Raw genomic sequence first — 70471 nt, forward strand, 5'->3', positions numbered from 1 at the left:
TCAAACCCAGTAAGTCTGGTTTTATGAGACCTTTTCTACACATTGGTAATTCGAGCCTACAAGCAGACTTGTCTGGCTCAGGATTACTTATCTGGGAAGTGGCAGAGCTGGGCTGCAAGAAAGGCACATTCATTCCACTTCAGTACGTGTGCCCCGCCAGGCAGGTAATTGCTTTTATCTGATAATCGGCCGTGAAGAAAGCATGTGAGGCTAGCTGCAGCTTCAAGCCTCAGTGCAAGTCGACCTGTTTAATCGTTCAGTGTCTACCGGCTTACCTGCTGCTTTTCTTTCTGTGCCAAAGATATCTAACTGAACTGGCTGTCAGCTGAACAAGTCCCTTAAGGAAGAATCCTTCACTCTCAATACTATGAGGACACAGGGCTATTAGCTCCATAAGAGCCTGTGACAGCCCTTTATTCTTGAGAGGAGTAGCTACCCATGGGAGGAGGCTGAGTGAGCGTGTCTTAGGATTCTATACAGAGGGGTGGTTTCCCTACTATGTCTGGACACTCTGTGGGCAGTTGTAGCTCTGAGCCCTTCACCAGGACAGCTGAACAAGAACGCCAGACACAGTTCTTAGCACGCAGAGACTAGACACAGTCAAGGCTTGCTTTCAGATCAGGAGAAAAGTAATTTCCCTGAAATGCCTCTCCGTGTCATGGCTCAGGGGTGAGCGGCTGAAGGAAGCATTTTTGGGGACACCATACAGGGGAGAGGGAGACAAGTCTAAACCTTTAATGATAACGCGTTTTTAAAGACTGGTGCTTTTCCCCAGGAGGGAGTCCTTCTAATAAAGACCTCAGACATGAATCTGTGAGACGCAGAATTTCTCAAGGGAAAGCGATTTGAAACGGAAGACATAAAATAAAACTCAAACCAGTCTCTCATCTAAGACTTGCCCTACACCGACCTTGATCCAGGGATTCAAGGCTCAGGCTCCCGGTGGGTGGCAATCAGTTGTGTTTCAAGCCCAAGTTGTAGAACTGGGGTTCTACATTTGGCAGGGCTTACTAATATGGTCATATCTATCCTTTAGCTTCCTTTATTTTCAACATTTTTATTTGCCACAATGAAAAAGGGAAAACTCCATGACGAGCAAATGCTAGCAGCCTTTTACACACATTAGGACTGGATGCCAGCAGCTGGGTGACAGAATTTCTGCCTTCCACTTCTGAAATCACCTGTTCCAAAGGCCTGTCCCCCAGCATTTTCTGTCCACAGTCTCTGTAATGTATCTTTGTCTCTTAGCACCATCAGCCTGGCTGTGTGTGATGTAACTTGGCTCCAGAATGGAGTGGCTACCTCTCGTTTGGCTTCTGCTTGTACAGTCGCTGTGCCCTGAGGGTTAATGATGCTCCTTGACCCTTATAGAGCATTTGGTGGAATTATCTCTCCACTGTGCAAGGATGCTTCCAGATTTGGAGATCTGTGGACATCCAAGAGCTTTATGTAAAATGTATTTGCACATGGATCATATATATTTCCCTATGTACATCAAACCATTTCTAGACCACTTATAATATATAACAATATAATATAATATAAATGCCACATAAATAACTGTAATACCACCCTATTTAGGGAATGATGGTAGAAAGCTCTGTATGTATTCAGTACAGATGCAATATTAAACCCATTTGATACTCCTTAGTGCTGTGGAAAGTCAACTAGGTATGAGATAAGCTCTTTACATCTAATATCTTGATTCACCTTCACAGGAAAATCCTCTCTCTTGCTGTCATGAGTGTGCTCTCCCAGAAACAAATACCTCTGTGTCTTCCCACAATGTCTGAATTTACCGAATAACAATGCATTCACAAGGTTCAGTGGTTTCTGTGGTACCGGTTTGCCAGACAAAATCTCTTACCTTTGTAATCTGGCCAAGGCACATGCATGTTCTTTTATCCCAACGCCAATCACTAATGTTGACCCTTCTAGCACACAGCACACAGTAAATATATCTACACATGTAGTTTACAGAATGAACACAAGTTAAAGAGCTGGAAACAGAGTCCGAAATATTTCAGAAGTGGGTTGAGGGGGCCAAAGAGATGGCTCACTAGTTAAGGGTGCTTGCTGCTTCTCCAAGGGACCTAAACTAGGGTTCCAGCACCAACATTGGACAGTTCACAAAAGCCTTTAATTCCAGAGCCCAAGGATCTAATCCTTCCCCCCCCCCCCCGATTGTCCACAGACTTATAACATCACTCACTTAGACACATAAATAAAAAGAAAAATAAACCTTTAAAGAATCAGTAGGCTGTGAAATTCTGTGATAAATCAAGGAACCAGAACAATGCTGGGAAAGGCCTGTTGATGGAGATGGCCCAGTCAACGACCAGTTGTGAGGTGAAAGAACAGGAAGCAATGGGTTCAGGTCCTTGTCCAGGCACGTGGAAAGGTGGATGGATGATGGAGCAGGCAACATCAACAGTGGGGTCCAAGCCTAAAGCCCCACGGACTGTCAAGGAGTCTTCTGCAAGTCTTTTCTTGACATAAACACTAAGTCTCAGATGACCCTTTGGGGTGGATCATGTCAAGACCCTGTTAGGTGGGCCATCTTTATGGTCCAAGCAAGGGAATTGCACCCTTTTCCTGATCTGCTGTGTCTGATAACTTTTGGGCCTGGTTATGATTTTAATATAGCTATGTACCCCCCAGAGTCTCCTTGACAAATTCACAAGGTGGCTTCCTTTCTACTTCCACAAATAAGTCAGTTATCAGCCTGGACCGAGGTGGTGCCTGATGGTACATTGTTGAGGGTCCACCCAGAGGCTACAATCTTTCTTAAAAAATGGACTCAAAATAAGCTCATAAAAGTCTCCCAGTGCAAGGCACTGCCGGAGAAAACCTTTTATAGAATATGGAGTAACTTAGAGTCATAGCCTGATTATAATACTCAACCACCTTGTCTTACCAATGACACTGAAGGAAAGGCTAACCCCACTTACAGACTTGCAAACCTGGTATACTGTCTGTCGAATTAGAACCAGTCTGATCCCATTGCTTGCATTCTTGTTTCTTTATGTAGCTCAGGCTGACCTAAAACTCGACCTTCCTCAGAAGATAGAATTACAGGTGTGCACTATCGATCCCCGCACAGCTTTTGCAATTAACCACGAGGCTATTTAGTTGGCTCTAGAGTTTAGTCCTGTTTTTGAGTCACAGTTAATTGGCTCCTGCATTCCTGTTTTGTGATATAAAATAGATGTCGGGATTCTAGCCAAGGCTCTTCTCCTGGATAAGAGCATTTGTGCCAACTCATAAACACGGAGGTAGGGCTTGGCCTGGAGAAAAACAGTAGTCGCCCACTACACACATGGGAATCTGATCCAAGGCAAACTCTTGACATGTGTGTCCTGGGTTTTCCTGAACTCTTCCTCACAGTCCGGAAGCTTCTTCTCATCCAGCAGAATCTCCTCCGGCTTCAGCTTTCCCATTATGCCCAGAACTGGCCTTCAGTTCATCTTTGAACGTAGGCTTTACTTTTTGATGGTCCAGATTTACACAGTTTAATAATGGCTGCTCATTTTCCTGCCTCTAGACAGGCTGTTCTGGGTCACAGTGTTCGTAATTGAGCAGAGCTTGTACTCTGGTGACAGTGGACACAAGTCTCCATAATAGGGTAAAATGAACTAAGACTCTAGAACGGGATAGCCAATATGAAGTAGGACCCAGACTTGAGGAGCAAGACATCCTCCCCCCCTTTTCTTGGTCTAAGGAATGAAAGGAAGATCTGGTTTTATGAGATAGCAGTAAGCACAGGAGTATACACGGGTAAGCCATATAAGAACCTTTCATTCAACAAATACCCAGCGAGTACTTGAAAAGAACCTGAGTATTCTAGACCCATGAGTGAGGAAGACAAAGGCCCCGTTTTCATGAGCTCGTGATTCAGCCTTTAAGGTGGGAATGACATGGTGGGGACACTGCGGAACAGCTGTAGGCTCTGCTCTTAGGACACCTCAATGGTACATGGAAAAGTGAGGTTGGAAAGCCAGGAGCAAAACTCTACCTGCTTCAGAGATGAGAACTGCTCTTTCAAACCTGGCCCCCAAAATGGCGCCTGAGAAACCTGCAGCCCCAACCCTGGTGCCTCCCTGTGGCCTAGGAGGGTAGGCTGTATCACCCCATGCTACAGAACTACACAGGTGCTCCAGAAAGCATCCTGCCAGCGAGACTAATATTCCATAGGCTCTGCTTGGGCTCTGGCCAAAGTCAGGCAAAGTCAGTCTCGGAGTTGCCAGGAGGGACGGGGAGGTGTCAGTTCTTTTAGAAACCAAACCTGTAGGCTCAGAAACGCTACTGAAGGGCTTGGCAGCTTTCCAACCCCCTGAGAATTGGACGATGTCATTATGCGGCTTGGGAACTCTTGTGAGAAGGGGGCGTGTTCATTCTTCCCAAGCACTTCCTTGCTTTTTTCCTTAAGAAAAAAAAAATTAAGGAGATCTTTATTATATATCAAAATTCATAGCATTATATTTATAATGACAAACAATATAGCCATTGTTTTAAGTGACTTGCGACATAATTACTGAGTTTTCAAAGATAGCACAGTTTATACAATACTTTTGTCTGTCTGTCTGTCTGTCCACCTATCTGTCTATCTATCTGAGACAAGATCTTGCTATGTAGCTCCAGTTGGCCTCAAATCCACGATCCTTGGCACCCTAGTTCTAGGATTACAATTGTGAGCGCCGCCGTCATGCTTTATGGCTACTCCTGCTTTTCATTAACAGTGACAGGACGCTGAAGGGTGGCGTGGGTGTCGGTTGTGAGTTTTTCACAGCGTCTCATCTCTTTCCGCTTTTTGCTTATTGTACAATTCCACTTCATGCTATCTGCCCATTTTCTCATCTGTAAACTAAGAATACACATCACGCTTCCAGGAGAAGCGCTACATCTGGAGGTCAGACAAGAGAGCAGTGCTTTGAACGAGACGTCCCCCAATAGTCTTGGACGTTTGAGTGCTTGGTCCCCAGCTCAGGCTGTGTGGCCCTGGGTGAGGAAGTATTCCACTGTTGGTGGGCTTTTCAGGTTTCAGTCAATCCCAGTTGGGTCTCTGATTCCCGTTTGTGGCTTGATATGTGAGATCTCAGCCGCTGCTCTGCCGCCGGCTACCTCCACTCTGCCGTCATGCGCTCTGACCCTTTGGGACTCTCAGCCCAGTGAAACTCTTTCTTCGATAACTTGCCTTGGTCTTTTATCATAGCAACAGAACAGAAACTGATGCCAAGAGAAAGAAAAGGTCCAGGAAGTCCCCATAAGCTTTAGAACGATAAAAGTTCATCAGTGTTACAGGATGCCTGAAAAGTCCTGTGAGGCTCAGGGTTGCCTCGTGCCTGGGAGCTTTCTGGCCATCTAATCTTACTGAATCGGTGAGCTCTGGGCTCAGCGCGCCACCCTGTCTAAAACAAACGAACAGACAAACAAACAAAACCAAAAAAGAACAAAGACGGAGAATGATAGAGGAGAACATGTCTGGCTTCCACATACTGGACACACATGTGTATATGTACCCATGTATACATACATACAGATGAATACACACATAATGTACACATGCATAGAGCACACATACAAAATAACAAAACAGGCCATGGTCTGGATTGGCCCCTAGGGTGCTACTTACCAATCCACACATTTTTGGTCAAATGCTACGGGGCTAGAGGCAACTGTCAAGGGTTACTACATATGCGGTAACGCTACCCATTTCCTCTTCCACGTGTCTGTCAGTAGACTATTCACCGGCTTTTTATGCTCTGGTGGCACCATGGGACCAAACTCCCTGAAAGGTCTTCAGTGTTTTCACGTGCTCAGTGTTTATCTGATGACCAGGGGAAAGAAGACCTGGAGAGGATTCTAGGCCCTGAAATGATTGTCAGCTATGTTAAGATCTAGACTGACCTGGGAAAGGGGCCCCTGGCCTGCCTGTGGAGGGTATCTTAACTAGGCTAAGTGAGGTGGAAAAACAATTAACTGTGGGTGGAGTCATCCCCTAGGCTCAGAGGCACCAGACACTCACATGATGCATAGACGTACATGGTCTAAAAGTTCAGACACGGTAAAATAAACAAGCAAGCATAAAGAGGAAAAAGTGGGCTGGGCATAAGCTTTCATTACTCTTTGCTTTCTGACCGCAGACGCAGAGGACACTGGGAGTCGCACCTGTGTTCCCTGAAGAGCAGTTAGCACGCGTAACTGCTGAGTCACATTCCTGGCCTCTATGTTGCCTTTTATCAAATAGTCATCCAGCACGGCTGTCTGCTGCCTGCACAGCTTAGGCCCTGGAATCCTGATTAGGGGCAGAGAGGGAATGAAGAATGGGTAGACATGAGACACATGCACAGGAAAGCTGGGGTCCTGTGGGGTGTGTGCTGTCTGATGGAGTTACACCTACTAATGTTGGTGACCGGAATACATAGGGGAGGGGTTAGCTAGTCTCTGTCGGAGGTCTCTGTGAGCTAGGAGTTTCAAACCTTAATGGCATTGCCAGTTTCCATGGGTCAAAGGCCTTGGAGTTCCCATATCAACAATACACATCCACTCAGGACTTCCTTAGCTCCCTGCAATGTCTGCAGAGCTGCCTGCTTCTGCCCGAGCTGACAGAGAATGTCACTTTTCCAGAGCTGACAGAGAGTGTCACTTTTCCAAAACATGACTCTTCTGCTGTATCAAATGCATTACGAAGTTTGACAGTTCTTGTCCAGATGAATGATGAACCTCCTGCCTGGATCTCAGCCCTCCAGGAGGCAGCCTGTTGGTGGGCGCATAGAAAGCTTGCGTGTGTGTGTGTGTGTGTGTGTGTGTGTGTGTGTGTGTGTATGTGTGTGTGTATGTGTGTGTATGTTGTGTGTGTATGTATGTGTGTGTATGTGTGTGTATGTGTGTGTATGTGTGTGGTGTGTATGGTGTGTATGTGTGTGTATGTGTGTGGTGTGTGTGTATGTGTGTGTATGTGTGTGGTGTGTATGTGTGTGTATGTGTGTGGTGTGTATGTGTGTGTGGTGTGTATGTGTATGTGGTGTGTATGTGTGTGTATGTGTGTGTGTATAGTGGGGGGTGCTGTTGATCTGAGATGCATTCTTAGAGCTATGAGCTGCCCTTTGTAGTTCAGATGAGGAGCAGAAGAAAGGAAGTCTCTAAGTCTGCGATCTTCTCGGCCCTCAAAGTACTGCTTGATAACCAGAATGCCTTTTCTAGACAGCTACACTGCCACTCCCCACCTCAACCCCAACTTGAGGTCAAGGGCCTGAGGACACGATGGCTGTACAAAGCTCCACCAAGCGAAGGGTGATGCAGACCTGAAGCCACCAAGAGCGACTTCTTCCTAGTAGAGAAGGAGGTGGCTCTGCGTCCTACTTGGTCCAAAGCCCTGGGTGACCAGGCTTCTGCGGTCGAGAACCATCATTGGGATGAATACCCAATTCTTGTGCCTGGTTAGAGAGCTTGCATCTTAAAGCCCATTCCCTGTGCCCCAAATCCAGGCTGCTTCCTTTGTAGAAAATGACACACAAAGTAGTCGAGACACGTGGGAATTGCCCTAGTTCACAAAGTATGGAGTCGACGGTGTGTTTGGCTGTGTTTAGGGCACACGGGTAGGCTATCTGCATGTATCACTGTGCATTATGTATGTGCCTGATGACCACTGAGGCTGGAAGAGGACAAGGGACCCCTGGAACTGGCATTAAAGACTGCGATGAGCTGCCACGTGGGTGCTGGGAGTTGAACCCAGGTCCTCTGGAAGAGGCATCTGAAGCAGAGAGAATGGCGCCTTCTCTCTCAGCATCTCTTTTTCTTACTATGGTTGTTTCTCTCGAGGTTATTACCTTTCTCGTGGCTGTCATCAAACGCCTGGGAGGAATCATGCTAACAGAGAGGCATGGAGCCATGTTTGAAGGGTTGCCTATAGTCTACCATGGTGTGAAGGTGCAGAGGCAGGAGGCTCTGGCACAGTGGCAGCAGTGTGAGAGTCCTAGTGCGACAGAGAAAAGGGTGTGTCAGCACTCACTTGCCTTCCTCCCTTTCTTGTACCCAGTCTGGGGCCCCCAGTTAATCTCTGCAAACCCTGCTGGCATTCTTGAAGCTGTACCTCAGAAATGCATTAGAGGTACCTTCATGTGGTCAAGGTGACGATGGAAATCGAGCCTTTACATCTCCAAACAAAATTCGTTTTCTGGAGGGCTGTCTCTGCCCTCTAAGCTGGAATGTCCTGAGAAACACTGTGTATTTGGAAGATTCAACTCCCCCTGGTCCCCCACCACAAGTACTTCTTTACCTTACTTCTCACTCTGTCTCTCCTGCCTCTGGCATTTGCCTGCAAGGAGTCTGGCCTCAGGAGCAGGAGCTCTGGGGTTATCCCTTAGACCTATGCAGTGTTAAGCTGTTGGCTTTATCTCCCTGGCTGTCAGCTTTCTCGTCAGGTAAATGTTAGATACGCCTTAGAACAGACTCATTGGCTCCTGTCAGCCCTTACTTTGGGCCTGGTCCCATGTCCCAGTCCCTCAGGGTAATACACTGCCCTTCTGGTTATTTCCTGTGTGCTCTTCACGGGTGGAGCACAGAGCTCACCCCCAGGACATGACTGTTCTGGAAGAGAGCACTTTGCCCTGCACCGGCTGTGCTGGAACACCAGTTTCTGCGTCTGCCGCCCGCTGCAAATGACCCATCCAAGTAGACACTATCTGACTCTATCCAGACACGTCCCTGTTACACCCTGAGTGAGTAGTTTTACATGTTTTAGGCCATGGAGTACCTTGAAGCCATTGGAGTGTGAGCAGGGTCAATTTACCACTTTATTTTCTTGCAGGAGTTTTTTTTTGTCCCCCCCCCCAACTCCCCTGCCCAGAGCTGAGGACCGAACCCAGGACCTTGCGCTTGCAAGGCAAGCGCTCTACTACTGAGCTAAGTCCCCAACCCCGCCGTTTTATTTTCATAAGCAGCAGATGAGGTTGTCACCAAAGCTCGTGGCAAGGCACCAGCCCCCAAACCCCCTCACCTAAAAGTGTCTTGTGCTTTGCGCACCTCTTGACCAGGGTATAACTGTTTGTAGAGAAGAGAAAATCTGGTCCTTTTTCTCCTGGAGCTCTAAGTAGATTTTGATAGGATCTAGAATGAATTGAAAGAGAAGTGAGCTCTCTGGGTACAGATGAATGCTGTTCAGGTGAATTGAGAAGGGCTTGAAGCCAGGCATAGAAATCCTGAGGCTGTCTCGTAGCTTTGCACTTCCAAATGAACCTTAGAAAGGATTGGGGAGGGGGGTGTTATATGGCAGAGACAAGCTCAGCGAGGGATTCTGGTCCAGTGAGGAAAACCTGAAACAGATGAGGAGCCGAGCAACACAAAACAAACAGCAACAACAGTGGGGTCATTAGTAAGGCTCTCCGGGGTCCCCAGGATCACAGCTGAACAAGCTCATTAGGGCCTAAGTGGCTGTCCCCATCTGCTTGTGGCTGCAGGATGCACTCTGCTGCCTTGCTGGAATGAGGAATCCCAACACTGCTCTTTTCCCAGCATCTAATTAAGCGGTTCTAACCAACACTGGGAAGTGTGGCAGACCCATGAACTTCTCCCAAGGAACCATCACCACTGAACATCACTACAGAGCTGTCACCTATGTCTGGTACTGTTCCCCACCCCCGACACCCCTTTCTTTGTCACATAAGCCTGAGAACCCACGGAGTGAGCAGACAGACTGGATACTGCTAAGTATAGACCCAGAGAGAAAAATTCCCAGAGTTGGTAATGGAACTTGGGGCTAGAGCACTTGCCTAGCATGAGTGAGAGTGACTCTGTCTCTGTCTCTGTCTCTCTGTCTCTGTCTCTGTCTCTCTCTCTCTCTCTCTCTCTCTCTCTCTCTCTCTCTCTCTCTCCCCCCCCAGACTACACTATAAACCATGGAGATTGTCACCGCGATGTGATCCTGACAGTGACCCCTTGCTGAACTCTCCTGACATGCTAGGCACTGGGATGAGTATTTTATGGTCCATCTCTTGCTTCAGCCTCACAGTCATTGTGTAAAGAGTTTTGCAACCCCACAATGCAGATGAAAAACCCGAGGCCCAGACTGCTCAACACTAATCAACATGGCCACCCAGCTGATAAGCGGCGAGATTCCAATCACGATCTCTTTGTCTTCTTCATGCTTTGCTCTTGCACTCGGACGATGACTCCACTCAGGAGGCAAGACCTTGCTTCACAGCCCTGGCTGAGCTGGAAATCACTATGTAGACCAGGTTGGCCTCAGGTTCCCAGGAACCTGCTTGCTTCTGCCTCCTGACTGTTGTTGGGATTAAAGGCAAGATGCAGGCCTGGTTCTGGAGGATTTTGTGCCTGCAGAGAGATGCTGTGTAAGAACCTGCTGTCTTGCTGTAACCGTGGAAGAAGTCCACTGTGGAAGGTAGGGTTTTGTTGACACAGAGGTCTAATGGCTGAGGCTTCTTCCACACGTCCCTATCAGCTCCTGTGCCCACTGGGTTCCTGGTCTCTCTTATTTTGTTATGTTTGTTTACCTTCTGACTGCTTTGGGATCTGGAGTCTGTGGCAAAGGCAATGGGAGACTTTCTCAGTAAGGCTGAAGACTCCAAAGGCTGAGGAGATTAAGACCCTCTCAGCCCAGCACCCAGCACCCAGCACCCAATCAGGTATCTGGTTACTCTGCCACCTGTTCTTTGATCTACTGCAGAGGTTGCAAAATGGCAACTGGTAGGCCAGATCCAGGCCCACGATGACCTAGATAGTTAACATTATTTTCACTTTCTTGGCATTTTGTTTTAATAATAAAGGCCTCACATTCTTCTGTTGCAACAAGGGCTAGGTCTAGGGACAGCTGCCCGCATGTCCACTTTACCTAATCATGTCACGTGCTTGCTCCATGCGTACATTTCATTCAGTGGCCTCTGACTTGGTTTAGCAATAGTCTCTACTCTAGGCTTTTGGATTAGAACAACAAACATTAAACCTGAAGACAGAGAGATGTTCACTTTGCACACCTTCTCAAGAGTACTTATATATTTTGCTAACCTGAAAAAAACACCCTCACACAGACATACATACAGGCAAAACGTCAATGCACTTAAAATAAAATAAAAAAGATACATTATTTAAAAAACACCAAAAAGAAAGAAAGAAAGAAAGAAAGAAAGGAAGGAAGGAAGAAAGAAAGAAAGAAAGAAAGAAAGAAAGAAAGAAAGAAAGAAAGAAGTTCCTTCAACCCCAGGACAGCTATGAAAAAAACCCAACACAAAACTATAAATTTACTTTAAACATTACCAAATATTATTGTGTGTGTGTGTGTGTGTGTGTGTGTGTGTGTGTGTGTATAACTCAATTGTCTGGTTCTTGAATGTGATGTATGTAGATGATAATGTTGTGGCAAAATGTCAAGTAACCTGTAACTCTCTCTCTGTCTCTTTGTCTCTCTCTGTGTCTCTCTGTCTCTGTGTCTCTCTGTCTCTGTCTCTGTCTCTCTGTCTCTGTCTCTGTCTCTCTCTGTCTCTGTCTCTCTCTGTCTCTCTGTCTCTGTCTCTCTCTGTCTCCTCTCTCTGTCTCTGTCTCTGTCTCTCTCTCTCTCTCTCTCTGTGTGTGTGTGTGTGTGTAAAAACTTGTGTGTATGCACGAAAAGGTCAGAGACAGATGTTAAGTGTTTTCCTTCATCCCCATCTACCTTACTTCCTTGAGACATGGTCTCTCACTGAACCAGAAGCTTGGCGTTTTGGCTAGGCTGTCTGACAGGCTCTTGGAATCCATCTGTCTCTATCCCCCAACTCCAGGATTATGGGCAGGGACAAGCGCACTTGACTTTTTACATGGGTGTGGGGGATTGGAACTCAGGTCTTCATGCTCCCACCCCCTGAGCCATCTCCAAAACGCACATCTGGAGCTCTGGACACACACACTGACATAAGGGTGCTAGTCACATGCATCTGCTCTGTGCAGTTCCCTACAGGGGACTTCCTAAGTTTTGGTGGCAACACTGGGTTGCTGCTGACAGCTGCACAGAAGGGGCTGATAACAGACTGGGAAGGTAGTGTTGCCAGCGTGACACCTTGCCTGACACTTGGGAGAGGGTTGGTAGTGTGACTGGACATGCCACTGCACACTGACTGCTGGCCATGCTGCTGATGTCTTCCTAGTGATCCAGGGAAGGGGATGCACAGAACGGTTGACCTGGGGAAGAAAGACAAGCTTGAGAAGGATATGGAGACTTTTCAATCCCAAAAGAGCAACATCGAGCTTTGCAAACAATGGACTTCCTCATCTTTCTTCTCTGACTTCCTTCCAGGAATGCAGAGATGCCCGTATGAACCAACCTCCATTAGCCCTTAGAAAGCAGACAGAGATCCTGAATTGAAGGGGATCAGGGCTAAGGCTGTGTGTCAGCACTTTTGTGTTGCTAAGACCAGAATACTGGAGAACTATTGTTTGGGTTACTTGTCTCCTTCCAAGACAACGTAACTGACAAAAGCAACTTAAGGAGGGAGGGGCTTATTTGGGCTCACGGTTCAAGGGAAGACAGTCCATTGTGGTGGGGAAAGGATGTCAGCAGGAGCAGTGGCTGGTCACAGTGACTTCACAGTTTCAAAGCAGAGAGTGATAAATGTTGGTGTTTATCTGGACTTTCCTTTTTATATTGTTTAGGACCCCAGCCAATGCAATCGTGCCACCTGCAGATTTTTCCCACCTCAGTTGACTTGATCAAAGTCACATCTCACAGACATGCCAAGATCCTTTCAAGATGAGCATCAACATTAATGATCACAACTTAAAGGAGATAAATCACTAATTTTGCTCATGGTTGCAGATAGGACATTCTGCAAGGGCAGAGCGAGTAGGACACATCCCATCACGGCGGTCAGGAGGCAGAGAACAGCAGTAGGAGGAGGGCCATGTAAGCTAACATGTAACCCTACAGAAACACCTTAAGTGACCTAATTCCTCTGAAGGTCCCATCTCCACTTTTCCAAAGCACTGATGAGGTCACAGCTGAGAACTGTCTCTACCAGCGGTGTATGTCTTCCACAAGTCTTACTTTTAATTGTTTCGTGTTTGAGCGTTTTATCCACATGTATGTATGCCTGCACATCATGTGTGCGCTTGGTGCCCACAGAGGCCAAAAGAAGACATCAGATCCCCTGGAACTGGAGTTACAGGCTGGTGTGAGCTACCACGTGGATGACAGGAACCGAACTCAAATCCCTTGCAAGATCAGCAAGTACTCTTTTTTTTTTCTTTTCTTTTCTTTTTTTCGGAGCTGGGGACCGAACCCAGGGCCTTGCGCTTCCTAGGCAAGCGCTCTACCACTGAGCTAAATCCCCAACCCCTCAGCAAGTACTCTTAACCACTGAGTTGTCCATCTCTCCAGCTCCACACTCTAGGTTTCTAATTCAATCAACTCAACAGTCAATACTTAGCATTCTAGGTTCAACATACAAATCCCTGCCCTGGTATCTCCAGGGGGTCTACTCGTCCAGACATGATCTTGGCTAGCCTAATGCTCTGACAATTCAATTCCTCAGTCATTCAGGCACACCAGCCACGTTCTAAGTGCTTAATAGCCATGTTTGTGGCCACTATAAGCAGGGTGGCTTACATAATATTTCCCCAGTCACTACAGCCGTGTTAGATGAAGCTGTGTCTAGACTCCAGGACATAGAATAGGTTTCCTATATACTAAGAAAATTACCCTCTTAGGATAAACAATGTAGGTTCATTCCATTCATAAGTTAGATACTAAAGTCAGCACAGAGATAAATACACGTGAGTTAGCAAATGCAATGTCTAGAGGAAGAATAGCATAATCTTTTTTTATTATTATTTATTATACATAAGTACACTGTAGCTGTTCAGACACACCAGAAGAGGGCATCAGATCTCATTACAGATGGTTGTGAGCCACCATGTGGTTGCTGGGATTTGAACTCAGGACCTCTGGAAGAGCAGTCAGTGCTCTTAACCACTGAGCCATCTCTCCAGTCCTAGCTTAATCTTTTAGAAAGGGGTGTTTCAGTCTATTACCCTTCTACTCCCAATCTCTTCCCTCAACCATGGCATCAAACAACGGCCTTGTAAACGCTAGGGAAGTTCTACAAAACTGAACTGCATGGCCAGCAGAAGTTGGCTCTCCCACAATGTCTACTGTCATACTTTTGGGTTGGGGTGTGTGTGTGTGTGTGTGTGTGTGTGTGTGTGTGTGTGTGTGTTTTCTAGCTTTGGAGTAGTTGTTTGTTTCATTGGTCAAACATGAGGTGAAAAGCTTGGTTTGCAATTAGGGACAACACGGAAGACATACACAAATGGCGTCTTTCAATTTCCCTACAGCACTGCAAGAAGCCAGAGGATGCTCTAGAAGAGGGCCAGGAACAACTTCCCCAGTGCAATTTGAATCCCATTTCTTTTCTTAGGCCCCTGGCTCTTTTTCATGAGTAGCAGGTTAGTTGTCCACAGGACTTCAGAAGCTCCTCGCCTATACAAGATGTTTTGCTTTTTCACTTTTGTTTTGATGCTAAATAGGTCTGGAGAGAAAAGTCTGAGCTTACTAGATGTTCCACGGCGGGATTTCTCATAGACAGTTTTTGCTCAAGGCTTAGTTAAGGAGGGGTTACCTTTCTGCCAAACTTAAATGTTTTATAATTAAACAGTACAAAGAAATACCAAACAGAAAGAAAAAAAAATCTGGGCATGGTGGGGCAAATCTGTCATCCTGGTACGGAGAGCCTAAGGCAGGGAAGGATCAAAAATTGTGGTCAACCTGGGCTACCAAGTGAAACTCTATCCCTTCCGAAACAGGAAACAAAGACAAAACAACACAGCTCCTCCCTGAACTCTTTCTCGGGAAAGCCAAAACGTCAACACCCACTGACCCCAAAGATTAAGTGGGAAGTTAGTATATTCTGTTCACTGCAGAAGTAGCACGAGAGTTGTTCAGACCCCAAAGCCTTCTTGGATCTCCCCACCCAGGAGAAAGGCCTGTCCTTTCCAACTCCCCCGCACCCCAGAGCCTGCACTGTTCTCCCCATTCCAGCTCTAAGTATGTGTGGTCATAAATCTTTCCTTAATGTTATACCACACATTTCCAGTCAAGTCACAAATTCCCCAAGGGCAGATGATGCTTGTCTTTTATCTCTTGTTACAACCCACACTGTCTAACACGGGCCCTTCTCCCTTCATTCTCGTCTAGCTCCCCTGTTCCCATCAGAAGTGACATTCTTACATGAGAGAAGAATCACGGGGGCGCGTTAAGTGTTCACCCACACTTTAAAAGCACAACCAATAAAAAAGGGCCAGGGTCCGCTCTTTCAGTTGGGAGACTGATTTTAAAATTACATACCCTACTTTGAGGGATTCTAGGGATCCTCACGACATCATCTTGAAGAGTTTGACAGTTTGAGGTGTCTTCATCAAGCCTTGGAGGGAGCCGCAGTAACTGACTTCCAACCCCCTTCAGTGGCAGTTCCCCAGCTTAGGCCATGTGGGATCCCTTCTTCATGTGAGGACTTAAAAGGTCAGTGATGAACGAATTGTTAATTAGAATCCTTACAGGTTACACTACTCCTGACGATAGTAAAGCTTTGTTTCCAGTAGGACCTCATTGTTTTAAAAGTGCCTCTCTTCCTGGTTAAGTATTTTATCACTACATTAAATGCTATTTAATCCTGTGCTAAAGATTATTTTAATTGCATTAGGAGAAACCCTTGTTATTATATCTAATATTATAATAGTTATAATAATTTACATTAAACATATTCCTAGGTAGAGGACAGGGAAATGGCTCTGTGGATAAAGTCTTTGCTGTGAAGGTCAGCCTTCTCATGTGTACATACGTACTCATGTGCCTAAATACATGTAGACATGCACATATACATGTACACAAGCATACGCACACATACACGCACAGAAAAAGCCCTAAGTATATTTTCAAACGCCATCCTGAGAATTTTCCAACATTATTAGCTTGGATTGGATTTTGGGTGATTTGTGTGTTGTTGTTGAGTTGTGTTTTGTTTTGTTTTTTAATCTCCTTGAGGAATAGCCCAGGCTAGCCTCCGGTTTGTACTGTGATCCTAAGTGTCGGGATCATGGGTATATGCCACCAGGTTAGCCCTTCACTAGATTTTAATAAAGATTCCAGTGCAGTTGTGTGAAAAACGTTCTGATGAACTGAAAGTCATGAAGGTCACCATGTTTTACGTTGATTCTTTATAAAGATATTCGGGGCTAATTTAGATTGGGTGTCATGATCATTTTAAACGTTGGCTCCATCAGCTGTCAAAAACATTTTATTCCAGCCTGTGGCCACCGTTGGTTCTCCAAGCATGGGGTCACATGGGCCCATTCCCACAGGAGTTATGATGTTGATTTAACATGAAACACCTGAAAACACTTCTTAAATCCAGGGGATAATTGCCATGGGTCCTGACCATAGACCATGCTCTCCTCCTCAGGTCAGAACAGCGGTTTGAGTAAGCTTTGATCATTTGCTTCTGTTGTTTTAAGGTTAAGACCATCTGGGTGCTGTGGCCTGAGCAACAGGGAGGAGAGGGAAGAAGGAGGGAGACACTGGCAGCCTGGGAGGTGCAGTGTTACTAGCAATGTTTACAATTGTTCCAGTTCCTGAAGGGTTGGAAGATCTCAAAAGTTCAGACCCGCACATCATGCATGCCCAAGGCCTGTGGCTGGCTTCCTACTTCCCAGGGCCTATTATTTAGAGACCATCTGTGTAACCCTATCAAACAACGGCGCCTCCTTCCCAGGCTTGCTCACCTGGCCACTGTCTCCTGGGCAGTGGAAGGGTGTATCAAAGTAACAGAACAGTCGGTGACTATGTCTTCTCTGGGGTGGCTTTGGCATCCCAGACACACCCGTTTTAATTAATTATGAAGTGTGTTTTGCAAGGCACTTTTCTGCTTTATACAAGATGCTTTTGCTTTTAAAGGGTAAATCGTTGTGAAATTGCACGGTGATTAAGACGCAGCAGCTGGAGGCTGGCGGGTGTGCGTGCGCTCAGGTACATTTTCTTCCGAGGATTTTGAATCGATTCCAAGGTCCCATGAAAAGTCGCCCGGGCCTCTGGCCTTGCCTTCAGCTTCTTTTCCGGTTGTAAGGCGCCATGCACGGGTCTTACTGAACATCTGGGCCTCATGGTGGATAACAGACAAGAAGAAGAAGATGAGCCTCTCCCAGGGCCTCGATCTTTTTAAGGGCGTGCGCGACTCCAGGTGGATGTCAGAGTGAGTCCTTACCCAACCCAAACAAGGGCTTTTATAGGAAGGATGGCTTTTACAGGAAAGACAGATTTCCCCTTGCTACAGTGCTTTCTTGTGATGAAGAAGCAGGAGGTTAAAGCGGGGTCATGTGATGTCAGTGGCAGAGTGGACAGAAGGGAAGCCATTGAAAAGCAGTTCACTATAGTCTCTGCACATCAGAACTCCAAGCCAACGGCCTGACTCAGCGACCTCGACTTTTTGAAGGGCTGCTTCATCTGGGTTCTAAGACCACCTACCTGTAAGATGTTTCTCTTGAACATACAAACTCCTGGGCACATTTAGATGCACAGATACAGTGTCCTGGAGGTATGGGTAGACATTCTGGGTGAGTATACACACTGACATTTAAAACCACCTGGGTCTTTTTGACTCACGGAGGATCTCATCGTCTAGAACGCCAATTGACACAGCTCAACAAACAGCTGTTGAATGAATGACAGCCCTAAGTGGTTGGAGCCTTTAGAGGATCTAATTACTGATCTCTGTTAGACCATCTAATTTAGCTTGCCTCACAAAACTGGCAAAATGTCCTATCCCCCAAGGACATTTCTAGACTGGGGGGAGGGGAGGCTCATTGTCTCTGCCTGACAGCCTCAGCCTCAGCTAACTCTCTCACCTTAGAAAGCCTCTCTGTCTGGGCTGCAGGAGTCAGGACAAAGCAAAGTAGCAAACCTCACAGTTCTGCCCTCTAAAAAAGTAAAGTGTACAGACCATTGGTTCCTTAAACACCCAGTTCTGTTATGTAAATATGTTCTTGTTTCAATCCTAGGTGTGGGCTATGTGGGGCTGCTTCAGTTTGCCCACAGCCGTTAACTATGATTGTCTAATGCTCTAGGAAGAGTGTGAATTTTGCCAGTGGCAGATAATTCAATCCTGGGGACTCAGGAGAGGGACTAAATGCCAGCTCCTGAGAGGGGTGGGAGGCACTCCAAGGAGGCAGCTGCCCATGCATCCCCACGCCCCTGCTGCTGCTTATTGCTGGTTGGCTGAACTGATGGATCTTCTGGGGACAAAGATTGAACTGGCCCCAAGACACTGCATGACCTTATCAGCAGGAAGTGGCCTAAAGGGTCTGTGTTCCCCTCTTTTACCCTGATTTCTCTCCTGTCTGGTGTTAGGGGACTGGAAGGGATTAGAGTGGAATAAAGGCTGAGGGTAAGATATATAAGAACAAATAAAATAATAAAACGGAGACACCAACAAGGAAGGAAGGAAGAGTTCCCGAAATCAGTTAGGAGTAAGACCCTAGATTCTGTATGTGAGTCTGTCACTGGGTTGGTAACTGAAGTTGGGATTACTTCTATAAACTATCCAGTTTTACTTGAAGGCTGAAAAACCAAGGGATCGAATTTCTTTCCTAATCATTCAGGAAAGAACACAAAAAGCCTTGCTGCTATGCATGTTTCATACAAAAACTGTATTTAAGGATATATTAAGAACCCATTGTCCCTCCACTTGGTATTGTTGAGGCCAGAGAAACTGAAGTTATGCGGAGGCAGAACTGCAATTTGAGGACAGCTTGGACTACATAGGGACATCTGGACAGCGGGAGGGGGAGGGGGAAAGAGAAGGGAGGAAGATTGGCTGCATCCTAAGAGAGGATAAAAAAGAGTACGCTATTGTATACCTTACCCTTACAGTGGAATACTGCTCAGTAATGTAACGGGAATGGTTGAAGCAGTATGAATGCAGCTAAACTCTTACAAATTCAACTCTAAGGCACTGCGTGGTGAATGTCGTGTGGCTGTCATTCACAAGCTACAGCAGGGGAGACAGATCAGCCTGACCTAAGTTAGAAGTTGGAAACATTTATATGTAAGAAACTTTGGAAGGATGAAACAATAATCCTGTATCCAATAGTTATAAACTAAATCTGTGCATCGACCTCGTAGAACTGTGTATCAAATATCATACTTTATATTTTATCAAAACAGAACTTTGACATCCACAACAGAAGCTCACTGGGTCTCTGGAGCCTCTGAGACATTTTTTCTTCCCTTTATCAATATGGAAAACACACGTACAGGCAGTCTTATAGCACGTGAGATGAAGGGACCACTATTCAGTACATGGTCCATGATAAATACATTGTATCTAGAGGTGAACGGCAGCATATAATACCCCAGAGGCTATCTTGTAGAAAATTCCTTTATTATAGTGCAAATAACTTTCAGCAGTGACATAATGTAACACACACTTAACAACACTTTACACCACGCAGTAAATAAGAAAGTGTTTCTTTGAAAATATGTCATCATAGGAACAGTATCTTTACATTAATGCCAGAAAATGCCAAAGCTGTTTTCGCAAGGCAATAGGGCTTGATCCTTTTTTTGGATATTTTTTTCTCTTAATGCACATGGATTTGCCATTTAATTCATCATCAACTCTTAAGAGTGACCTCTTAGGGAGTTTTAGAGAAGTTGGCAAGATTTGAAACTGGGCTTCAAAATTTAAAAAAATATTAATTTTAAGACAGTTCTGGGATAGCCCAGGAAGCAGAAGTCACTTCTGTTAACTTGATAGATACATTTACTCCAACTTTGCTGTAGATTGTCTAAAGCCTGCTTATTTCCCCAGAGCCTGACTGTTATCTCTTGGTATTGGTTATTGCAAAGCCAGGGCCCTGGGTGGACAGAACCCCTTGTGTATGCAAATACTTTCCCCATGAAGCTCTAAATTGCACTTCCAATCCTGAATTTTCCACATTAGACCTCTCAGGCTGAGGAAAGTGTGAACTTGTCCTAGTTTCTAGCTAGCCATTTGGACAGTGGGCTGTGGCCCCTGCTTATTAACTAGTCCAACGTCAACCTAGTGCACCACTTAGATGGCCCTCGGGAGGCTGACCTGGGAGGTTTAATACTGCTTTCCATACCAAGCAGCCTAAGGGAGTGGCTGCCTCTGAGTTAGCTGACAGGTAGAGAGAAGAGTCCCTTCTAATCTCTTTCCCTAAGCTTCTGCTGAATTACCCATGCTTGGCCACTCAGATGAGCCCTCCTGGGGGCATGCTTACTGCATGAATCGAATCCAAACGTTACAAATGTTTTTCAGGGTGTGCTCTAAACTCTCTTAAAGTGGCTTTTGAAGCCACGAGAAATTGCTCACAGGCTTAAAAAAATACCTGGACCTCCAAGACAGCTCTCCTGGCTGACCGGCTAGGAAGCCAGCTAGAATGTGAGGCTTTAAACGATGCAGCTGGTCTTGGTGGACAAGTCTTTGTATATAACACCATGGAACTGTGCTAAACAGTTTCAAAGTTGAGAAGAATCCAAATATATCATCTATAAAAATTCCTTATTTTAGTTTGCTTTGTTTATCTTAAGACTTTGGTTCTGAAACACTGTCTACATTCTTGACACATGAAGAGGACATGGCCACTTCAGTGCCTCTGCATGTTGTGTAAAAAACCTTAAAAGTGAAGCAGGACAAGGAGATGCCCTAGTAAGACACATACACTGTACAAACAAAACCTAAATTATATATAAATATACCCCACCCAGCATCCCTTCCTTCCCCACTACCTGCAATGCCAAAGGCCCTTCTCTCTAGGACCAAAACTGTGTATGAAATTCCAAGCATCCCTAGCCTTGAAGATGCACTGATAATCTGCACCCTATTGGTAGTTCTACAAGCGCAGGGAAGCAGTTTTCCCGGAAGCATGATTGCTATTGGCTGGACGACAAAACCTGAAATCCTGGAACTTAACCTTTCAGATGGCCTGACTGGATCCTATCTTATGGACCAGGAAGGCAGCACTGTCTACTCAGAAGCTCCAGAGGCATTGCTTAGGGATACTTAGGGAGGGTCTCAGAAGAAAAAATTATACAATGAGCTAACAGCCTAGGTGGATATAAGTTATTTCTCAGTAAGTAGTTTGGGGCGACTTGCTTCTGCTTTACACTGCATTCTGGATTCACTTTCATAGCATACTATTAAGAACTGATATACAGTTATTTTAAAAGCTGTCTGTGCAATCACCTCTTATATGCTTACCATCAATTTAATATCAACTTAATGAGCTAGTATGTAAATCTAAGGAGTAGTGAGTCTTAAGGAAGCCAATACTGTGCTAGTTCACAGGAAGGAGAAGAAGCAATGCAAACAAAAGTTCACATCATAGGCAGGAACTTTAGAGTTTTATCGAAGTGTTGCAAAAATTTCCCCAAAAGCATTTATAGCAATTTGTGTTAAGAAGCCAAAGTTGAGGGGTAAGGAGAATAAGCTCAAATTCTTTAAGGTTAAAAATCTACCTATTTTATGCTTGTAATACATAAATTTCCCCCTCAGACCTAAGTTCATAATTTGTAGACATTGCTCATTCTCTAATACATTAATACATATACTAAATATAAATAAATTAATTGAGAATGCTTAAAAATCCAAGTTAACATGATGCTGTGCCAGAAAAAACAAAACAAAACAAAACCAAAAAAATAAAACAACCCCCAAGGAGACATAAAAACCGAACCTTGCACAATCTACATTCTATGTAAATACCCTGACTAAAATGTCCGTTGTGCTATGCAATTCCACGTCAGTGCAGAAATGCATCAAGTTGGTGTACCGTGGTTGTTTTTGAGGTCTTTAGCACTTTTTGTTTCTAGATATCACCTTGCTTCGCGATGATGAGTAATTGCCACCAAATCACAAATCATCGCAAATCCATTTTAGTTTAGTCTGAATAAAATCCAGCATAAACGTATAACTTTGTTCTGGGCAATGGCTCGGTGGCTTTCTCGGGAGCTTGCTTCTCCTGGGCAAACCACAGACGAAGCTGTCGTTCTGGACTTAAACTGCACGGACAGAGGCAGCGAAGTCTGCCTTTGTTTTTTGTTTTCTTTTAAAGTCTCCAGTTCTGGCTAGGACACTTCTTTCAGATAGTCACGTAGATGTGTAGATGTGGCACCTGATTGATCGTATTTGCAACAGAAGTGCGTTAAAACATCAGCCAAGTTTGGTGATCTGGAGGTCCCCATTGATCTTTATGGTGTCAATTGCAGATAACGTTTGGATACGATGGTAAAAATCAAAGAGCTGGTGTCCATCCACAAACACTCTGAAGCGAGGGTGTTCGCACAGAATCTCCACCTAGAGGAAACAAAATAACAACAGTGCATACTTTTGGATGAACCGGGAGGAGGCAGGAACAAAAAGCCAACCAGGCAACCACACTTCGTTGTAGGGAAGAAAAGCAATGTCCACAGCGAGTCCGAAGCAACACAAATTGCTCAACGCTCGCTGGGATACAGACTGCTGGGTCTCTCTCTCCCAACTCCCAGTTCAGGAAGTGCACAGCACAGTCTACAGATCCAAGCTCTCACCCGAGCGAGTGCAGGAAGGGCCAAGATGCCGGAGCAGGAAACCCACTCTGAGAACCGCTGCTCCATGCCAGTCAAAGATGTGGAACAGACACTTCCTCCCATACTCCAAAGGTAGAGGGAAAAGGGGCACCAATCTGTTTACAGGACACTGATGGCCAAACAACCTACCCTACTAGAGGGGACCTCTCCTGATGCGTGACTGATAGCCATTAGTAGCATCTAATAATAGTCTAGACAGTCATGGTAAACACTATGGGAGATTACACAGTAATTACCCTTGGACCAAGAATGTGTAATTAACAAGGCTTTGTTAAGGCAAACAAACACTGACTCCACATGGTAAACCTCTTCCCTCTCCTTTTCCATAATTCACCACAGCGGTCTGTTGGGTTTTTGTTTGTTTCTTTGTTTGGGTTTCTGTTTTGTTTGTTTCTTTGTATGAGACAGGGCTTCTTCATGTAACTCTGGCTATCCTGGAACTCAGTCTGTAGACCAGGCTGGCCTCAAATTCACAGAGATCTGCCTGCCTCTGCCTCCCAAGTACTGGGACCAAAGGCAGGAGCCACCGCCTCCTGGTCATCACAGACTTTAAGAATCGGCTGTGCTATGATGCTTTTAGAAAAGCATTAGCCGTTTTCACGCAGAGATTCCATATGTTATATTAGTCACATTTAATTTATATTACTGCTTAAATTAGATCACCGAGAAGTTCTATTCCACTCCATTTTTGCATGCTTTTTTTTTTTTTTCTTGAGGCAGGGTTTGCTCTGTGTAGCCCTGGCAGTCCTCAAACTTACTCTGTAGACCGGAACTCACAGAGATCCACCTGCCTCTGCCTCCTGAATGCTGGGATTAAAGGCCTGCGCCACCACCTGGTTTATTTCATTCCCATTTTTGTTGTTGGGAAGCAATGAATTCCTTCTAGTCAGAAGCTCACAATTCATGAATTAGGCATAAGAATTTACCATCTGAGATAACTCTGTTGAGGCCTGCAAATGCTGGAGAGAGAGAGAGAGAGAAAGAGAGAGGGGGTGGGGGAAGGCAGGCAGACAGACTGACTAACCATTTAAGAACCTGGCATAGCAAGAGGAGCCCACAAGCCTCCATTCTAAAGGAGGAGCTAAGATAAGGGGTAACTTCCTAGATTATGGTCCTAAGGGGAACAACCTCATTTCTTGTACTGATGTAAAAAAGTTTGTGGAGTTCTGTTTTGTTCTAGACTCTAAGGAAAGAGAAACAGTTGCAGGCCTTGAGAAGGTCCACATGAAGTACAAAGATTTAGAGCAGTTTTGTTTACTCTGGTCCATTTGTAGCAAAGTTTTAACCGAGGGGCTGTTACTGTGATGTATGGTAAGATTCCCGCAGGCCCCAGCCGCAGCACCAGGCCTGGCATGTAAGCGAGTCCTGTTTTTATATCATTCCTATTTGTCCCACAGAGGAAGGTAATGCTACTGTTACTTGATGAGACTGCAAGTTTGGGTTATTTCCTGCCTCGTAGGGACTGGGAGCAAAGTGATCTTACCCAAGCCCAAGGGAGGAAATCTGTCAGCCACACAGCTTGTGACCATGAAACAGACAAGCTTAATTAACCCTCACAGGAAAATAAATACACAAATATGGGCTCATTAGCAAAGGGAATGAGAAAAAAATGAAATGATAACCACTAAATTGTTTTAATCCCATACCTAGTAAGGTTTTGAGCTACTTAAGGCTAAGAAACATGAAAATTCTGGATCTTAGTACTAGTTAATAATCAATCAGATACTTAGGGGTAGGTTATTTATGTGCCTAAAACTATATTGGGAATTACACAGAAAATTATTACTAGATTAATACTCCCAGCTTGACCCGATGACACAGACCTGTATTCTAAGCTACTATGCAAACTGAGCCAGGAGGATTACAAGTTCAAGGCCAGTCTGGGAATTTAGTAAGATCCTGTTTCAAAACAGAAATAAAAAAAGAGGACTGGGAGTGTAGCTAAGCTGCAGAACTTTACCTAATGTGCACAAGGCCTTGGGTTCAAACCCCAGTACCACCCCAAAAGTTAGCAAATCAATAATTAATGCCTCTGCATTGGTTGTGTACAGCTAAGTACTTATCAATTAGGTATGCATATATGCACCCATTAACTAAACATAGGGGCTGAAGAGAGTCAAGAGCTACTATGGCAAGCATTAATGTCGATCAGCAAGCAGATCTCTCTCTCTCTCTCTCTCTCTCTCTCTCTCTCTCTCTCTCTCTCTCTCTCTCTATTCTGTTCTCACGGCCGGGAAACAAGTCCCAGGCAACAAGTTTCTTGGACATGAAGAAATTCTTAAAGAGCTCTTGGCACACAGTAGATATATCGTGAGCAGGGGCCCTGCCAACACTGCATGGGGCACTCCAGGTACCTACCCTGAACGGCTGGTCCGGGATGAACGGAAAGTAAGGGATTGCTGACTGCTCTTCGCCTCTTTCTCCTGATATACAAGAGTTTCTGAGGAGCTGCCGGTCCGTGAACACAGCTTTGAGTTCAATCGCCACATCGGCAGGAGGATCTTCAGAGTCACCACAGGTCAAGCTGATGGCAAAACTAGAAAGGAAACAGTGTCACTTAGCTGGGAATTAGATGTAACATTTTAACTTGACCCAGTTCCTCCTCCAGTGGGTTCATCGGCTTTTAATGGGCTGCTACTGTTTACACAGAGTTTAAACACAGAGTAGAAGGATTACACTCAAACCAATAGATTTTGCTTCCTAAAGCAGGCTCTGGTGAAAACTTCAGTGTTACTGAAAATAATTGCAACTGAAGATTTCAAACGCCCCAGGCCACCCGGGGCCTTAATCCATTTCAGAGTTCTCCAAAACAGCCAAGGGAACTGACAAGGGGAACATTTTGTAAGTTTGGTTCTTATTTATTCTAACAGGTTTGGTTACAACTATAGTGTTTCAAAGCCATAAAAAAGAAAAGTCTTTTGGCCTTCTCAAGGGTCAAAGATTAACTGTCGGCCTATTTTTATCATCCCTGATATAAATAGCTATCTGGAGAGATGATGGCTGGGATTCATACACATTCTTTTCATGGGAACATGGTACTTTCTTGGCACTCCTAACTAGTGACACTGTCTGCAAGTAGAGGAACGGGAGGAGGCAGCCGCAGTTCAGCAACAGAAGGGCTCGGCCCTTACCTTTCGGGGTTGAGATCTACGATGCCCATCACTAATACCTTCTTGCCTGGTCTCATGCCACCTTTAATGTGCCCACAAAATGGAACTATCTGCAAAGGAGGAGGGGAGAGACAGGAAGTTTACAGGCTGTGAGAGAAGCCAAGCCCTCGGCCCTGAGAACCTGACCCACCAGAAGGCAAGGAAATGCACCAGGAGGGAGAAGGATAAAGGCAGAGACACGGAGCACACTGATTTACCAGTCGTGGGAAGTACACGTCGGCTTGAACCGGAGAACCCAGGGAGTTGTTCAAGTGCCCATCATCAAGTTTCTAAAAATAGAAGCACACAGATTGGCTTTCCACAGACCCTTGTTTATTAGGGAGTGAATAGAAGGATGTGGAATCCACACAAATCGGTCGGGATCCAGCAGCCCTCCACAGACACATAGGCAGTGATGCCTCTTTATAGCTCATTAAATAACCGCGAAACAAAACCCGGCCTTTCCACCCGGTCTAAGCCTCTGATGATCCCCAGGCTCTTGAGATCGGATCAAATTCAAGGTCGCGGCCCACCGGGGAAGCAAAGCCCGTGTAGGTGGGCGGCAGGCCCCCTCTCCAAGCACAAACGCTCCCGGAGTCTCTGCCCCCGGGCCTGTCCTCGGGGACGTGGCTGCGGTGCAGCGACAGCGCTCCGTTTCTCCCGGGAGCCCCCGGCGCGGGACCGTTTCCAAAGGGGGAAATCCCGGACGCCGGGGCCGCGGCCCCACGGTAACCCACGTGCACGCACACGCGCCCGGCGCGCACCTGGCCGGCGCCCTCCTGCCCGGCGCCTGGGGCCCCGAACTCCCACCCCGCGGCGGCTGACAGGTACCGCGCTTCCCGCGGCACCGCGGGTCGGTAGACCTCTCCCCCGCCCTCCGAGCTACCCGCCTCGCGGGCGGCCGCCGCACTCACCACCACGGCGTCGCTGTCGGCCACCGACCCCGCCATGTTCCTGCAGCGAGCGCCGGGGACGCGGCGGCGGGCGCGGGTCCGAGCCGGGCGCGCGCACACACCGGCGCGCGCGCACGCCCCAGGCTGGCGCGGTCGCAGGCCCGGGAGGGGGAGGGGAGGTGTGCGGCGCGGAGGTCGCGGCGGCGAGGGGATGACGGTGGCGAGGGCCGCAGTGCGTCGGCCTGGGGTGGCATTTAAAGGCGGCAGGGCTCGACTCGGGAACCGAGGACCGGGAACAGGGCGGGGACGAGGCCCGGGCACCGCGGCTTGCTCAGCGTGCCCTGCCCTACGGCCATTGGACCATGGCTGGAGGCCGGGGAGGGCGGTGGCCTGTCGGCGGGGAAGGTGGGTGGGGCTGGGGGAGGGGGTGAAGGGAGGGCCAGGTGGGCCAGGTGACAGGTGCTGGGGACACTCCCGTCCGATGGCCTACTCACTCACTCCTTCCGCATCCTGGGATTGTTGGGGTGGATCAGGAGCGAGGTCCTGAGAAGGTGGAGGAAGGAGAAGAGGAAGACCCGGTATGGCTTCTTTCAGAGAATTCCAACCCAGTGGGAGGAAAGTTAGTTTCACTGTCTGGAGGAGAAGGAGAACGGAGGGTCCAAGGCTTGCAGAAGAATACATTTGACCCTAAATAAAGAAGCAGCCGTGACTCAAGGGGGGCAGTTTGCTGAGCACCGACCAATCCTCTGTTCCCAGGGAAGCACAGGCTGGTATCCGGGGTCCCCGGAAGCAATCTTCAGCAGGTGCCTGGCCAAGCCGCAACTTAAACTGGACGGCCTCTATCCTTAGCTATTTTACTTCACTTGCTTAGTTTGGGGTAATGGAATCTCCCGCCATTCTTTGTGTAAGACTTCCCAGGGAATACCCTCCTCTTTCACTCTAAAGCTCAGACTCCTTTATGGTATCCTGACACTCGCGTAATTATATAACTTCTCAGATAAGGCTGTATCAACATACCCTCTATTAGGTGACATCCTCGGCTTACCCAGTGCACTGAATCACCACACTAATAAGCAGGGAGCTCAAATGAGCTGCTACAGTCCCAGAGGGGCCCTTTGTGGGACCTGGCATCTCTGCGGCTTTTGTGTCCCTTTGTGGACCGGTGCTAATCACGGTAATCTCTGTGGTGCAGGGAGAATTACCTGAGCATGCCTGTCATCCACAGTCGGAGCCTTTGAGGAAGTGGTTCTCAGAATTAGAGGCTGAAGAGGCATAATTGTGGTTCCCATTTTGCTCTTGTTTACGAGTCTGAGCTCAGAAATCACACCTATTAATTATTCTTAAATATTAGGCAATTATAAGAAACTTGATATTTTAAAGCCATACTTTGATTATCTGAGAATTTCTAAGAGTCAGCATAGGGAAGTCATTGAATTATTTGCTATAAGCTAAGCGTGGTACAATACATTATGGTGATTATAAAGGGCTGGTGTCTTGGGTCCAAATTCAGTTTCTTATTACTGATAGTAGCGTGGCAATTTCTTCACCAGACACGATGTTAATTACGATGATGATCCTATCTCGAATTACTGTGCAGATTGGTAGATTGGTTCACACACCTTCCCAAGAAGAACACTCAGCACGTTCTAGGCAACAGTCCTGAGTCCATGCTGTTGACCGGGAGCCCAGAATCAGCAGGGGCATTGCTGAGATTACACTGTAGGGAGGAGAGGCAGACATAAGTAAACCTGTATACGTAGTAAAGACTCTGAGAAAAATAAGGCAGGGAGGGAGAAAATGCAGGATGATGCTATTAAAGCAGGGTAGCCTGGGAAGGTGACATTGAGAATTCTGAATTCTCAATGGAGGGAGAAAAGGGGGGAAGGTCCAACCTCCACAAGAGGTTGCTAGCTCAGGAACTGTCAAGATAAAGTCTACAAGATGGGACCTACTGGGCATGTGGAGCAGAAGTACAGGCTGAGGCCTTGGTTACTTGAAGGGAACGGGAAGACCCCGGAAGTTTCTGAGCAAGGCAGATGAGGTTTGGTTTTGGAGGTTCTGGGGAGCAAACCCGGGGCCTTGTATATGCAGGGCAAGCATCCTGTCACTGTACTCTCTGATGTTGATACATTGCTGTAGCTGATGTGATAAGAGCCCAAGAACAGGCAGCCTGTAGCCAGGGCAGGAGGGAGGCTCCTGTCTGGACCAGGTGAGAGGAATGGCAGTGTAGAATCAGGCACCCTTGGGGAGACCTAGCAGTCCCCATCACAAAGCTTTGTCACTTTGTCACCAAGCTTCTCTTATATTTTAGAAGTTTCTAGTTCTGAAAAGCTGTGTGAGTGGCACCAGTCGCATTGGTGGGGAGCAGTGAGGTGCTGCTCAGTGAATGAAAGAACTCAGGTTGAACCTTGTGATAAATGGCTTTCCGGGGTGAAGAATAACCCTTAGATTTGTATGTGAGTGGAGTTTAAAGTATTTGGGTTGCCGAAGATGGGTTTCTTACATCCTAGGAGTATAAAGAATTAGCAAGGGCTGGACCTGCCTGGGACTTAGTAGCATGGTAAATTGCCTGTTATTGAAAATAAACTTGCTTCCCTTACAGCCAGTCCAAACAGCCAATTTTATAGATAGTGATCAGAGAGAAAGCCTAAAAGATTTGTTTTTGTAACTAAAAGCTAAACGGGGTTGAACTAAAGTTTCCAAATTTTCCTCAGAGTTCTAGAGTGAAAGACAGGCAAACATTTGACTGTGTTTTGGTTCCAGGCACTTATGTCCGGAAAAAGATTAACAAGGCCTATGACGTATCACATTTCTGCCAGGAGCTTCTTTTTTTAGGAGTTCTCAGGAACTAAACGTCTAAAGCCGTCAGACGTGACTCTCTTGAAAAATGTAAGCAAGGCTTTGAAGATGGGTTTCTCAGGATTTAAAACGGGAGTTCACTTTCTCTGTCCCTCTGGATTCTATTTACCTGTAACCTGTGCTCGCAGATCTCTGACAGCCTGAGGGGAGCAAGGCCTGTTGCAGCTCAGCCATCATCCTGCAGGGATTGTTCTAAGAAGAACTGGGACTCAACAGCAAAGATTTGTAAATATCCCCCCTCCCCCACCCAGCACCCCCCTCCCCCATTTGAGGGTTAGTTTGTTGCTATGTATTGTAATGCTAAATTCTGTATCCCGGAGGACTAAATTGCCTCAAGACAAGTGCTTCTGTGCAAACCTTGTTTAAAACGATTGGTTCAATAAAGATGCCTGCAGCTGGGCAGAAGAAAGATTGGTGAGACTTGGGTTCTGGGCTTGAGACCTCGAGGGGGAAAAGAGGAAAGAAGATGCCTCCTTGAGGTACGTGGATTATGAGCGCATGGCCATAAGGCCCTGCCTGGTGGAGTAGAAGCGGGCCAGGCTGAACATGGCAAGTCACATCTCAGGGTTATTGACAGGGAAGTAGACAAAATAGCATAGAAGGTTGATATCTGCCCACCTCTAATGCTCTAAGGCGTATTATAAATATAAAGGCTTTTGTGTCTTTTATTTGGGACCTAAATGATCAAAGGTGGGGGGAGAAACCCCCTAATTAATATTTAGCAAAACAATATGGGGCAACACTCCACCAAGTACTGCTAACAGAAAGGAGGGCCTATCAGTGCCCTGTGGGTGTAGCTAGAAGCTCAGAATGGCCCAGTAATCGTGATGCCTGTGTACAGTTTGCTGTTGAAGATTGCCAGGTTAACTTTTGTGTATGCCTGATGTACTTACCACACCTGAGTGTTTATTAGAATAGAAGCCTAACATTCACAGTGTTTGTTCCCCCATGATGCTGATCTCTGCAGACTCCAACTAGGGAGGGAAGCCACAGCCCACTCTAAGGAACAGGGCCCCCCACACAGCTGTAAGCCCATTCAGGCACTTACTTTTAATAACTGTTTTTGTCAAGCCAGTCCCCACTCTTATGAGCAACATTCACACAGGGGAAAAAAAATCCAAACTCAGCAGTCTTTGATTGCCCACTTAGGAGGGCACATTTATCAAGCAACCTTTCTGTATTTCAAAACATGATTACAGGTTTTAATTATTTTAGGAACTATGGCCTGGTTATCAAATGATTCTTTTAGACATACACAGAATTTTCTCATACCCAAACAATTAGGAGAACGCTGTAAAACTTGGCAGTCAACACTAGTTCTGAACATTTCATTAACTTCTGTTATTTATGGGGAAGCTAGATCCAGTCTCCTGTGTGTGTTTTAATTACAGAGCAAAGAAAGCCTCCCTCTGAAGAAGATCCTCATGACCCATTCCCTGGAGGAGTGTAGGGCTTCAAAGATGCAGTTCCCATGTCCCCTTGTCCCCCTCCACATAGCAACAAAAACCTGGCAAGGAGGAGGCAGAGGACCCTGCTTCTGCTCTCAGAGCTGACCTAGATGGGAGGTGTCTGGAAATTCCTTGCAGCCAGACTAGTGCCTGTTCTGGGAGTCACTGCCACACACCGAGGGCCTTCTCTCCAGCTTGCAGTCAGGGATTTCCAAGAGACCACTGATGTGAGACCAGTGCTCCATCTCCTGACAGGCCTGTGTGACTGAACCCCAAATCTAACTACATCTCTCCGTTGTTTCTGGATACTTCTGGTTTCAACCAGAAGTGTCCAGCACAGAGTCCTCCCTTTTGTGGTTTCTGTGATTTTCTTTTTTTTTTTTTTTTTTTCAGAGCTGGGGACCGAACCCAGGGCCTTGCGCTTGCTAGGCAAGCGCTCTACCACTGAGCCAAATCCTCAACCCTGTGATTTTATTTTCTTATTTGGTGGTGTAAAGGGCTTTTTCGTTTTGTAGTTTTGCAGAAACTTGCCTGGTTTGGCTAGATGGAAGGAGCCACTCTGTCCCTTGGGGACTTAGACTCCCTGACCCACAGGAGGGAGATCAGGAAGCATCTACCTGGTACTCAGGAGTTGTAGAGGAAACATCTAACTGACAGTAGATCACCGGCCTTGGCCAAAGCTGGAGACTTAGCCCAGCTTCCACAGGAACATGGAGTTTAGCCTTGATGTCTACACTGAATGCCCACGTACTTTGCATATTTAACAGTTCACTGAGCTAGGCTCTGCTGCGGTTGCTATTTTGTTAATGTTTTACCTTCACAAAAAAAGTCTCTAATCCCACACGGGGGAGGCAGGGGCAGGCAGGGGCAGGCAGATCTCTTGAGAGTTCAGTGACCAGCCTGATCTGTGTAGTGAGTTCCTCAGACAAGCCAGGGCTGCACAGTGAGACCACCCTCTGCCCTTGGCAAAACAACAACCCACCCTCCCATCCCCCGACCCCCGACAAAAGTCAAAACCAACCACACACATATCTTCACTTAAAGCACCTAACTCTGGGTATCTTAAGGACACCACTGTTACCGTACTGTTGGGGCTAAGGACCATCCCAAAACAGTCTACTCACGGTGTAGCTCTTTGGCCTATTTTCAGCCGGTTATTCCGAGCATTTGCAGAGAGGAGTAGCTCTGAAAACAAAACAAAAAAAAAAAAAAACAAAAAACAAAAAAAAAAACCTTACACCTCCAAATGAAAGAAACTGTGTTAGTAATTACCTGTACCAGGAAGCCGGGTGCCCCAAATGATTTTATGCCTGGAGAGGGCACAGAACCAGACAACTTTACGCACCTCGAATTTCAAGGTTCCCTTCCCCCCACCCAAGCCCGCGGTCTCCGTAGCTCGGGGTGCTATACAAGCTTCTGCCCCTTCTCTGAGTCTCCTATTTTTCTGAGACTCTCATGACTTTGTGCATAATTAGTATGATTTTGCTCCTCTCAATCTGCCTTATGTCAGTTTAATTCATAGCCTAGTCAAAGAGCTAGGAAGGCAAAGGGAAGCCGTCTTCCCGGCCCTACAATCGCTTCCTCCTCCCCCACACTGTTGCTTCACTCAAGAGTGAGCCTTCGAGCCTCTCTGCCCACATGCTAGGCTGGAAAAATGAAGACCAGTGCTTCAAATTCATAAGCTAGCTCCAACGTTCCCAATCGGAGAGCCCCTTCCCATCCAAACCCACCCTATCTGAAGATTTCAAATATGCTTGTCAGGTGGCTGCCTCACAGCTTGAGTGAACTGTTGGAGAAAGCGCCTTTAATAGTTCTTCGTGGTGCTCAGGATGAACACATGAGCGCACATGCACCGGGTGAGCCCACAGCCTGAAAACATTTTAGACGTTTAAATTAAGAATTTCAGGGGTTGGGGATTTAGCTCAGGGGTAGAGCGCTTGCCTAGCAAGCGCAAGGCCCTGGGTTCAGTCCCCAGCTCCGGAAAAAAAGAAAAAAAGAAAAAAAAATTTCAAATCAAGGGTCTGCATCGACTAAACCTGTTCCATGTCACTCATTCACAACGTTGATATCTCTCTTTGCTCCTGATCGGGACGGTGAGCTGGGACCCTGTCATGTTAAGGGGGCTTTGGGCTGGACACCATTTTTCAAGACTGCCTAGTGTAGAAATGGGATGAATTAAGGTAGGGGACGTCTTCATCTTTTCTTAAAAGCTGTCTCTCTTTTATTACCAAAAATAAATGAAAGTAACCTGGGGAAAGAAAGTAAAGTCACCTGTGTGTATCTTGTTTTGAGATGGGCTCTTACTGTGAAGCTCAGGCTGACCCCAAATCACTCTCTCTGTGTAGCTCAGGATGACCCAGAATCATCATTCTTCCTGCCTCAGCCTCCCCAGGGCAGGTTTAACCACTCTTGGCTTCATCCCAGACGTTTTCCGTCAGGGAAAACTCATCACGAGGAAGGTGTGTACTTCATACTTGCTTTTAGGTGCTTGTTAGGGGAACAAGATGGTGCTTCTATGCGTCCTGCCTTCTCGCCTTGCTTTCTCTGTCACAGGCGTCTTGGTGGACACCAGTGTGGGATCTTTGTATGCTCAGGTCTTCCCAGATAGTTCCGCCCTGACCCGGGCACCACCCGCTTAATAATGTAAGATGGTGTCCTTCCCAGAATTGAAACTTCTCCCCTAACCAGTTGGCCTATTTCATAACTGGCCCACTGGATGCTTCCCTGTTTCTTGCATGAGGTCTGGGCTGGCTTTCCTAACCGTTTCTTCCTTCACAGCCTGTCTTTAGCAGCTAGATGTGGCCGGCGATTCTCACCTCGTCTGAAAGAGAAAGAAATGTCAAACAAACACACTGTTTATATATGGTCATTCCTTGGGATACAGAAGTGGATGAGTTCTGGTGCCTCAGGAGGCCACATACCGATGGTTTTCTCCTTGGGTCCATGATGCACAGGTAGAAAAATATCTATCACTCCGTTTCCACAGTGTCCCAGAGCTAGTAATTGTTCTAGAGGTGTGAGAGCTGAGGGTGACACTGGATGATTTATAAGGATTAGCTAACACTACAAATGACACGCTGTAAATGGAAATGGGCCCGTGGGAAGGTGGGCTGGGCTGTGTTCCTAAGTAGTTTTTCCTCAGGTCTAGTGTTGATTTTAATCTATAGCACTGTTCATTCTCAATATTCTCATAAAAGCTCATAAAAACAGCTATAGGGTCACCTAAAAGCCCAGAGTAATTATGACACAGTGCTAAATTGTAGCATCACCCAGACATTGGAAGGCATCCACATCTTTCGGTATAATGTAATTTGGTTTCCTTCATCAGTGTGGAGCTTGCTCTTAGTCAGCACGACTTTTTGAAGTAGAGACTGTGTATTGTCAACTCCATAAAAATCCCTTGTGGGTTCTCTTGATACTCAGAATGAGGTTGGAATTCCTCTTCAGATTTGGGTGCCCCTCCCAATTTTCCCAAAATGTCTTCCCTGGCAATCTCTCTGAGCGTCAGTTCTCCAGGGTCTTGACACTTGCCCTCCTGCTTGCCTAGAATGTGCTGCCCTGGGTAGTTTCTTCTGGATTCTCATCTTAAAACCTCTCAGCTCAAACGTCCTTTTCCTGAGGACCTTCCCTGACCAAGCCCCAGCCTGCTCCCCACAGTGCTCAGCTCCCTTCAGTGATCTTTCCTTCTGCCCATAACCTTCCACTTCTGGGGTAAGAACCAGGCAAGCCTGTGAGAACATGGCACGATGACCTGTTGTGTGAATGAATGACTTGTTGGATAGTGCATGGCCACAGATGTGCAGGCAGGAATCCAGCCTCACAGTGGCGAGGACTGCAGGACACTCATTACACCTTCTGCTCACAGCCCAGGAGCTACTCTCTTTGGGTTGACTGTGTACCGAACGGCCTTTCTATCCCGAGAAGGCTAATTTGGATAACCTATGGTGTTTGTTTGTCTTTTACCTAAGTCTACGTTAGACAGTGGCCAAAATCGTTTAAAAAAATGTATGATTTAGTTTATGTCAGACATACCCCCAAGACCAATGAAAAGTTGAACTTGTGTGATCAAAAACAGGGAAGATAATGACAAAAAAGCCCCAAGTCATAAGCCTAGCAATATTAAGAAACAACCCTATTGATCAGAATATCTTCTTCTTGGGTGGCTAGACCTCAGCTGATACCAAACTTGAACATCCCCAGAGAATGAGCAGCAAGGGCTCTGTCTTTCCAGATGACATCTTCACTTCTGCTTAGCAAGTACTTGCCCAGTGTGCCGGGTGAGCCTGGTGTGTCCCGTGTGCCTGGTGTGCCCAGTAAGCCTGGTGAGCCTGGTGAGCCTGGTGTCCCTTGTTTCCCTTGTGTGCCTGGTATGCCAGGTGCTTCTCTAAATATGCAACAATGACTGCATAGTTGGCTTTTCTGGAAGCAGTAGATGAAGCAGAGCCTGGGTGTGACACTCTTGTTAGGGATTCGTACCTTTGAGAAGGCAGAGAGCCAGAAGACCTAAGTCTGTCACCTAGGCTCAGCTGCATCAGCCAGCCTAGGAACTTGAGGCCAGCACTGCCTGTCATCAGCCTGCATTAGCCAGACTGGCCTACCAGTTCCACCTCGCTGGTCCCTAAAACCCCTTTTCAAATCTGCCAACACCCAAGGTTGTGAAGAGCTGGGGGACTCACCAACCATCCTCCGGGCAGCCAAGCAGCAAGCCTTTCCTTGAACTCAATTGGGCAGTGAATCCCTTCTCTAAAAGAAACTCTAACCCTCAGACCATTGAGTGAGCAGGGCCCTTTATTCCCATTTAACTGGTAAGAAAACAGAGACATGGAGAATTAGGTAACTTGGAAAACCAATTGTGTTGTCAGCTGTGCGTCATGGTATTTCAGAAAGAGAGAGAGAGAGAGAGAGAGAGAGAGAGAGAGAGAGAGAGAGAGAGGGAGAGAGAGAGACAGAGAGAGACAGAGAGAGAGAGTTCAAGGTGGCCCTAGTGATCTAGTGATGACAACCACATTAGTGCTGTCCTTTGGCTTTGTGACACTGTGTGTGTGTGTGTGTGTGTGTGTGTGTGTGTGTGTGTGTGTGTGTACACTGTTGCTTAGGCTGGAACATTACCAAGGACGACATCAGAAGGTGATAATTTAGGGTTACCTACTAATTCAAATACTAAAATCTTGTCTATAAAACTCTAAGAACCAGGAGGAGAGGTTTTAAGGGGCTGTGATTGGGCTTGTCTTGGGGACAAGTTGGTGTCTGCTGGGGTTCTTATGTGGGTCTTGGAAAGTTTCCCCTTGGAGTTCAGAGTGACAGAATGAGTAGAAGGAAGGAGGCTGCACTCAGGCAAGGCTGAAAGTGTCTGCTTTGGGAGGCACAGGAGGGCTGCGATAGGAAGCTCCAGAGGGAGAGGAGGAGGAAGGAGCAGGGTTAGCAGGTGCTAGGGGAGGGTTCTGGGCACTTATAGTTGTGTGGTGGTGGCCATTGTAATCCTAGAAATTGGGAGACTGATGCAGGGGGAAGCAGAGGAGGAGAAACAGGCAATGGAGGAAGAGACAGTAGACACTGGGAAGGATCCTGGGGCTGGGCTTCAGAAGAAAGGCAGCTCCTCAGGATGGAGACAGGTGGATCTAGACTGAAGAGAGAGGAAACCTAGTCAAGCAAAACAAAACAAACAAAACACAAAACATGGTGGATTTTTTTTTTGACCTATAAACCCACATTTCTTACATCACAGAATTAGACCTCTTACTCGCACGCTGGGCTTAGGTATGGGGACATCCATAGTTAGTGCTGCTGGAATGTGCAGGAGACATTTTGCTGGAACTTACAGTTTACTTTCACCTAGAATAATTCATGAAATACAAATTTTCATCCTTAAACCCCGAGCTCCAGTAAGATTAACTGGTTTCACATTCTTTTTCTGGAATTTGACGAAATCCCCTCTGAATCCAACGTGGAGAAATTTTGATTTAATCTCCTGATATTTTTATTTGTACATAAAACATAGCCCCCCAAGGCTAGAAACAAGATCTTGGTAGTAAGAATGGTTTGCAGGGATAGAGTTTAGCACCGTGACAGTAAGCGGGCCAGATGTGTCTTCTCGGCGGGGATTAAAGGGTTGTACTCTGACATCTGCACAAAGTTATTCTCCCCGCTGAACATGCCATCACCAACCATGTCACTCTCATGTCACCACTGGGTGACCTTTGACCCCTGTGCTAACAAGTTTAAACCCCCTGGGCATCCCGACATCCTGTCACATTCTCTTAGGGACACTCTAACGTGATTTATTCATTTGCTCCTTTTCGTGACTCACAAACCGCCTTAGAGACTCGCTCAGAGTACAGCGCTGCTACTCTGTATAATTTACAAAGTAAATCAAACACGGAGGTGTTTGAAAAGTAACACATGACAATTGCAGGAGAGCACATGAGGCCAGTGCAGGTCTTGCTTAGAGTAAGTATCAAGCCATCGTCACGGGGAGCTGGTGGGAGAGCGTGCAGAGGCACAGTTAAATACTGTATTTGTAGTAGCAGATGCCTGAGACATGGCCTGGTTTCAAGTCTGCCTTTTCCTTAGACCACACAATTTGTATTTAGGTGAGGACTGTCCTAGTTTGGTGCCTGTTGCTGTGGTAAACATCATAACCAAAAGCAACTTGGTTGGAGGAAAGGGGTTTATTTGGCTTTCTGATTATAGTTTATCATCAAGGGAAGTCTAGGCAGGAACCTAAGACAGAAACCTGGAAACAAAGACCATGGTGGAACACTGCTTACTGGCTAGCTTCACCTTGCTTACGTACTCTGCCACCTTTCCTATTAGCCCAGACCCAACTGCTACAGGATGACACCGCCCACAGTGGGCTGATCCTCTCCATCAATTAGCAGTCAAGAAAGTGCCCGATAGACATGCCCATGGGCCAGTGTAATGGAGGCAGTTTCTAAGTGTGTCAAATTGACAGCCAAAATTAGCCATCACAGTTCTGAGTTCTAGCCCTGTTTATTGACAGACCTTCTGAAGTGGACACAGGAATGTCAAATACACATAAATATTTATTTCAGAATTATGTATGTTATTTGAAATGTTTATCTGTTTGGCTGTTTTGCCTGTATCTGTGTCTATGTGTGCAGTGCCCAGAGAGGCTAGAGGAGGGCATTAGATCCTCTGAGACTAGAGTTGCAGAGGATTGAGAGCTGCCATGTGGGTGGTAGGAACTAAATCCAGGTTCTCTGGAAGAGAACAAGTGCTCTTAACTGCTGAGCCATCTCTCCAGGCCGGCTCAAATAAATGTATATTTATATTTATATGTGTATATGTATGCATATATGTATACTGAATATATTATTTTCTTACTGCTAATAGTTAATAGATTACCTCCTTTACCTTAATCTTTTTATCTAATGAGCCAGGAAAAAGCACCACTACCTTATGTAGTCCCAGGGTTGTGTTTCTGAGTGAGTGTTTAAGAACAATTCTGAATTATGACTTATGAATTAGATATATTACATGTATTAGATATATAATAACAGAAAGGAATAGATCAGAAAGTAAAGTCTAGCTTGCCAGTCTACCATGCTAACTTTTGAAAGCATCTGAACTTAAAGGTCCACTATAAAATGTAGGAAGTAGTAAATACTCTATTTCCTGTCAGACACAAAGTCATACTGAAATGCCGTTCAAATGCAAAAGGCAGCATTTTGGGTACAGGGAGTTCTGATTAAGTTGTCAGGAGTAGCATGGAGCAGTGGCTCTTACTCTCTAAATGCTGCCACCCTTTAATACAGCTCTTCCTGTTGGGGTGAGCGCCAATCATAAAGTTATTTTCTTGTTACTTTGTAGCTGTGATTTTGCTACTGTTACATTCGTAATGCAAATATCTGATGCACAGGATATCTGATATTGGACCCCTGTGAACTCATAGGCTGAGAACTGCCCTTGTCACCTGTAAAGGACCAGTGAACACAGACTGAAGCATAGATGAGTCTTCTGCTTGGTTCTGTAACACGAGAGGATTTCCTGGGTTTAAATACACTCACGTACCTGATTATGTACATCCAACTACAAAACGTTTCAGCACCTTTTGCGGCGGCATCTCCTATGTTTGTGAATAATTGAATGTTACTAATTAAGCTCAACCCTGTTCTGAGATAGGGAAACAGTGCTGCTGTTCATGGAGTTGCAGCTGCTATTTTTAAAAATGATAATATCCCCCATACTATAAGCTGATTTTACTTAAATCAGTGCTGCACAACAGAAATATTCTGTTAGCTCTTTGTTGTCTGAACTTTGATGTATGAATTAAATTATGGCACTCGTTAAGAGAACGAGACATCTGTTTTTAGTAAGTAGGGCTATTAATCATAGTAGCTTTTTAAATATAAGCTGTCAGGCTTGCCCCTTCTCTCTTCTCTTTAATCCTGGTAAAGATCATTTTTGTCCCAGGGGTGTACTTCCTGAGATTCTCCAAACACTTGGTCGGGGTATCCTCTCCCCAGGTGATGCCTTTGCTCTTGGTGGCACCTGGGTAAGAGAATTCTTCTGCCTGACCTGTCTTCTGCCCAGACCACTGAGATTTGACCTTGTCTTACGTCTCTTTCCCTTTCCACATTGTGGTCTTGCCACTGTGGTGGTTTGAATGCGAGTGCTCCCCACAGCCCCACGTGTTTGAATCCGTGGCCGCTGTTTGGTGGAACTGTTTGGGAACTGTTAGAAGGTGTGGCCTCGCTGGAGGAGGTGTGTCACTGGGCGTGGCCTCGCTGAAGGAGGTGTGTCACTGGGCGTGGGCTTTGAAGTTTAAGACTCCTTGATTATCAGTGCTCTGACTCAGCTTTGTAGTTGTGGATCAAGATGTGAGCTCGCAGACCTTTCGCTCTGCCTCCCTGAACTCTGACCTCCAAGACTGTAAGCCAAATTAAATGCTTTCCTTTATAAGTTGCCTTGGTTGTGGTGTTTTATCACAATAGAAAAGTAACTAAGACACTGACCAACACTGCCACATTATGACTCGGAACCAAATGCCCCACTTTCTCTTGACCATATATTTTTAAAAGATGTATTTACTATTTTTATTTGTGTGTCTGTGTGCACCTATGTGCATTTATGTGTACCATGTGTGTGCAGGTTCCCACAGAGGCCAGAGACATCCCTTAGAACAGGAGTTACAGGCAGTTGGGAACTACTCTATGTGGGTGTTGAAAACTGAACCTGGATCTTCTGCAAGAGCAGTAAGTGCTCTTAACCATTTCTCCAGCCCTGACTTGTTCATATTTAATCCTTTTATACTACACTCAGAATCCTAGACACATAGCTTTGTGAAAAATCAAAGAATTTAGATTAGTGAAATTGTTGAATCATAAGGTGTGTACATCTAATAGTTTTATGATATAGCTAATTTCTGTGTAGTATGGCTAGACTAACTTATACATTTTCTTTTGCCAAAATTTTATTTATTCATTTCTTGCATTTGAAGTACTCCTTGATGATATCCTTGGCCTGAGATTCTTTGCCATAATCTTGAACCACTACACAACTGCAAACAACCACTTTCTGTGGTTTCCCCTCTCGATCGATTTTACAGAGGCCTCCCCATTCCCCAAGTTTCTTGTTGTCATCAGCCTTTATCAGGTTGATCTGGTGCTCAGCACAGAGTGCGTACACCAGCTTGACACACATGGGTTCATCACAGTCGGAGGCAAGCACATAGACATGGGCTTGGCGCTTGTCAAAGGCTTTGGCAGCTTCGCGTATGTCACGTGCTAGGCTGTCATGGATGAGGGCGGTCTTCAGCATCCCTTGTAGAGCAGTGTTGATGTCCATTACACCTCCAACAGCTATGCTTTCCTCGGCCATGGCGGTAGATTATGGGTGATGCTGAATCTTGAATGCACCAGAGCTTCCGCCTCTGCGCAACTTGGCGGCGGCAGGGGAAAAGTAACATACATTTTCTATTCTCGTGTCTGGTGCATTTTTACTGAGCTAAAATGACTTTAGGACAAATTCATTTTCCCCTTCTGAAAACAGCGGTCAGGTGACCAAAATTCATTACATATCTTAAATGCCCAGTATATATCTTTAATCTTATTTGAAGAGCAACATCATTTTTTTTCTGTACCTTTTTGTCTATGGCATATGTCGCATACATAGTCTTCATCCTGCTGTGTTCTAGAATTAACTGTACAACCCTCACACATACAAGCCACACAAAGACAACAAGGTCAAAGAAGGCTGGAAGGAAAAGCAAGTGGACCCATAAAACCAAAAAGCATTTAAGATTTAACAAGATTAGCAGGTGCCATTGAAAAGGGCTCCAGACTGGAGTCAGAGGGAGGGGCCTCTCAGCTTGGCTGGAGTCAGAGGGAGGGGCCTCTCAGCTTGCTGTCCCACCGCACAACTGGAAAGCAGCTGAAAGGCTGGCAGCACCCTGTGATAAAGCTCTCTGGAAAACCACCAAATGATCATATCGTATCTTTAATGACTATTTCCACTGGACCTTGCATGCCTGACTAATTGTTAGTATTTCTTTTGTCTGCCTCATTGGGTTTATGTCTGGAGCATGCCCAGGTTCGGAAGCTGGAGCCGTTTAGGGCACAGGAAATGCCGGGCTCCTTTGCAACACTTCCCATCATCGCCAACCACAACTCTCTGGTGACTTGAACAGGAGCGGAAGGAGATGGCCCTTTTCCCCTGTCAGGCGGTGTCGGAGTCCGTGAATGAGTGGAGCTCACTAAATTATAGATGGGGCTCATCACTCAAGTGCTCACCAATCTTTCTATCCCTGGGCCAGGGCAGTCATGTTAGCTCTTATGACAAGTACCATTTTTAGAACATCCTGTACTTTATATTGTATCTGCTGATCCCAGGAATTCTGGGTAGTCTCTGGGCAAGCAACTTGCTAAGTGCTATATGCACAGGAAGCTTCTAAAGACAGCCTAGGCTGTCGGAATGTGGCCTTTTCTTTAGATGCCTGTTCAGAAGCTTCAGGTGGGATTACATTTGAATAGTAAATACTTGTTCTCTGCTTTTTGATTTAGCTTATTCGATGCTTCCATTCTGACATGTCTGCAGTTGGTTACATCATCCCCAAACCTCCTTTTTATTATTTACTTACTTATTTATGTTTTGGAGGGAGGGTGTCACAGTACTCCAGGCTGGCCTCGAACTCATGATCAGTTTCTCCAGGGTTGGGATTACAGGTGCACACCATCTTATCTGACTTGAATTTTCCCTTCTCATTTTAAGTGGGACCTACCTGGGTGTAAGCGGCAATCTGCTATTCAGACCTCTTGTTTTCCAACACAGATCTATAAAGTGCTTCTGGCCAACAAGATTTCATGGAGGCATAACTGATGAGGTTTGGGGAAGAGCCAGTGTCTTCCATAAAAGGTTGGCTTGAAACTTCTCTCTTCCTCTTTGCTTTCATGCTGGGATTCAGCCATGGCAAGGGCAGACGTGTGCTAACGATGGTAGAGTAGTAAGGTAGAATTTAGTCCTGAATGGTGACAGGGTCCGTGGCTGGCTGGTCCTGTTGCCCACTTCCAGACTTTCTGTTTACTTTCAGTGCTAAGGATTGAACTCAAGACCTTGAGCATGGTGGGCAGACTTTCTACTGCCAAGCCACAACCCCTACCTGTAGACTTCTTATTCAGGGGAAATCAGCCCCTTGTTTTAATGGCCACGATCAAGCCCTGTTTCATGCCATGGACACTGACACTGAAAGTGTTGGCATTACAGGTTTGTCCAACCATGCCTGGCGAAAACTGGTCTTGCTTAATTCAAGACTAGGATGGCTTCCTTTCTGGTTCTCCTGGAATGTAGGTGACAGCCTCTCATGGGCTGGGGTCCTGGAATGAATGAAAAGGAGAAGGCTTAAGCTCAGCCCACACTGCCCTGCTTCAGATTCCAGACACGGTATAGCAGCTGCCTCATAACCTCAGGAACCACTTCTTCCCCTTGAGATGGACGGCACCCCACAGTCCGGCCTACTCATATTGTTAGTCTTCCCTTTGTCTGCCTTGTTGGGAAGTTTGTCTGGAACATACTCATCCCCGTGCTCTAGAAAGATGGAGACAGGCAGATCCCTGGGAAACAGCATCTGAGGTTGTCCTCTGGTTTCTATATATGTGTAATATATGCACACAGACCACACACACACACACACACACACACACACACACACACACACACACATGAAGAAACAGGGGAAGAGAGGTTTGGAAAAGAATGCTTAGATTTGACAAAAGTACAGTCATAGATGCAAAGATGTGTTGTTAGACAAGCAAAATTAAATTTGTCCTAAAAGGTTCTCATTGAAAGGAAGAAAAGGTGAATTATGAAACCAGAGAAAATATTTACAGGCTCACATCCAACAAAGGACTAGGAGAGTACAGAGTTCTAGAATCTTCTCTGTTCAGTGACAGCCCTTTGATCATTTGATTTCAAGTTCACAGTTAGTTGTGTTTAGGTCCCATACTCTTTTTTTCCTCAAGTCTTTGGTTGTCATTAGGAAGAATGTATCATATTGTTCTGAGTTAGACCCTAAAATCAGGGTGCTGGTGTGAAAGGAAAGGGGGTCTTGGATTAGTAATCCCCATGTAGTCTCTCTTTCTCTGCTATCTGGGTCATTTGTTGGATACCAAGGGGAGGGGGGTAGAGCGTAGAGAGTGAAAGACAGAACTGTCGAGGTGGCTTGGTGGATAAAATGCTGTTTGAACAAGCCCGAGGAGCTGAGTTCAGATCCCAGCACTTACGTAGGAGGCCAGGTGAGGAGGAGTGGTTATTTCTCTTGGTAACTCTGTTGCTGAGATGTGGAGACAAATGGAGCTCTGAGAATCAGTGGCCAGTTGGTATAGTTGAGATGGCAAGTTTCAGGTTCAGTGAGAGACCCTTTAATGAGATAATGCATTTTTCCTTCCCAGAATTCCCACTCCTGTAGCAGAGTCCCTGTGAATTGGGTCTGCTCTGCCGTGCTAAGACTGGATTCCACCCCACCCCCCTTTTCTTCTCCTTCGATTCTCTGGAGTGCTACCAGAGCCTAAGCATCCTTCTTCTGGCTTCCCTGGGCTCACTCCTTCTCTGTGGGTCCTCTGTGTGGCTGCTTGCCTGCTATATGACTACCAGGCCTGACTCAAATGTCACGACTCTTTCTTCCTCTCGAAACTAAAAATACGAAATGGATAGAAAGTTGTGAGGAGGGGCTGGGGATTTAGCTCAGTGGTAGAGCGCTTACCTAGGAAGCGCAAGGCCCTGGGTTCGGTCCCCAGCTCCGAAAAAAATGAACCAAAAAAAAAAAAAAAAAAAAAAAGAAAGTTGTGAGGAGGAGGAATTGAGGAAGACCTCCTGATGTCAGTCAATGCAATAAGAATGCGCTTCTGTTTTAATTCCACGTGTGGGGATATGGTGCTGCTTTGGGCTGTCCTCAGCCACTGACTACAATTTGTCTCGTGCTCCAGCATAAGTGTGGTTTTGCCACCTGTGATCTCGTGGCATTTGGAATTCTGGGAACTTTTTCAGAGGGTACATAAATGCCAGGACTGGAGAGGTGGAGGTGGTGGTTGGTCATTTAGGGAGGTTGGCTGTAGTTTGTTAGTAGCTGTGGTCACCAAAGGAACAAAGCAAAAGAAAGTAGATTAAGGATTTTCTTAATTGCTCTCTCCCCTCTATTCATGGTTCTATCCTATCTAGTGCTGGGAGGTGAAACCAAAGGGATAAAGGGTGGAAAAAGGGAGTAGCCAAGACCAGCTACTCTGAGGGACCTTGCTGGTGCGGCCCCAGATGACTCCAGAGCCATTCTTTCCCAATCGAGTGGGAACATTACTTTGCACCGGCAGAGGTGCTCACTGTGGAATTGTTTCCGTTGGCCCTGAGGCCCCTCCCGACTACCCCATAGCTTTGAGGAGCCCCATCAGTGCCATGTCTAAGAAGACGCCTTAAGCCTCTTTGTGGTGGGGCTATGACAGAGGGTCCTGGGCCCCAAGAGGGATAGAGGGATAGGGTGGTATGGAAGTGTACAGAGGCACTTTCCAGAAGGTGGACTGTGGGGAACCTCCTTTCTGTGGGTGCCTTGCAAAAGGCAGAGCCATCTCTGCAGAGACAGTAAACCTGACTCAGAGCTGTCAGGAAACGAGGGAAATGTGAAGCGGGCTCCTTTCTCTCACTGGGCCCACAATTCAAAAGCTGTCTTGGCTAAGTGGGCAGGGTCATATCTGTCTACACAGGGATGGCTTGGCTGTGGGGAAGATGTCTGTGGCTTGGACAGGCTGGTTAAGGAAATGGCCACTGACCTGAAGTGCTCCTGGAACCAGCCATCCCCAGTGATACTCGTGGGTTAGCATTTCCAACATAGTCCTAGAGTATGGCTGGAATATTCCAGGCAATGGCTGGCTTCTGGAGAAGCTTAAGGGCTCATTGTTGTGTCTGGATTTGGTGTTCTGAGGAAATCATAAACAATGAATACAGAGCAAAAGAGGACCCATGGCTTTGCGCAGGAGTAAGGAGAAAAAGCAACAAAACATATATATATATATATATATATATATATATATATATATATATATATATATACACACACACACACACACACACACACACACACACACACACACACACATATATCTGTATGATGTGCCATGCACTATTCTTGCCGTTCTGAGCAGTCTCCCACACTGCCCTATCTGTACCAGACTTCTGATCCCTCAGAAATCCTCTCCTCCAGCCCTACCCGATAAGCAAGAACACATGTATGAAGCCTGTTTTTTTGTTTTTTGTTTTTTTTAACTGCAGCTCCTCTTGAGATGCAGCCACACAACTGGAATTACATGCTTTGTAGAGGTCTCGGGACGTGGCATGGCTTTGGGAAATTCCGTTTGTATTTAGAAGCCAGGTTCCTATTTTCAGAACCTGAGCGGAAGCTTTAGTTAGCTTTCTGTCGCTGTGATCAACCACACACCAAAACCCACATAGGGAGGAAGGGTGTGTTTGGCTTACAGATTACAGCCTGTCTTTGAAAGGAAGCCGAGGCAGGTACTTGGAGGCAGGAACTGGAGCAGACACCATCGAGGAATGCCGCTTCCTGGCTTGCTTTCTTGAGTTTTCACAGCTCCCTTTCTTACACAGCCTGGGTCTGTTTATTCAGGTACGGCCCCGCCCACTGTGGGCGTGGCCTTCCGACATCAATTAGAAATCAAGAAAATGTGCCACACGCGTACCCACAGGCCAATCCGAGGGAGGCAATTTCTTAATTGAGGTTCTCTCTTCCCAGCTGTGTACAGTTTGTGTCCGTTGACAGAACCTAAGCCCAGCACAGAGGTTAGGAGGGTGGAGCCAGGCTGCCTTTTACCAGCTGAGCAAGGACCGGCCTCTGTCTAGGGGGATCTCTGTCTTCTCTACCAGCCACTCCGTTTCCTGTATCTGCATTTCAGGCGCCAATTTTAAATCGGCTCCTCTCTTCCTGTCCTCTCTTCAACCCACCCCAACCCCATCCTCCTGCTTTCTCCTTTGCTTACAGTTAGACAGTAGGCCAAGCTCCTTTTGGACAGTAGGTCAGGGTTTTTAATCCCTTCCAGGGACGGCCGCAGATTAAAGCAGGAGGATCAGATGCTGTGTGATTATGAGCTGCCCCTCCTTGTCTGTTGACTGCTTCCACCTTCATGGTTGGGAAGGGGGCTGGGATACCCCCAGAATCCAGCAGCATCCCATCGTTGTTCCAGTCACACGTCATCGAACCACCTCAGACCAAAGGCTTGAAATAACAACTTATTTAGTTTACAAATCAGGGCTCAAAGGGGACTGCTCAGTTCTGCTCCTGCCCTGCAGTTAGTAACTGGGATGGCTGGTAGGTGAGGGGTGATTTAACAGCATGGAGCGAGCAAGCTCTTTTGCCCACATATCTGCTGCATTTGACGATAGCTGTTGTCTGGCATTTGACGATAGCTGTTGTCTGGGACCTTAGCTGTGACTGTCAGCTGTTGCATCTATGTGTGGCTTTTCTGGGAGTATATGAAGGCAGGGTTGCAGGGGAGGGGATTCTCAAGAGACAAAGTGGGAAAACGGTGTTTTAATGACTTAATTTGATTATAGTGTTTCTTCCTCTATTGCGCCAGTACATTTAGTGCCACTCTTTATTGGTGATAAACTCACTGCCCACTTGGCCAGGAAAAGAGCATGACATACACTGCACAGCGAATGGGGAAGAGTTCCACGTTGCATTGTAAGAATAGGTGGTGCGGAGGAAGAACAACAGTATCAACCAAGCAGACCCCACCAGAGCTCCCAGGGACTAAACCACCAACCAATGAGTGTGTATGCGTGTGCGTGCATGTGTGTATGTGTGTGTGTGCATGCATGTATGTATGGATGGATGTGTGTATATGCATGTGTGCATATGAGTATGTGAGTGTGTGTGCACGCACGAGTGCACACTCTTTAATATGGTAATATATTCATAAGTAGAGTGTAGTGAACATACTGTGCTAGTCACGTTTTTAAGATTTAATTTACCTCACTTTTTACTATATTCCCCATCCTTCTCGGGGCCTCTTCTTGGTTGGTTGGTTTGAACTTGTACAAGAGATGGTACAAGTGCGACTTGTGTTCTCACGTCGTCTCCAAAGCTTTCGCTCGCTGCTGTGTTTGCGGCTGCAGGCAGGAGGCCAGCAGCACTATCCTTTCTTGTTCCCGAAGTACATGTCCCTGTGTCCCTCTCTTTAAGGGGACATGGGCTTGCTGAGGCATGATTAGGGGGCGTGTTCTAGGACAGTGAAGGGACTTATAATATAATTGAGGTACTCACGTACTCTGGTTAATCCAAAAGGAGGTCACTCTGATTATGTTAGTTGGGCAGGATTTGACTTGGCATGTTCTTTAAAGATTTTTTTGTTATTTTGTCTTTTTTCCCCAGAGCTGAGGACCGAACCCAGGGCCTTGCACTTGCTAGGCAAGTGCTCTACCACTGAGCTAAATCCCCAACCCCTTAAAGGTTTTTTAAATGTATGCGTGCCTACATATATGTATGTTATACCCATGTGGGTACCTGTGGAGGCCAGAGGACAGCGTTGGAGTCCCTGGATCCTGGGTCCTCTGAAAGAGATGCAGGGCTTATAACTGCTGAGCTGTCTCTTCAGCTCTCCAGGGAAGTCCTTTAAAAGAGGATTTGGGTCCAAGTTGCCCTATTGTAGGAGAGCCTCACAGTTAATATGGATGTTCCGACACTCCTGACAGTACTTCTGACAGCTACCAAGGAAACAGGGACCTCATCTCTATAACTGCAGGGCAATAAAATCTGTCAATAACCCGAATGGGTATTGAGTCATTTCAGATGATGGTACAGCCTAGAGGATGCTGAAGTTCAGCTTTGTGAGTAAGAATCCTATTGCAGTAATTACTAAAAAGCAGCCCACACTATCACCAGCTACTCTCTAGTAACGCAGTCTCCCTGCCCCCATGGTCTCCATGTGGTGGCTGCCCAATTTGCCCTTCCTTTGCCATTCTCCTGCCTTGAAACCCAGCCATCCACCCCCTGTGGCTAGCTGTCACAAATCCCCATAACCCAGTAAAACCCAAACTCCAGAGGCTTGTAATCTATCAGTCAGATACATAACAGTAAATTCTCAACTCAAACCAACCACACAATGAACTCAGAGCCAACTGATACTGATACAAGTCCGTGGCCAGGGTCCTGGTGCTCAGACTGTGGGGCAATGATGATTGTGTGTGTCTGAAGCCACCAAGTCCGTATTAATGTGTTATGTGGTGAAGGAAAATGAACACAAGTTGTATCGTGGGTTCCGCTAGCGAGACAACCTTTTTGCACGGGTAACTCAAGAAACGCCGGCAGATCCGGTTGCTCTGTGTGCAAGAGACTGGACTCACATATCACTCCCGTCCATCCCTGTGGGTTACTGCAGCCAGATGTAATCTCTCACACCTGAAACCCTGGAGCTTTGTTTACGTCTCGTTTGCGGTACGTCTCACATTTTACTTACGTTTTTTTCCAGCGCCACGTCTTGCTTTCCTGACCAGATTGCAGAGTTCTCTGGGTGCGAATGATGGCCTGCTTGTTTGGTCGGCGAGGTTCTCAGCATGCCACCCGTACAAAGGCGGGGCTCCATTCTCCACTCGTTAAAGAGGCCGTAGAACACTTTGACCTGGTGACAGTCAAGATGTGTTTTTCACAACTGTCCTAATGGGCTCAGTTTGAAATATCAGAAGTAGCCAAGCACTCGCTCCCGTGTTGGAGCCACTCAGAGTGCTCTTGTCATCTGAGAGTCTGAAATGAAGCTGCCATTGCCGAGGCAGTGGCTTCTGGTTCTCTGGAATTCTCTGCCCAGAGAGAGCCACAGATCCGATTAATTAATTAATTAAGGCATGGATGGGTTTCCCTCCTGGGCACTGAGTACAGACTCATCTGTAAACACTGCCCCTTCCCTTTCCTTAGACAGTCTTTCTGTGGAGCCCAGGACCGGACCAAACTTGGGAGCCTCCTGCCTCAGCTTCTCAGCTTGCTGGGAATGTAACCATGCTTTCTAGCTTAGCTCCCCTTCTTGGTTAAAATTTAGGACACTGAACGTGGAGAAGATCAGAGAGTGGGAATTAGCCATGTACTTAGGATGATAAGCCCCCTGGGGTGGTAAGTAAAGAAACAGGGGGCCTTTTGGTGGCTCTCAAGAGCCCCGGACATCCCTGAAAAGCCCCGTGGAGCTATATGTGAAGACTTGTGCGCCACTGAGAGCTGTTTCTGGAAGCTTTGGTTTTTACTAACAGCGATCAACATAAATAATCGTCCTGTAACTTGTGTAAGAACAGAACGTGGTGCCCAAAGGATGCCCTTTGAGCTGAGTTATTAGCTGGGCCCACACTCGTGTATTTTGGGGGGCACACAAGCGGATGGCACTTGGTTTACTTTTTAGATGCTTCCAGGTTGCCTTTACAGAAACAATGAGGGGAAACACGGGGCGCAGACAGCTTTTAAGGATTTGCAGTTTTGCATACATTATCCTACCACACGGAAGGAGAGAGAAAGCTGCCCTCTCCTAATTTAAGATGATGTAGGGACCCTGATTGTTAAAGCTTCAAAGGGCATCCACTTTGTTTGGAAATCAATAGTACATGTCCAGACTTTGCCAAATCTCATAAGGTGCTAGACAGCTGGAGCCAACAGATTGTGCCCTTCTTAGCATCAAGACATTGTTAAAGGCCTCAGTCAAAATTAGTCACACCAGCTATCCCTGGCTTGCCCCCTGGTTGTCCCCTGTGGTCACTAATGAAATTGGATGTGACAAGGTCCAGATTGTCTATTTCATTTGGAAGACCAGTCAACACTGAGGAATTTCTAGAGCCAGCATGGAATCTGAGGTCTGTTTGTTGTGGCCACTCTAGATCTCCATATTTCGCATTAACAGCAGTTTGAAAGAAAACGTAGCCCAGGCTGGGCTCAAACTCAAACCCTGCAGTAGAGTGTGCTTAGGAAGCAGGGCAGTAAGAAGTCAGCAAAAGGTTTGTGCTCCCTTCCCCACTGTAGCCCGAGGGAAGGGTTAAGAGGAGGGACAGGGCCTATTTGTGCTCCCTGCCCCACAGTAGCTGGAGGGAAGGGTTAAGGGGGGAGGGACAGGGTGCAATAAGTCGGGGAGGAGTAAGAATGCAGGACTGAATGGACTTGGCTCACCTGGGTCATCTGTAGTCTGCCCCAGCTTTTCTGGGCAAAGTTCCAGTTTTACCACAGATTTTTAATCTTAGACCTTAGTTCTAACATTCACTCTCTCTCCAGTTGGGACTCATTGATGCAGACCCTTGGAGACCCAAGGCACTCATGGTAGAAAACTATGACGATGAATCTTGAAAGCCACAGGTACAATTGTAGCCAGAGTCCTGTATTCAAGTTCGAATATCAGCTTGCCGTGTTTCTCTGCTTCCTTCTCTATAAAATGGGAGGGGCGTTCTAAATAAGTGCTAACATTCCATCCAGAACCTATGCTCTATTCCCAGACCATCCATGACCCTGGCCCCGGGGCTGTCAGGGAAAATCCCTGTGCAGGTGAGAGGGCAAGGAGGGAAAAAGAATTACATTTAAAATGTCAAAGAAATCACAAAGAACATGTTTTATGAAGACGACCAGGAGCCAGGAAAATCGTAATATTTAAATCAGTGTGTTGCCCATCACCTTGCTAACAGTGTTCTTTGTAGCTTCGGGCCAGACACACTTTTTCCTCATGTGTCAGCCGTTCTGATTCAATTCTTTGGGAGAGCGGATAGTTGCCTCTCTGGATGTGTTTGAAGTGCGCTTTTCTGAGCTATTGATAGTAAAAAGCTCCTTGCAGCTTTCACGATTCACGTTGGTAATATCCTTTGCATTCTGAGGGCTGTAGTTAAACCTAGAGGATCTTTTATGAAGGTTTCTTTCATATGTGAGCTGTAAGAGCTAGAAGAAGTATTCCATAAAAATGTGTTGGCTTCATGGACTGTAATCTTCTCCTGGACTCGTTTCAGTGTCGAGCCCCTGGTCCACATCCCTATGTGATATCCCTTCTGTGCCTGCAGAGAAGGGCATCATGGGAGCTGGCAGAGTGGGCTCTCATGCCCTTCCCATCCCAGCATCTCCTCAGCTGGATCCCCCAAATGCCCACCCCCAGTTCAGGACTGCCTTCTGTGAGGAAAGCATGATGATCAGACAGCAAGTGGGAAGAGAATGATACCAACTGTCTCTCAACACATGTATGTGTCTATATTATACATGTGGTGTATATATGCATGTATTTTCCACAGGAGAACTGTGATGTGTTCCATGGACCAAACTGCACTACTCTTAAAACCCATGTTTTCAAGCCCTAACCTAATTAATGGCGTTTGGAGATGGGGTTCCTTATGAGTGCCTGGGACTAGATGAGGTCACCAGTACAGGGCTCCCAATGGCATCAGAAGAGGAAGAGAGAGAAGGGCTATCCCTCCACAGTGTGAGGACAGTGACAAAATGGCCATCTGGGAGGCAGGAAGAGTGCTAACTAATAGCTACTTGTCTTGCCGCTGAGACAAAATATTCTGACAAGAGTTCCTTAGAGAAGAGAGGGTTTTATTTGGCTCGTAGCTCTAGGGTACAGTCCATCATGTCAGGGAAGGGAGAAGGGGGTCATATTCATCAGCTCTCAAGGGACGCTGGGCCTGAGCTAGCTTTCTCCACACATGCAGCCCTGCGCTGCACCCCTGGTCCCAGGAAATGGCACCACCCAAATTTGGGATGGGTCTTCCTCTGTCAGTTAACCTGCCCAAAACAATCCTTTATGGGACCGTTGAAAAGAAAAGTTGGGTTAAAAAAAGTCCCTTACATGCACGGTTGCTGTCTCTTCAGCATCTTCAGTGGGTCTTGTACCTGTCGAGCTGACAATCAGTGTTAACCAGCATCCTTATTAGGAGCCAAGTCTTCCAGCCCTCGGTCTGCGCCTCTCCCAGCCCCTGGAATTGTGAGAAATGCATGTGGGTTGTTTACGTTCTTGGTTGCGGTGTTGGTTGGCTATGGCAGCTCGGGCAGACGAACGCACTGCTTATCTACTGTGTCTATGGCTGTGGCTCCATTGCGAGAACCTTCTAGGGCCTTCCTTAAACACCATTGCAGTAATCTGTGTCTCTCTCGGATGGTGGGGCTGAGACTAGAGCTGGCTGTGACAATCACAGGGATGGGATTCTTTGACTCCAGGTAGAGTGGTTTGAAAGGTTTGTGCAGACGTCTCCAGGGCAGAGTGCCACACCCATGGTAGTGGGACGGCTGGTACTGCTTCCTTCTCCACTCACCTCCCACCAGGGAATCCAGAAGCTTGGTCACACCTGTCCTGATGGCCGGACTGATGTTCCACAGCCTGTTATCCCCATCCCCTGTCACAGCCCCTTGTGGAGGTGTGTGCCCATCCCTTCGGGAGTGCGTGGGGAAGGAGTGCTAGGCTTCCCCTGAAAGGAGCCGAGAAACAGAAGCACTTCCTCCCCTTAGGGGAAAGTCAGCAGAGACCCACAGAGAACACGGCTGATGGGGGTGTTAGAAACAGGACAGCAGGGTTCGGCAAGGACACAGTGGGGACTCACTGGAGCTTGAGAGGGTAGGGTTGGGTGCTGGCAGTTCCTATTCCAGTGGCCTTGAAAAGCTGGGCGACACCTATGAATCTTCCAGATACCTCAAACAAGTAAACAGCCAGGAGTACAGTTTATGTCCAGTGAAATGAGAATGAATGTGGATTTGAATTTGGTTTATAGGTGTGCGAGAGTGTCACATGCACGCATGTGTCCATGTGAGTGTGAGTGTGTGTGTGTGTGTGTGTATGCGTGTATGCGTGTACCGCAAATCTGATTCATAGTTCCTCCATGCTTATTCCAAGCTTCCAAGAAAACACTGGAGGCACACTGAGTCCAAGACTCAGCACAAACTCCTTTCTACCCTCTCTACACCTCTAGTGCCACCAAGTAGACACCACCTCACTCCACTGGGACTCCCAGTAGGCCTCAGTAGCTGGCCCTCTCAGAACATTGCCCTTTATTGCTTCTCCCTCTTTGCACAGGCTGCTGAACTCGGCTAGGCCCAGAGCCTCCCCCACTGGGAGCCTTGGAAAGTTCTATTTATTCGTCTCAAGTGCACTCATTGTCTCTTCAGAACTGACCTCTGATGCTGGACAAGGCAGGGCCCAGCACTGCATAGCCATCACTGATGGACACTGGGCCAAGGGAGGCCAGGGGCCCTCACCTGAGCCTGCCTAAGAACTCCTGGCTCTCTGGTCCCTCAATGAGAGCCCCAATCAGGTTTGTGCTGTGCAAGATGCTGCCCATTGAAACCCTCGAGTCCACATTCTACGTAAGGTCTGGTTGGGTTCATGGTGTAGTTGATGTATGTGGGGCTGGTGAGAAGGTGGGAGAAAGCACTGGTCTGGAAATCTGAGGACCTGAGTTTGTTCTCTAGAACCAACTATGGAAAAAAACTGATTCTCAAAGGTTTGTTCCCTTCAAACCTTCAAACCTTCAAACTTGTGTTGTGGCATGCACACGCGCGCGCACACACACACACACACATGTATACACACACACACATATATATACATATACATATATTTTACTTTATATATATATATACATACATATATTAAAACTAAATGCATGTGCATGGATCCTATGCACAAGACAGATAAACTGGAAGCAGAGAAATCGACCAGAAAACATCAGAGGCACCGTTCAAGAAGCAGTCACCAGACTAGCGACAAACCTCCACAGTGACCCCAGTACACGGGGTGGATCCACAGGGGCTGGAGTTCGATTTTTGAAAGCGGCGACATCTGCAAAGCTCTTGAGGAAAGCAATAGCAGTTTACTTTTGCGTTCTTCCCACTGTGCTCGTACTTATGGGTGATATGTGGTTAGAATGGGGTCACAGCCCGTGCTAGAGCAACTGGACTAGGAACTGGAGGCAAAAGGCCTCCCACCGTCTCAGGGAAACCCCTGCCTGCCTGCTTCACAGAGTGGAGCAGAAGCAGGAAGCAGACGGGGCACCCCCCCCCCACATACACACACACACAGTGGGAAATCCAAAGTCACACTTCTGAGTTCCCATTCTTAGCCATTTTGCTCTTGGCATTTATTTCTGTCCCTCTGGTTGCTAGATTTGGGCTTCATGCCTTGAGGCTGGGATACCCCTTGACTGTGACAGGGTCAAAGTGTAGCACCCTTTTAGCGTCGGGCTTGTTCTCCTATTTCCAGTGACTTCCCAGTCCTCCCTTGTTTGAAATTGCTGACATCCGTCAGTGTGTTGGGTCCACAGGGAAGCTCTTTCAGCTCATTATATTTGTTGCTGAAACTCTAGGACTTACAAATGGCTACCGGAGAGGAGACGCCTTGTTGAGTGGAAATGGTGAGAGAAACCGGAAATGAAAGAAGAGGGAGCGTCAGCAATCCTGTTCCGGTCACTCTGCGGTCTGTGACTTAAGCAGCCCTCTCTGGGCATGGACTTCTTCTTAGATGGGCTGCTCCAACCTGCCCCAGGGTTCCAAGACAAGCAAGAGGGAGAGTGGAGAGTTGCAGGAAGAGGTGGCTAAAACTCTGTGGGAGCCCTGTTGCCTAGTGACGTTTTTCCTGGCATCTGCCCTTTGGCCTGGGCCCAGTGCCCACCAAAGAAGTTGGTTTGGGTTACAGTCAGGTCCACAGTCCAGAACAGGGGAAGGGGCGGAGCCCGTGTTTAGGGCTGGGGGCCCCAAGGCAAGGAGTCCCTTCAAGTGCTGTGGAACATCAGATTTTTGAACGACTCCATTTAGAAGTAGAAGAAAAGCTCTCGGGAAATAGGAGGGTTCTGGCTGGCTTCCCAGGAGAACAGCAAGTTCCAGCCAACTGGAGCTCCGGAAGCCGGGAATTTGTGAGGAGGAATGGGGCACGGAGCAAGCAAACATCTCGACCACAGTTCCCCTGGCAGAACTCTGCTCTGAAGTGAGCATGTTTCTGGAAATGGGGAGGGTTTTATCCTCCCAGACTGATATGCACACAGCCAGGGTATTGCGAACCTAGTCATTCCTGGGTGTGCGTGTTTTCAGAATAGAGTATTCTAGGCTATTCATAGTTCTGCCTGAGCATTCTTTGGAGTAACGGGATAGACTTCAGTTCCACCTCTTCCTGTTTGAGAGGCAGGAACAGGCCTGCCCTGCCTGGGACAGACTGGGAAATCATTCTTCTGGGCAGCTCCCTTTCAGCCCACCAGAGCCAGAGACCCGACAAGCCCCTAGGAGCTTTTCAGGCTGCCAGGTGTAAAGCATGTGCGTGTGCAACCATTCGCTCCGCTGGTTGATGGGGGTGGGGGTGAACTCACCGCAGGAGGCTCCGAGAAAGGACCCAGGTGACATTAAGGAGGAAAGAGAAATTGTTATGACATTTTTAACTGTAAAAAGGTGGAATATGAACTTCCAAATAAGACACCAGTTGCTATCTTTCTCTTTTTAGGACCCCAGCCATTTGCTATGTACCACAGAGGGACAGCGGGAGCAGGGATGTTGGAATCTCACGACTGATTTGACTTGAGACCTCCCTCACGTTGGCCCCCAGAACTGAAGAGCCTTCTTATACAAGGACTCTGCTGGGACTGGAGTCTCTGCAGATCTGGAAAATCTACATCAGGGAAAGGAGACAGGGGTCAAAGGGCAGCCCTGCAGATGGCTGGAGGGTGAATGAGTGTGGCTAGGAAAACTTGCTGCATTCCACGGGAAAGTGGGGCTGTGTAACCCAGCAACTCCGTTCCTCTTTAATATCACACAGCACCATCCTCTATGCCTTTTGTCTCTGGCTTACTTTACGTTCTTAAATATGAAAAAGGACCCTAGATAACTCCTGTACGTGAGCCAAGCTGGTCGATATTTGAATAAATGTAAAAAACAGTAAACTCATGCAGCTAATGTGAGTAAAATGTTTGTGAAAATCAAGAACCCCTGTTTTCCAAATCAGAAACGGGCAGAACTTAGTGGGCGGGGCTTCGTCTGGCAGAAGCCTGCGGGGCTCACCTCTGGCCTCTGCAGGGCTCTGCTGGAACGTAGCATACTCTGTAGCTGCTGAGGAATTCCCTGGTTCACTTGGGAGAGATTGGGACTAACCGTGACAAACAATACTGTTGTATATGAGCAGAATAGCTTCGACTTCACAGACCCTTCTGAGGATGTCAGGGCCCTAGAGGCTCGTGACACACCTCGCCATGTTGTTTTGGGGAGGATTGTGGAAGGAACTTTGGACCTTCAGCTGCAAGAGACATTGAGTGTTGGGAGCGCAGTGAGCTGTTCTGTAGATGTCTGGAAGATGAGAAAGTTAAGAGCAGGGCAGACAGTGCCGTCCTGGCTGTGGAGTGTCAGAGGGCCATTTGTGTGAAAATCTGTGGTGTCTGGTCAGGTGGAGCTGAAGAATCAGCTGTGGTTGACGAGAGACCAGAACTACTAAAGTAGAACCTTTGCTTTGCTAATCGAGAATGGTCAGCCGGGGCTGCGAATTGGCTGTGCTTAAGGCCTGACCAGCATCGTTGAGGTGAAGTCTTCTGGGAAGTGTTTCCTCGGGGTCAACACACAAAGGCTGTGTTCCAGAGGTAGCCAAGGTTGATAGCATTAAGAGTCACCCACGTTGGGGCTGGGGATTTAGCTCAGTGGTAGAGCGCTTACCTAGGAAGCGCAAGGCCCTGGGTTCGGTCCCCAGCTCCGAAAAAAAAAAAAAAAAAAAAAAAAAAAAGAACCAAAGAGTCACCCACGTGACCCATTGGTTGTGAAGGCATGAAGGGATCATGGGGTGCAGCTGAGGCTTGGCACTGTGTGGCAGGGCTGGAGTCCCTGAAAGGAGCCCAGGAGTTATCCCTTGTGGACTTCCTGTGGCATCGGCCAACTCTTGCTGTCAGGCTTAGCTTGGCTGTTTTCAGTAACAGAAAGAGGACAAGAGGAGCAGAGGAGACCGGTAGGTCTCTGAAGCTACCACAAACAAACCCACTCACTTGCTGGAGAGAGCGGGAACATTTGCCTGTGGCTTAGTGAGTGGGACTCTCACTAAGGTGAGCACTTGAGAGGTGACAGGGAGCCAGCCAGGCCTGTCCTTCCTGGCAAATGAGTGGAGTGAAGAGCGTATGTCACGTATGTCACGTGGGGACAGGGATTCTGGCTTGGCAGCTCTGAGTCAGCCTCTGTTTGGTAAGGGCCAGGCTCCCCTCTCCATGTTTATCTGGGCCTCGCCCAGGTCAGGCAGGTGGATGGAGCTGTTACTCAGCGTTGGCCCTTGGACCAGGTCCCTGGAGGGGGCAGTGGGACTGTTTCAAAGGCTGACACCAGACATCGGCTGGTGTGCAAAGGCCAACTGAGGTTACACAAGAAAATATGAATGAACAAAATAAAAATATCCCCTCATCTCTCCTCTCTCTTATATCATGCTTCCCCTCAGTCGTTTTTATAGCGTGGATTCTGGCGCCAAGAAAACCAAAATACGTCTCTTTCAATGGGGTTCAGAATGTAGGTGGGGCACTTATGTCTGCGCTCGGTCTCACTGAAGGAAAAGACGAATCTTAGCCTAGAGTAGGAGAGGTACCTCCTGTGGGAAGATGGAGAACTGAGAAGATCCGAGAGACTGGGTGTAAAGATGGGGTGCAAGTCCAGAGGCGTCTCAGAGGGCGCTTAGAGCTTGCCGGCGTGTCACAAAGTGCCAGAGGCAAGCTAATGAGAGAACGTTCAGTGTTGATGGCCACCACAGGGGGATGTGGTGAAAGACAGGGAGGTATTTGTACATCTAGCAACGTTAAATTCCTGATGAAAATCTATAAAAAACCAACCAAACCAACCAAACAACCGTCCCCCATCTTTATTTTAGTACGGCTCTCATGGCCTTTAACCGCGTAGTTGTTCTTAGTGAGTGTTGCCAGAGTTTGACCCCGTTTTAAAATCTGTGTGCAGTTTCTGTCTCCTAAGAGACACACTCCTCTGGGTTTCCTTAGAAACAAAACTACTTCGAATGTGCTTCTCAGCCAGGAGCTGGTGACTCACTCTTGACAGCTACTGAACTTGAGGGTGGACCCTCAACACAGATGTCTCCTCGTTCCCAAACGAATTCGGCTTAGAAACCATTCCCTGACTCTTTCTTAGAGGACTGGCTTTGCACTGTCGCGGTGATGTGAAGCCAGCCGTAACCGGCCGTGAAGTCAGGCTCCTTTAGGTGTCTCTAGATGCTGTGACAAACTGGAGTTATGTCAGTCAATGTCAGAGGAATACTCGCCATTCGGATCACAGGGCAACATCAATTGTCAACGAAGAGTGCTTCTCCTCTGCTGTCATATGTCATATGCCTCCGTAATGTGGCTTCTTCATCCCACAACTTAGATTCTCTGCAGCTAACTGGCAGGCATGGGAAAGTCACAGTATCTGCTAATTCTTCTTCAATGTGTGCAAAATACACACAGCACTTGCCTTGTCCCTATCTTTAATTTGAAGGACTTTGAATATATTGGCATTATAGCTGAACTGTACCCATTAAACAGTAAGTCCTCACTCTCCCTTCCACAGCCTGGGAACCACCCTTCTGCTTGCCGTCCCTTTGAATTTGGTGGTTCCACCTCCTCACACAAACCACGCAGCATCTGCCCTTTTGTTACAGGCCCAGTCACTTAGCACCATGTCCTCAGGGCTTGTGTATGCTGTAGCATTTATTCACTTTGGTTGCTTGTCCATCCAGTGATTGATGGACACCAGGGATACTTCGGGCTTTCAGCCAGTCACACCTTGGCCTGCAAGTGATTTATTTCTGATCACACCTCCCAGGTGAACAGATTGCATAACCCCTGCTACATGCTGGGGGACCAGGAAGTGTCAGTCTGTGGCTGGTTGGGCAGCCATTTCTCAGAACCTGTTCGGCCTATGGAGGATGAGGCACGGTTTGCTGGTAGATAATGAACTGGGTTTTCTTTCTGCCCCTTCCTTCACCTTTATACTTCCTGAAGCAGTTACTTGCACCAGTCTAGGAAAATAAATCATTTCCCAGTTTTAGTCCCAAGAAAACAAAGATTCTAAGGGCTAAACATACCTTAAACCGACAGCAAGGGCTAGTGTGGATGCAGTCTTTGGCAATTGTCAGCGTCTCTTTTCATTTGCCCAACAGGGTGAAGGTTTGAGTGTCTGTCATTGCCCATAGGATGATGTTTGTAGTGCCCTTAGCACTCCAGTAAATTTGGTAATTAGCAATTATTGATCTCCAAGGCAGCATGAGGTACGTAGTATTTCTTTAATTGCATAATGAGGATATATTTACCCTAGACTAGTGGTTCTCAGCCTTCCTAATGCTGCAACCCTTTAAATCAGTTTCTCATGCTGTTGTGATCCCCCCCCACCCCATCCATAAACTTATTCCCAGGTGACCCCTGGTGAAAAGGTCATTCAACTCCAGAAGGAGTCCTGACCCACAGGTTGAAAACCATTGCTTTAAAGAGAATTAAATAAATTTCTTAGTTCCCAGGTCATAAATGGCAGCTTCGTTTTCCCATCACTGATGTCCTTCAAAGGAAACAGAAAGTCAGACTCTGCTGTTGAAATCATGGTTTTCCACCAGAGGTAATGGCCATGAGGCCCCTGGAGAAGGGAGAATAACTTTTACCCAGTTTGACCCTTATTTCTGACCCCAGAGAGCTGCCCAGAACCCTGCCCCCACCCCACCCCCACCCCAGAGCTTCTCTGTCATTTCCCAGGGACATTCATGGAACCCTCTCCTGTCCCAGGTCCTAGAGATGGACTAGGAATCAGAATGTATTCTTTTCCTCCAAAGCGTTCAGCATCTAACCAGCAAAACGGCCATGGTACAACTCAATGGGCCACCTACAGCAGCTTACAAAGTGCTGTGGGAGTTCCAGCAAGAGGCAGTTAGTTTTGCCTGACATGTGGCAAATCACGGTAAGCCTGACAAGGGGCTGAAGTTGGCGGCTCAGTGGCTAATGGAGCTGAGGACCTGAGTTCCAACCTCCAGCATCTACATAAAAAGCAAGGCATGTTTGCACACATGCCTGCACCACATGTGTGCATGTGAGGGTAGAGGACAGGAGGATGGCTGGGGTTTGCTAGATACCAGCCTGTCTCCGGGTACAGAGAGACCTCAAGGAAGTGAGGGAGAGAATGCACACACACACCCTCATACACACACGTGCACATACCAAATGCATATAGCACACATAAACTCTTGAATACATCGTATCTACTATAAATGATTAATTAAATATACGTTTAATTATCTAAATGGTGACAGCTGAGCTAGGTGTGGATGACTAGGGAGCATTGGGAAGAGCTATTTCAGATCTAAGGAAAACGAACCCTTGACAATCTCAAAGGGTGTTTGAGGATAAAGGGCAGGATGCCATCAGGATGAAGGGTGAGTGGAGAGAAGAGATGGGCACAGAGTCATGACAGGAAGGTGGTGTGGGTGCCCATGGGTAGAGCGGAGAGCCATGATTCTGCTGGTGAGGTAGGGATCAGACTGTTTCACAGTGCTCCCTCTGGCTGAGGGCTAAAGTAATTAACTCATTTCATTCCAGCCCCATTCATTTCTAGAGGGCGGGGACACTCTTGTCACTCTGGTGTTAACCCCACCGCCACCCCTGTGCCACATAAACAGGCTTGTTCAAGGCAGAGGAAATGCTGCTTGGAGAGATGTGTTCTCCCGTAAGCTCCTCTCCAGTAGTCACTCTCCTTGCAGATGAGAAAGGATTTCTGACAGATCTTCCTTTTGACTAATAAACTAGCCAACCCTGAGTTGGGAATCTCGAAGCTGCGGTCTCTATAAGACACCTGCAAGGACAGAGTTGAAGATTGGTGATAGCAGGGCCGCTGTGATTTGTCTCTTGTCCCACAGACCCAGTGTGCAGGGGATAGAGGGAGACAGAGGGAGAGGTGCTAACAGAGGGTGTCACCTACTACAGGTTCCGCACCCATTAAACCTGCTACTTCATGGCTCTGACAGTAAAACACGATGCCAAGACTTGTAACTTGCAAATGGAGGCTGAAGCCAAGGTGCTCTGCGTTGACAGTGGTGTGTGTCAAGAAATCCAGGCCTGAAGATAGAAACTGAATTGCCCAAGATGTCAATGGCAGCAGTGCCCTTCTCTCTGACTGGCTTGGTCTGGGAAGCTCCATCTTCCCTGTGGATACAACACTGGGTTGGAAGCCCCCTCCTCCTCTCTGTGACTCGGGGAGAGATTAAGCTCTCTGAGCATCGGCTCTATGGTGTCTTGTGCATCATATGATTAATAGCAGCCCTGGTATGGAGGTGTGGAGGTCCCCTGCTGTGATTCTAAGAGCAATCGGGATTTGCATTATGGGTTCTATGCACCAAGGTCAAGGGGCCTGCAGTCATCACACCTCGCAGGCTTACAGCACAAGGATTAAAAGAGAGCTTATCTCATGGTGCTGAAAGTCTTACTTGCTTTCCCGCTGCCCCTTGATGTGATGATATTTACAAAAGAAATGAGTAACAGAAGAGCTCCATGGGTGACACTTGCCTGGCATGCACAAGGACCTAGACTCTGCCCCAGCATACATAAACCAGGCACTGTGACCCATGCCAGTAATCTAGTAATCCTTTCACTTGGGGGAGTGGAGGCAGGAGGATCAGAAGTTCAAAGTCATTCTCAGCTACACTGTGAAGGCTACATGGTGAATTCCAGACCGGTTTGGCATACTTCAGACCTCGAACTATGTGAAGATCAAAATGTTTCAGGTTGGTCCCTGAGCTTGTCCAGGCTGAGCATAGACACCTCATTCTCTCCCTCCCCAGTGTCCCCAGCAGCTTTGCACAAAACCCATGCATGGGTTTGGCGAAGGTTTTATTGCATTTTTATTGTTTTTATTTTGACTGCATAGGGGGATGGCGTGCACCACTGTGGGTACATGCATAGGACAGGGGATGCTGTGAGGAAGTTGGTTCTCTCCTTACTCAGTGTGGGTCCCCGGGAGAGGGCGAGGAGAGGGCAATCAGGCTCGGCAGCAGGGACCTTTGCCTGCTGAGCCAGGCTGAACCATCTTGTCTTCTTGGGAGTTGATTATTTTTAATGTCTTGGGCCATTTTTAAAGCTAGTCATTTTTCTTACTACAACGCCTCCTGATCTGTGTATTGGAGTTACTGCCCAGGATGTATGTGCTTTTGAGGCTTTTAGTGCAAGGGCAAGCCGGAATGTGCCAACAGTGAAGTGTGAAGTGGTAAGTTAGCCCAGACTGGAAGCCACCTGTAAGCTACTTCACCCAATGCGTTCTGTCTGGAAACCCACGCTTTGTAAACTGTGACAACCACTGCACTCGAGACACTTCTCAACCGTATTGCTGATGCATAGAGAGGTTAATCTGTCCCCAGATCACACAGAGACAAATCGGGCATGGTATGGGGGGGCGATGGAGGGGACATGCTTCTTGCTTCCAAGCACCCCACAGTCTAGTTACCAAGACAGGTCAGTATCCAGCCGCTCCACAGGGGTTGAGACACTGTCCTCTGTGCTTTGTTTTTATCACTGGATGTTGAATATCTAGTCAAGATACCAAGCATCTGGTTTCCCACCCCACCCCCAAACCAGCCCTCATAAGGATCCACTTCTAATATTATAAAAGTTGTCATTATATGCCAACTATGTCAATGCCATTGGTCATACATGGTACTTCATTTTGATACAAGACTCAGAAAAATTAGATTTTCCTATTTGTATATATCATTATAATGGCAAGATCTTTGATTCAAACATCGATTTCATTTTCCTTTCTAATTTTTTTCCCCCAGCATCGAAATGATGGCATGGGGGCTCTCTACTTCCTCTGACTTTTGCAAGGTCCTTGTAGGAGTCATGGGCTTCCTGTCACAGACAGAGGCCAAGAGGTTAAACAGGGTCTTCCATGCAGGCTGAGAATCTGAAACACATAAGCCTTATGTCTCTTTGTGCTGAGCTTGCAACATTATCTACCGTGAACTCAACTCCACCTGCCCAGTTGGAGATAAGAAATGATGTTCAGAGCCCTGGGGGCCACCAATGAATAGCTGCAGACCCACACATGAGCCTCACAGGCAAGTGAGTGTGACCCTGGGAGCTGGGTCTCTGAATGTTGGCCCCATCAGATGACTCAGAAATTCCTTCCATCCCCAAACCTGGAAACCAGTGATGCTGGTTTGTCTTGTTCTAATTATTATCCAGACAACCAAGTGGCTCATTCCTGGGCAAGGCTTGAGTCGAGAAAGACCTGTTAATTAATTGACTCAAGGTTATATAATCACTAAATGCACAGCAATTATGTTGGGGCCCAAGCACCTTGTACATAAGGAGGGAGTTCTAATGTCAAGGGAATGTATACTCATGAGTGAGGCTGGGTAGAAGGTGGGGCACGCCTGTTTCAGTGAGGTTGGGTAAGGTTGCAATAGTTATCGCTCTGGATGCCTTCTGAGAAGATGCTGAAAATATTTCAGACAAGCCTGCCTTTACCCCAGCTTGTGGGACCCATTACATTCAGAGCATGTCAGTGTAGCATTTGGCTTAGCCTATGAAATGTACTATCCGAATCTGCAAGAGGCATTGCAAGGGTCACCAGCATTTCCTTTTCTCTCCTGCCACAGACATATGCAGTACAGCCTGCCTTGTCATCACCTGTATCTCTTTCTAGCTCCCTAATGTTTTCTAAGCTTAAACACCTTAAACACCTTAAACACCTCAAATGTCAGATATCCCTACACAGACAAGAAAGTCGAAAGCAGATAGTGGGAAAGTTACTGACAGGTGGATAGGGGACAGGCAAGATACAAAATCTTTAGGAAGGTGTGGCTCCAGTTGGAAGAGTTTGTTACTCAACTCTCTAAGATCCAGCCAGGCTAAGTGGCTTCACTGGGCTCCATCCCAGAGCCTCTCCATACCCACTACTCTTTGTACTTGAGAATGAGAGATCAGATGCCCAATCACTGGTAATTGTTAAGGCCTGACCCTGTAGCCTTGGAGCTTCCCAGCCAGATGTGTCATAGGCACCTGATGCTCTTCCACTTCTTATTCCTTCACATGCTTGTGTTGTTCTGAGGGTTGAACGCTATTCTGTGGAATGCACAGAATAGTAGCACACTAGCACTAAGCTAACACCCCAATCTCATTGTCTCTGTCTTTCATGAAGTCATCAGGTTGCCTCCAAAGAGGGACCTCCTAGAAGAAATTTTATCCTCTCTGCCCTCTCAGAGGGGGAAGGAGGGCAGAGTTGCAACAGTCAGGGAGGAACCCCTCACTGGAGGTGGAGTCCTTGGGGTAGGTTTCACTGTAAACACGTGGCTGAAATGTGTCACACGTGGACTGGCTTGTTTTCTGTACCCTGTATATATAGCCTCTGCCAAAGAACACTGACACCAAGCCAAACTTCCAATAGATGTCAAAGAACCACAGATGATCCCTCCTTAGCTCAACTTCGGATCAATCTTTCCTAGGCAGAGCAATCCTGATTTTTTTGTGCCTAGAACTGGAGGTCTTGATAGAAACATTTACTTGGTGGAGTTTCTTGGTCTTTTGAAAGTTCGCTTTCAACAACTCTTTCTTATTCCAGGCCAGGCCTCCATCAGCTTCTTGCTAGGGCATCTATAAGAAAACCAAGTCCATGGCATGTGGGCTAGCTGTCAGGACTGCTGCTGCATTTAGGTGGGCATGTGGATGTGAGTGCAGAAGGGGCTGAGAAAACATTCCAGCCAACCCACACCGGGAACTCAACCACCAGAACTACCAAAGATGGCAGCGGCTCAGGGTAAAGGCCATGGCACTGCGCCCAGAGCTCAGGGGGCAGTGAAAGCAGCCTGGCTTAGCCCATTCACTTGATAAACGTTCACAGACAGTGCTCTGTGGGCAAGGGGCAAGAAATCGCCATCTCTTGCCCTGGAGCTCTGGGCTGATGACTGCAGATTCCCAAAGACGCCTGTAGGTCTGAGCTGTGACTGAAGCGCTGTGGTCTGGGCTCAGATTTGCTCACCCTAAACACCCAGAGGGCACTGGCCAGTGGTTGTTTTCGTATGACACAGATCCCCAGGGGTCCCTGCTTCTTACTATGACCTTTTCGAGAGTGACTCTTGCCATGATCCACAGAGACCAGCTAAGCCTATCTTCAATGATGTCATGGGAGTTTTAAACTTCCAAGAAAGGAGATAAAGGAAATTCTGTGACCGAGAAAGCAGAAGGCTCAGTGCATCCAATCCATTCTCATTGCACTCTTAGCTCTGGGGACAGAGGAAGCAGCCACAGGATGGTTAAATGCCCTAAAAGTAACAGATCGCTTTCCAGTTATGAAATCTCTCCCTTCTCAGATTCTGAAATAGGAGGTCGTCAGATCCAGAGTTCAAAATGTTTAAAAGCAAGTATGTGTACTTGTGGGCTGGGGCAGTGGGGACAGCTAGCTTAGAGGTTAAGTGTGCTTACTGCTCTTCCAGAGGACCAGGGTTCAAGTCCCATGTGGCTCACAACTGTCTTTAACTCTAGTTTCAGGGGATCCAACCCCTTCTTCTGGCCTTCATGAGTACTGTGCCACACAGTACACAAACATACATGCAGCAAAAACCGAAACACACAGAATAAAATAAATAAACCGTCAAAGCGACCGAGGGAGCTGGGTATGTGGTACATGCCTATAACCGGCCTGGAAGGCAGCACGTGAGGATCAGAGCTCCCCAGTCATCCTCTGAGTACAGTGAGCTCAGGCCTGTTTCATGGAATGGGCTTAGGGGGAGGATTTGGGCAGGAGTCAGTGTGCATTTTCCCAACAGTGCTCTGAGAACTAATCAGACTTCTTCCCTTCTCTGAATGGATGTTGTGTCTAACTTACCTTTTTCCTGACTGCTGGTCCTCTGTCTTCTCATTTTCACCATACCCAGTTCAAATAAAACCCCTTCTACCAGCTTTCTGTCACTGTTCCCTGAAAAATTCACCTTTTTCTCCTCCAGCTCCTACTGCAAGTCTCCAATGTCTACTCCCAGTTGTTTGTTTTTTACAAGCTTTGCCATGCTTGTTTCTGAAAATTGCTTCAAAGATGAAACATTAGTTTGTTCTGTGAACACAATAGAAAAAAATTAGGCATCAATAAAAGAACTTAAGTAACTACATACATTTGTGAGTCAAATAATATATATGCTATGAATCAAGGAGAAATTTTAAGAGAAATTAGAAGATGTTCTAGATTGGGGATCTGTCTCAATGCTAGGGAATGCTCACCTAGCTAGCATGGCCAATGCTTCAGCTATTGTTTTGTGTGTTTGAGTGTGCACGTGTGTGTGTGTGTGTGTGTGTGTGTGTGTGTGTATGTGTGTGCATGTGTGTGTATGTGTGTGTGCATGTCTGTGTATGTGTGTGATGTGTATGCGTGTGTGTGTATGTGGGGGGGAGATAGTCTAATTGAATGATAATGAAAAGTCATTAGTACCTTCAAAAAAAAACCTAAAAATTTGAAAACATTATAAAATAAGAAAGATGTAAAATCAACAATTCAAATTTCTACTCTAAAATGTGGAAAAGTTAAAGAAATTAAACCCAAAGAAGGAAAAAAAATAGCAAATATAAAATTAGCAATAAAAGTACCAGAAAGAAACGATTTTTCTTTGTGTAGTCTTGGCTGTCCTGGAACTCGCTCTGTAGACCAGGCCTCCCCCTGTCTCCAGAGTCCTGGGATTAAAGGCATGCATCGCCACCACCCAGCCAAGATGTTTTTTAAATGAAAAATGGTTTTTTGAAAACTTTCATTAAAATGGTAAACCCATGAAAACCTGATCAATAAAAAGAGAAAATACAAGTGACTAAGAAGACAGATCATGGGGCTGGGGATTTAGCTCAGTGGTAGAGCGCTTACCTAGGAAGCGCAAGGCCCTGGGTTCGGTCCCCAGCTCCGAAAAAAAAAAAGAACCAAAAAAAAAAAAAAAAAGAAGACAGATCATTACTGCTTCTGTAGATAGCAGGATAGTGTCTCCAGGTATGAGCTATTATGTTCCCAAATGAATAACAGGTGAAACAAACCAATTCTGTAAAACCACAACTTATTAAAAAAAATAAGTGCAACTGGAGGGCTGGTTTAGTGGGATTCAGTGCTCGCTGTGTAGGCATGAGGCTGTGAGTTCAATCCTAGCACCCATGTAAGAAGGGGGCATTATGACTGAGGGCACAGCGGTAGGTGTCTATATCCCCAACACTGGGAACTTGGTGCCGACTAGTGCAACCAGCTGGAGATATCCAGGGTCTGTGAGAGACTCTGCCTCAAAGCATTAGAGAACAACAGAAGAAGACACCAAATGTCAACTCTAGCCTCCACGAACGACACTCATACGCATGATTATACACTTGCACACACACTCACACATATATGTACACAACATCACACCCAAAGAGGGGAGATTAACATAGGAAAAAACAGACAATTTGAAATAATCTGTATTTTATAAAAAAAAAAAAAAAGATCGTCAAAAGCATCAGGGTGATTCCTTTGTGAGTTCCATTAGAAAAAAAGAAAAAAATTATAAACCTTACATAAACAATTTTAAAAAGAGAGAGAGAGAAATTTACCAAGTCATTTTACAAAGTTGCGATAACCTTGATATTAAGACCTGACAAAGAAAAGAAAAATGTCTGATGACTCTAGCTGTGGACACAGACACAGAATCCTTCAGACAGGGCCAGCAAGTACAATTCATCCACAATCACAACTTAGAATATAGAGTGGCTGTAACATTGGAAACATTAATCAGTGTAATCCAAACAATTATAGAATAAAGGAGAGAATGCTATATAGTCATCTCAGTGGAAACAAAAATAGCATAGAACAAAATTTGCTGCCATCTTAAGCTACAACAAACCCTTTTCCAGACAGACAGACAGACAGACAGACAGATAGACAGGCAGGCAGGCAGACAGAGACAGACAGACACAAACACACACACACACACACACACACACACACACACACACACTCCCACCAAATAAAAACCTACAAGAGATTATTGAAAAGTAGCAAGACAGGTCTACAAAACACAAGGACACGCAGATTGCAAGATTCACTATTGTCGTATGTCAACTTTAATTAAAATAACCGAAAGATTTAGCATAATATAACTTGTAATCTCAATAGGTTTTTGTAGAGAGTGACAGAGTAAGTCTATTACTTATTTATTTGTTGAGACTGGGTCTTATATGACCCAAGCTGACATTAAATTCTCCATCCTCCTGCTCAGTCGTCTAAGAGGTGGGACTACAGGTATCTCTTATATTCGGCTTCGGCTTGCAACTTAAAGGTAAATGCAATGGGCCCACAATAGCCAACACCACAGGACTCACTACCTGATATCAACACTTACCGTGAGGCTACTGTAATAATGGCAGGTTGTTCTTTATAAGGTCAGTTGAACAGTATAGAAGCATAAGGCTACCTATGAGTAAAATGTAGACACACATGCAAATGCTCACATTATGTACGCTCTGAGAGAAAACAGGAGGACAGGAATTTTCCCTAAAGAAAGTAATCACAGTAGAAGAGAAATTAGCACAACTAAAATCTGACTACTAAGCCAAGCCGTTCAGAATATGGAAGGACAGAGCATTACTGAGAAGGAAAGGTTCACAGGTTGCATCAGACTAAGACTCGGATATATGAGAGCCTCAGGGTAATCAGTAACAGAACTGCAACAAACAAGAATTTCAAGGGCCGAAGATTTGAACAGATAGTTGAGATAAATGAATGGGAAATAAAGACACTACTCTGTGCCTGGCATCCGTGGTCATTGAGAAATGTGTGTCACAATCACACTGGGGTGCCATTTCAAACTCACTTTTAACTGCCAAATTGATGGCCCTATGTATGGGTCACCCATACCTCTTTCCCATTTCTGGTTGTACACATGGTATTGCCACCTTGGGGAAACTTTTGATCATTTTTTATAGACGTTAACAAGGCCTACCCTAGGATCCACTGAGTTCGCTTGTGGTATTTACCCAAGGGAAATGAACATGTATATCTAAAGAATGCAATGACAAAGAAAGTCCATGGAAACTTTACTCAAAACAGCTCTTAAATTTAAATAGTTTAGATGCCAATCAACAAGGTGGATCAACAGCCATGGGATAGTCCTACAGTAAAACACTGCTTGGCAACCTCAACATAAGCAAATACATTCTCATTGGGTTTCATGTCTGTCTGCCTGCCTGCCTGTCTGTATGTATGTCTGCCTGCCTGCCTGTCTTCAGACACAGATATCTTCATTCCCCACTGTGGCTTGAATTTAAAGACCTACCAAAGGTCTGCCCCTTACCCTGTCCCCACTTCTAGACAAAATGTTTCAGGAAAAAAAGGGAAGTGACAAGCAGAGAAAAATATGGTTTACCTATTTAGTTATTTTTATTCTATAACTAGAGATCATTTTTCCTAAAGGCTCGCTCTCTGTCTCTGTCTCTGTCTCTGTCTCTGTCTCTGTCTCTCTCTCTCTGTCTCTCTCTGTGTGTGTGTGTGTGTGTGTGTGTGTGTGTGTGTGTGTAAAATTTACAGCCAAGTACAGGAGGAAAACCAAGGAATTTTCTGAACCAGAGTATAGTTCTTTCTCTTAAGAGAAAGTCTCAATCTCCTGGTGGCATGTATTCAAACAGGTGCCAGTTTTTTTTTTGTTTTGTTTTTTTGTTTTTTTGTTTGTTTGTTTGTTTTTTTTGGTTCTTTTTTTCGGAGCTGGGGACCGAACCCAGGGCCTTGCACTTCCTAGGCAAGCGCTCTACCACTGAGCTAAATCCCCAACCCCTTCAGTTTTAAAAATAAAAACACATTTTTTCTTTTTCCTGTCAATAATAGCAAGTCTCTATGTCAAAGATGGATGCTTTTCTTGCTGTAACTCTGAGCTTTAAAGAGTTGTTGTGAGTGTTCAGTATTCTATAACTTGAGATCATTTTCAAGATATATAAAATTCTGCATTAGACACAAAACACAGGTACTCCAAAAGATGAGCTTCTATGAACACTTACTGTGGTCCTAATCTAATGACCTTGCAGAGAAGTGGGGCTGAAGCT

General features: G+C 46.5%; 3 protein-coding genes and 1 long non-coding RNA gene across 11 annotated transcripts; 2 read left to right on the forward strand and 2 right to left on the reverse strand.

Annotated features, from left to right (window-relative positions):
- Positions 1-19398: 19398 nt before the first annotated feature.
- Positions 19399-26905, reverse strand: Lgalsl (galectin-like). The gene is made up of 5 exons (NM_001134730.1): positions 26688-26905; positions 25992-26063; positions 25756-25844; positions 24983-25160; positions 19399-22352 (listed from the first exon to the last, which is right to left on the reverse strand). The coding sequence occupies exons 1-5, from the start codon at positions 26721-26723 to the stop codon at positions 22209-22211; spliced, it is 519 nt and encodes a 172-aa protein (NP_001128202.1). The 5' UTR covers positions 26724-26905; the 3' UTR covers positions 19399-22208.
- Positions 25302-56341, forward strand: LOC102548772 (uncharacterized). Of its 6 annotated transcripts, none has more exons than XM_039092872.2 (2): positions 25302-26600; positions 55906-56341. In XM_039092872.2, the coding sequence occupies exons 1-2, from the start codon at positions 26189-26191 to the stop codon at positions 55971-55973; spliced, it is 480 nt and encodes a 159-aa protein (XP_038948800.1). In that variant the 5' UTR covers positions 25302-26188; the 3' UTR covers positions 55974-56341. The 6 variants fall into 6 exon arrangements, 1 of the variants encoding a protein (XP_038948800.1); XR_005493467.2 differs by lacking the exon at positions 25302-26600 and adding an exon at positions 50441-55005; XR_005493470.2 differs by lacking the exon at positions 25302-26600 and adding an exon at positions 50441-54829.
- Positions 26933-32749, forward strand: LOC120096688 (uncharacterized). 3 transcript variants are annotated; one of them, XR_010057750.1, is made up of 4 exons: positions 26933-27071; positions 29430-29555; positions 29654-29750; positions 32735-32749. It is a non-coding gene; the product is annotated as an uncharacterized LOC120096688 (long non-coding RNA). The 3 variants fall into 3 exon arrangements; XR_005493471.2 differs by lacking the exon at positions 32735-32749 and having other exon boundaries at positions 29654-29934; XR_005493472.2 differs by lacking the exons at positions 26933-27071; positions 32735-32749 and adding an exon at positions 27107-27244 and having other exon boundaries at positions 29654-29934.
- Positions 40367-49130, reverse strand: Rps12l10 (ribosomal protein S12 like 10). The gene is made up of 2 exons (XM_039092873.2): positions 48943-49130; positions 40367-42804 (listed from the first exon to the last, which is right to left on the reverse strand). The coding sequence occupies exon 2, from the start codon at positions 40811-40813 to the stop codon at positions 40415-40417; it is 399 nt and encodes a 132-aa protein (XP_038948801.1). The 5' UTR covers positions 40814-42804; positions 48943-49130; the 3' UTR covers positions 40367-40414.
- Positions 56342-70471: the final 14130 nt, after the last annotated feature.

Source organism: Rattus norvegicus, chromosome 14, assembly GCF_036323735.1.
Source record: "Rattus norvegicus strain BN/NHsdMcwi chromosome 14, GRCr8, whole genome shotgun sequence".
Lineage (NCBI taxonomy): Eukaryota > Metazoa > Chordata > Mammalia > Rodentia > Muridae > Rattus > Rattus norvegicus.

Bases quoted from the DNA above. Each gene is read 5' to 3' on its own strand.
- LOC102548772 (XM_039092872.2), top strand. From the start codon at position 26,189: ATGCCTCTTTATAGCTCATTAAATAACCGCGAAACAAAACCCGGCCTT. The intron at 26,601-55,905 runs GTACCGCGCTTC...TTCTCTTTTTAG, and splicing joins CACCCCGCGGCGGCTGACAG to GACCCCAGCCATTTGCTATG.
- Lgalsl (NM_001134730.1), bottom strand. From the start codon at position 26,723: ATGGCGGGGTCGGTGGCCGACAGCGACGCCGTGGTG. The intron at 26,064-26,687 runs GTGAGTGCGGCG...TTCTATTTTTAG, and splicing joins CCGACAGCGACGCCGTGGTG to AAACTTGATGATGGGCACTT. The intron at 25,161-25,755 runs GTAAGGGCCGAG...TTTCCTTTCTAG, and splicing joins GTAGATCTCAACCCCGAAAG to TTTTGCCATCAGCTTGACCT.
- Rps12l10 (XM_039092873.2), bottom strand. From the start codon at position 40,813: ATGGCCGAGGAAAGCATAGCTGTTGGAGGTGTAATGGACATCAACACT.